Source organism: Amblyomma americanum, chromosome 1, assembly GCF_052857255.1.
Source record: "Amblyomma americanum isolate KBUSLIRL-KWMA chromosome 1, ASM5285725v1, whole genome shotgun sequence".
Classification (NCBI taxonomy): Eukaryota; Metazoa; Arthropoda; class Arachnida; order Ixodida; family Ixodidae; genus Amblyomma; species Amblyomma americanum.
Window position 1 is genome coordinate 513,402,304 of NC_135497.1, and position 71,860 is coordinate 513,474,163.

General features: G+C 48.0%; 1 protein-coding gene and 1 pseudogene across 1 annotated transcript; both read left to right on the plus strand.

Annotated features, from left to right (window-relative positions):
* Positions 1–309: 309 nt before the first annotated feature.
* Positions 310–25,787, plus strand: LOC144106905 (uncharacterized). The gene is made up of 11 exons (XM_077639867.1): positions 310–459; positions 543–615; positions 1,924–1,974; positions 5,803–5,913; positions 10,965–11,057; positions 11,423–11,455; positions 12,327–12,432; positions 18,514–18,573; positions 20,017–20,241; positions 21,381–21,505; positions 25,605–25,787. Exons 1-11 carry the CDS (start codon positions 406–408, stop codon positions 25,766–25,768), a joined length of 1,095 nt encoding a protein of 364 aa, XP_077495993.1. The 5' UTR covers positions 310–405; the 3' UTR covers positions 25,769–25,787.
* An 18,787-nt stretch (positions 25,788–44,574) lies between these two features.
* Positions 44,575–66,557, plus strand: LOC144128448 (cyclin-dependent kinase 9-like; annotated as a pseudogene).
* Positions 66,558–71,860: the final 5,303 nt, after the last annotated feature.

The following is a 71,860-nucleotide window of genomic DNA, read 5'->3' on the forward strand; positions in this document are numbered from 1 at the left end:
ACCCTAGGTCAAACATACTTGTCATCTTAACCGCAAGGCATTCCAATTCCTCAGGGAAGACTTATGCCCTGGGGTATAGGAAACTCTAGTTTATTTTCGTTTGTCTTGCTGCATGCGCACATAGGGGGATTAGCCAAGAATTGAGGGGCACGGAGTTTTTCAGATAACAGGCTATGACACTGTGTGCGCCGTCGCATATTTTAGTCTTCTTCATTTCTCGCGTTCTTCGGTGAGGAAACTGGTTTGAACGGACTTCTTCGTTGTCGCCAATCCGCCCTGTGAATGGACGTACGTTCGCCACGTCTCTGTCACCTCGAGGGCGCGCGATCCGCTGCCTCGCGCCCACGCGTTCGAGTTTCGATTCATGAGCCAGCACAACTCGTCCTCGTCCGGCTCGCAGCCCTAATGCCGCTCGAGAAATCCGGCGTGGAACGTGGGCCGGGGCCGTCGCGCACTGACGTAAGCCGCGATTTTTCTAGATTCGCCGCTAACCTTAACCGACCATGCTTGTTCTCCCCCCCTCCCCCTTTATTTTCCTGCAGTCCTGGCAGTGCATGGAGGACGAAGTTGAGCGCACTTCGGTCTCCCAGGCCAACGAGCAGGATTCGCCAGTCGGTGAGTGAAACTGAACGGCACGCTCAAGCCAACGCTGAGCGCGATAGCCGGGCTGATGTCGAGCTCAGTGAGCTGGTCGGACACTTGGACGCGACGTCGCAGCGTGGACTCGGTCGAAAGTGGACTCTCTGAAATCGGCTAGCTCGAACAGCCCGGACGACCGGCAACCGTACCGCAGGGGTTCCCTGCCAACAGGTCGCCTTCGCTGAATTTTTAGCCCTTTCTCAACGCCGCAGTCTCGACGAGGTGCATGCCTCCGTCGCGGTATTGGCGAACTAGAGGGCGGCAGCGCGCGTCGGCCCTACTTGGGGCGCGCTCTTGCCGGTTTGTTCCGCGCAGTGCAACGCTTTCTGTGCAACGGGGAAGGCTCGTCACCACTGAGGAGTGCCGATGAGAGAGGACGAGCAGTCGTTTGAAGGTGTTCTAGCAAGCCGAGGGCGCGCTTCCTTGGTTGTGGATCGGAGCGTATGGACATTGGCACGCGCGCCTTCTCGGCCACGACGCAGCTTCCCTTCCGGGAAAGGCGCGGCCTCACCGAAGGGCGCTCGATTTTCGTCACTCCAGCCGTGGGTGCCACAGTCATGAATGCTGGTGCGGTAAGCAACGCACATTCACGCTTGTGAAGCCATGGGTCAGGACAGTCGCGGCGTGTGTAGTGAAACCGACGCACCCGCTCTCCCCTACAGCTAATCCTGTCCACAGGCGTGAAATGTGATTACGTATAATTCGCGTAGGAGGCCTAACGAGTCGAGCCGCTCTGCTATCGGGCTAACTCGACTCCGCTACTTGACTCCCGCACATGACTCGACGGCGTTTACATGAACCCGGTAATTGGGTTCCTGCTCGGAAGACCGTAGTTACACTCGACGCTGTCGATTTCATGTAAACGCCACTAGCGGTCGGGGCATATGCGGCACATTTAGCGCGCGCATCGAGGCACGTGCCCTAGGCACATTTTCTGGTGCTACTACTGGAAGTTTGTTAAAAGCAACATTTATTGTCTTAGAGGCGTTCAGGCGAAGGTTTCAAGCACTCACCTGGTGATTGAGGGCTGGAACATTCATACGCAGATATATGTTCAACAATACGACGTCACAGGGAAACATGTCTTTAATAGCGATTCCCCCGACGATTTCCTTCTCTTGTCTGCTCCCTCTTTATAGATTGCGGTTAGCATGTTAGAATCTTCGGTACGGGCGCATCGTTCCACAGGCGTAGCCAAGCCTGGCTTGAAACTTCCCTCTGAGAATGTCGTTAGCTGTACGCGCAGGTTTTTGCGTAGCCCTAATCGCCTATATTTCTGTCCAGTCCTAGCCGACACCCCGATGAAGCGCCGCAAAGGAAGCGTCGTCACCATTGGTAAGTCAAGTCGTACTTTTTCATGAATTTCAAAAGGACTCTCAAATTTTTAAGAACAGCTAGCTGCGCCTTTGTTTCCGCTACTCACAGCCGCCTTATACGATCACACATGCTGTGCGCGGAACGTAGATTCGTTCGTGGCAACTCAGGAAAAGGGAGACGCACAAGCGTTGCTTCCAACCAAGTCGGGTTCGCAATAGCACCTCTTTGTCGTCTTAGTTTGGCTCGATGCCTGATGGGATTTAGCTTGCGTGAACTTCGGGAGTATATGCCCCCCCCCCCCCCCCCCCCAACTGTATTTCATTGCGCTCGTGTAGCGGATCTCTGAGGCCAGTGTAAACACTGCCGCCCGCTTTCAGATAGTCATCACGGAGTCCCTTTCGGTATCAATGTCGTGAGTTTTAATTGAGTGAACGACAAATACTGCTCCACTCTTTGATTCAATTTTCTCAGCAATTAACGCGTCTTTTGCTGCCGAATAAACATCGAGCGAAGGTCCACGAGCGAAGCGACTAGAGTCACTAAATGAAGTGACTTTTCACGCACTCGCTCTTGCTTCGTATCACAGTGGTACAAGCGCTGGGCTTCGGCGCAGCGCGAAGACTGCATGCGCTGCATATACCGGGTGGAACTTGAGCCAAGGGTTAAAACACAAATTAATAGACACAGGCGAATGAAACCAGCTACATATTGGTGGCAGCCATCCTGCGCACCACAGGCGCATTAAAGGGACTCTGAGGAGAGCTCTATCAATTTTTTTTGTTAGCAAAATCTGATAGTTCGGCATTTCATGGCTTCGTTGCCGCTTGTCCGGGCGCGAAAGATGCATTTATTTCAAAGAAATTTGGATTCGAAGTTGAAAAAGTTTACCCCGCCGCTCTGATTCAAACTCAGTGAGTGATTGAGTGAGTGAGTGAGTGAGTGAGTGAGTGAGTGAGTGAGTGAGTGAGTGAGTGAGTGAGTGAGTGAGTGAGTGAGTGAGTGAGTGAGTGAGTGAGTGAGAACTTTATTTTCCACCGATGTAGGAGACCCCCTACTCCCCATCCCCGGCACGCAGGCCTGGAGAACGGGGGCCGGGGTCTCCGCGACTAAAGACAGGCGAAGCGACAGTGTTTCTTCGCGGCTTTAGCCGCCAGGCGGATGGCTTGCTGCTGGTGGGCGAGGGACTCGCTTCGCAGCATCAGTTCCCAGGTTTCTCTACTTCTTATGTTCTCCTTGGCGCCCGGGGAACCAGGGCATTGCCAGATTATGTGGTCTAAAGTACCCCTCTCTCCACATGTCGCGCATTTATCGTCGGCTCTTTCCTCCACTTGCGTGTGGTAGAGCCAGACGGGGTTCGGGAAGTTCCCAGCTTGCAGGCGCCGCCGTGCGACTGCCTCCCTGTTTGTTAGCGCTCGGTCCGGTGGTGGCAGGGACCGTCTACCAAGTCTATAGTGCTCTATGATCTCTGTATGTCTGCAGCCTCTCGTCCATCCCTTCGCAACCAGGCGGCTCTGCGGCTGCCCGGAAGTAGAGTGCTCGGGCTAGCTCGTGCGCCGCCTCGTTGCCGGGGACGGATTCGTGCGCGGGGGTCCAAATTATTCGAACTCGTCTATCGAGTTTTCCCTTTTCCAAGATTTTGACTGCCTCCTTCGAGACCCTCCCTTTTCCAAAGTTCCAGACAGCTGTTTTGCTGTCGCTAATGATCGTACTGGCTTCCGTGCCAACGCAAGCGAGCGCTATTGCAACTTCTTCGGCCGTGTCCATGTTTCGACTTCTAACGGAAGCGGCGGCGACGGGTACGCCGCGGCCGTCAACGACCGCAGCCACCGCCACCCCCAACTTTCCGCTAGCCGCGTCCACGTAGGCGACTCGTTTCGGCCCTATTTTGTCCGCGTTTTTTGCGAGAGTCTCGGCCCTCTTCCGTCTCCTCTCCCCGTTGTATGTGGGGTGCATGTTTTTAGGTAGCGGGGGCACTGTTATGTGTTCGCGGCATCCTCGTGGAATGTCCGCGTGTTGGCATGTCCCCCTGTCTGACTGCAGCCCCACCCAGCCAAGGATGGTTCTGCCCGTGGTAGATTTGCTTAATCTTTCCAGTTGTTCCATGCGCACAGCCTCCGCTAGCTCCGTCCAATTATTGTGCACACCCATTTCGAGCAGGCGTTCAGTAGAGGTCGAGATGGGGAGTCCCAGAGCCCTCTTCACGCATCGTCTGATGAGTGCGTCTATTTTCTGCTTTTCGTCCGATCTGATGTTTAGGAATGGTGTGGCGTAGCATATGCGGCTAGTGATGTAAGCCTGCATTAGTTTCAGGAGGCTTCGTTCTTTAAGGCCTCGACCCTTGAGTGCGATTCTCCTGAACAGACCCATGACTTGCGTGGCGTACGCACTCAATTTCTTTATCGTTGTATCATTGTACCCGTCCGCTTGTAGAAATAGCCCCAGGATCCTAATCTGCTCGACTTTTGGCACTTGATTCAAACTCAGAGAGCTCTTATGACGCCACGGCAACTCTTATGACGTCTCAGAACGGAGTGACGTGCCACGTGACGTAAACGCAGACTCCGTGATTTCTGCCGGCTAGCGGTGCGGTGCGCAACCTTCCTTTGCCAGCCTCAGAGATTCGCGACATCCATGAAGTAAGGCAAATTCCTCCAAGGTGGCGCCTCTTGTCCTAGGAAGTCATCACGCTTGTACTTGCGGGATGGACCTGTGGCGGCGATACCTGTATTTTGGTTCTTGCTATTTTCTACATTACAAGAGCTTTTTTTTCAGTAAGAGTGGCGTTTTTGTGATCAGGAGCTGCTTTTCTATCGATACAAGCCAACTTCAATTTCTCCTCAGTGTCCCTTTAACGGCCCTGGTGCGAGGTGCTCGAGTCAATGCCACAGGTGATTTCGTTTGCTCAAACCACGCTTGAGAGCAGCACGATCGTGACGCTCGAATGCGTTAGTCACGTGCGTTTGCGTTTCGCGGGTTTTCTTGAGAGCTGGGAAAAAAAGACACGCGTGAGGGTTTCCTTATCTTAAATGACAGAATGAGTGGTTAGGGCGCTCGACTACTGATCCGGAGTTCCCGGGTTCGAACCCGACCGCGGCGGCTGCGTTTTTATGGAGGAAAAACGCTAAGGTGCCCGTGTGCTGTGCGATGTCAGTGCACGTTAAAGATCCCCAGGTGGTCGAAATTATTCCGGAGCCCTCCACTACGGCACCTATTCTTCCTTTCTTCTTTCACTCCCTCCCTTATCCCTTCCCTTACGGCGCGGTTCAGGTGTCCAACGATATATGAGACAGATACTGCGCCATTTCCTTTCCCCAAAAACCAATTATTAATATTATTATTATTTCTGAAGCCGCTCGACAACTTTTCAAATGCAATTTTTTCGCCTAAGTCAATATTTATTAATTTTGGGAATTAAACTTAAACTATTAATTGCTAAACGAAACATTGCCTGTGGTGCGCAAGACGGCTGCCCCCGACATGCGACTGGTATAGTGTACTAGAAACTGGTCTCATTCGCCTGTCGCTTATTATTTATTCTTTAACCCAAAGGCTCAACTTGGCTGGGAGTAGAGTCACTAAATAAAGTCTTTATTTAGTGGCTCTAGCCAGAAACGGCGGACGGGCGAGTTGCTCTTGTTCGTGTTTTCTTACGCTCGTAGCGCCACTTACGCAGAAACTCGAAGGCCGGAATTGAATTCCGCACGAAAATGCCACGCCCATAGCCCGCCGGTGTTTGTAAACGCGGGTCATGATCAGGTGGTCATGACTGTGGGGCTCGATGCCAGAAAAGAGCGAGCACCTCGCTGGCGGTATGTGTCCGTTGCGGCCTATCTTGTTCCCTCCCAGACGTGGCCTGTGGCGAGAGTGAGGAGGAGGGCGAGATCACGGACGACGACTACTTGGAGATCATCGACGTCGCCGACGACCTCAGCTCCGAGGAGGAGGGCAAAGCGAAGGGTGAGTGCAGCGGCGCAGGGTGTGCAAAAGTTGGGCGAACCGGACTGGTGGGGTGCACACAGCGCACGGACAGGCACGCAGCAAGGACGCGACAAACGCCAGCCCTGTGTCGTGCATAATTCCCTATAGGTCCAGCTGACCCCACCAGAGCCACGCTCCAGCGAGCTCGGACGCAGTTCCATTGCTTCCGAACCAATACTTTAGAGCCGCTTTCCAATGTTCTGATGAGGGGGGCATGTGCTGAACAAAAACAGCACCAGAAAGGACGCAGGTAGACGCCTTTGATTCGCAGCTGACTCTTTTATGTAACGTAATGTAACAGCGTGAGCACAGAAGCGGCCCATCGAGGTACTCACGCTGTTACATTACGTTACATAAAAGAGGTACTACCTCGATGGAAATAAACGCGAACAACGCGGCGCCAACACACCCCGCTTTTGGAATTCTGTCTGTGTGGTGCGAAAAAGACGTTATAGAGTCGTCCTGAAATGTATCATGGACGACTCCGGGGTCTTTTTCCTATTGCCGATGTAAAAGCACGGTTACAATAAATTGAAACAGCGGAGCGTGTTGGCGCCGCGTTGTTCGCGTTTATTTCCATCGAGGTAGTACGTAAAATGCGAAATGCGCCTGTTGTTAACTGTGCAGCAGAGTGGCTGCCGGTGCAGTGGCACGACGCATAACCCCCCAGTCCTAGTGTTCCTATATATGCTCCCGCAGGGAGTAGAGTTACGCGACTGTTTTCCCCGCGCCGCTCGTAACACTATTCGCGGAGAGGCGATCACATGATCATGCGGACGTATTTTGTTTCAAACTGTGTCTGCTCATGCCCAACACATGAGCGGGAGGGGGACAGCAGCCCCCATCCTGAGCACAGACTCCTTTGTTATCCGTCTGAGGGGGTATTGTGAAGCCCCACTGGGGGGAGAATGGGGCCGGAGGTTCCCCTCTTGAGCACAGTGTGCTTTGTTATCCGACTGAGGGGGTATCGTGAAACCCCACAGAGATGAGGAGTGGTGCTTCTAAACGGCCGCCTCGTGAGGCTCCTGCCACACGAGAAGCAGCTTTCCCGCAGAGCTTGGAACAAAATGGCGGACCTTCGCGCAATTCTGCTCCCTGCGGGAGCATATACAGGAACACTACCCAGTTCCTCTGATGCGCGACCTCCTCTGTCGTAATGGCGCATTCCTTCCCCCTTCCCTGCGCTACCCGCCGCGGTGGCTCAGTGGTTAGAGCGCTAGGCTACTGAGCCGGAGGACCCGGGTACGAATCCGGTTTCGAGGGAGGCGAAACGCCAAAGGCGCCCGTGTGCTGTGCGATGTCAGTGCACGTCAAAGATCACCAGGCGGTCGAAATTATTCCGAAACATACCCTCCACTACGGTACATATTTCTTCCTTTATTCTTTCAGTCCCAATTTCCTTCCCTCACTGAGCGGTTGAGGTGTCCATCAGGAAGTGAGACAGTTACTGCGTCATTTTCTTTACTCAAAAACAATTTTTCCCTGCGCTGCTCGTCCACCACTTCTGAGGGCTGCACCCAATACGAATCGCAACTCCCAGAGACGCCTGTGCGTTGCGATGCAAAGCATTGCGTTTTCCTCCCTCATCGATTCAAGCACTGGTAGAATGCAGTGAAATATGGCTGAGTAGTACCACTATTCATTATTAGTCATTGCGTCACACTCTTCCGGTGTCGTGCAGGCGGTGGCAAAAGGAGCGCGACACAAGGACGACCAGTACGGCCACTCACTGCAAACTCTATCTAGCGCAGCATTACACATGTGTCGCTAAAGCTCTGATTGCCCTTCCAATGTGATGCGCTTCTAAAAGCTCACGCGCAACAGTATTCTGGCTTCTTCCCAAAATCGTGTTGTCAAGTTTTGCCACGATATACACCTTGCCGCAGGTATACATCGAGTGTTTCACCGAAACCCGGTACTAATTTTCAAATATAGCCTTCTTCAGGTGTAAAGATGGCTTCTGCGGCAGCGATCTGTATTAATGATCGTTCACGTGAGCAGGATCAGGGGAAAAGCCTCTGCATACACTGTGTTTGCACATTTAATAATGTGGCCATGATTGCAAGGTGCCATTAGGATTTTAGGCCGAATCCAGAAAACTGTTGTGCGTGATTTCATAGAAGCGTATCATATTAGAAGCAAGGGCAGCCCTGTGGATCAGCAACACGTCTGTATTCCTGCGCGACAGAGAGTTGAAGTGAGCACCCACCCTGTTACGTTACTTATTCACCTCGCTGCTTTCTTGTGTCGCGCTCTTTTCTCGTAGTACTGAATAACTAGCCCGACGGTGTGCGTTGCCGGAGTATTGTTGTTTTTTTATCGTTGCCGCCGCGGTGGCTCAGTGGTTAGGGCCCTCGGCTGCTGATCCGACCGTGGCGGCCGCGTTTCGATGGAGGTGAAACGCCAAAGGCGCCCGTTTGCTGTGCGATGTAAGTGCACGCTAAAGATCCCCAGGTGTTCGGAACTATTCCGCAGCCCTCCACTACGACACCTCTTTCTTCCTTTCCTCTCTCACTCCCTCCTTTATCCCTTCCCTTACGGCGCGGTTCTGGTGTCCGCCGAGATATGTGAGACAGTTGCTGCCTCAAAAACGAATTTTCAAAAAAAACAATTTTCATTTTATCGCTCTTGGCCTCACAAGGTATTTTTTTCTCGCATTCCAAGTTTGTCTGCATTTTTCTTCTATGCTTATCACCTTTGGCGATCATTTCATCAGTCTGTGCAATTTTACTTGGATGAATTCAAGTGAGCATTTGACTACTGTCGCTCAATACTTCTAAACCAATATAGGTCAGAACTGTCACTGCGTTTTCTTTTCCCACGCCAACAGCTGATTTCCCAAGTAACGATTCTGTCCAACCTTAGCCTCCACTTGATGTCACGTAAGCGGGCTTTCTGCCACGGCGGCCATGGGTACGAACCACTCGGCTGCCGCTCTTTGCTTGTAAATGCCCCGCTCTTTCGAGTGCGCAGCCCTTTCATGGCAGCTGCGACTCGCAGCTGGTCGGATCAGCGCGTGTGTGGGGTGCGAGATAAAACAGGCGCGGCAGCTTTAGAACATCACCCCTTACGATAAACAGACGAAGAGCGCCGGACCGTTCCCATTCATGGCGCGATGACATTGTGGGCTATTCGGTGTTTTTTATCCATTTTGGGACCCTCGCATTGAAGCGTACAAATCGCTATAGTCGCAAATTTGCTTTCCCAGTGCGTGTGGGAAGCGCTTCAGAAAAGGCTAAGTGCTCCTGCTTGGATGAGGACAGCTTTTTTCAGCCTTAAGCTTTCTGAGCAGGTTGAATTTAGATCGAGGCGTTAATATAGCACTCATCACAGGTGTCTGTCGCATTTTAACTTTATGTATGCTATAGCACAGCGCATAGAAACGTTGATTTCTCCAGTCAGCTGCGGAGGCAGCGGGAAGATAAGCACAAGGCTGGGTCGCTACCCTCCCTGGGCCTCAGTAGCCCCCTTCTCGCACCGCCGATTGCCACTGTGCGCGGGTGACGTTAGTCATGCTTGGAACTATACCCAGGGGGAAGCTAAGGGGCCCAGGCGGGATTCATCTCCCCGATCTAGTTGGGTGGTGCCCATTTCAGCGCTCACAATCAGGTGGGGACTGGTTGGCTTTGTTGGTGAATCACTCTTTGAACACTCTATCGCAACAGAGGAAAACTGACACATCGGCAGAAACGAACAGCGCCAACTTCCAATAAGGTTTGCTCTCCAGAAGTATCATACAGGCGCGGGGAGGGTGCACCTTCACATGCGCGTCCTATAATCTGTGAATCTTAGAAGGGAATTATATTTTCCTTCATTTTCCCTTATATTTTCCCTCCCCTTCCTATTAAAGCACCCAGATTTAATTTATAATGACTGGCTTTCTACCAAAACCGCCCCTGTAAGCACTTACAATATAATTAGTTCCATAATTAAGTAGGTAGAAATTGAGCTACGCGTGTATTTTGCGTTCTGGCAGCCCAAAAACAACCCAAACAACCGCAGTAGTACACAGACAGAACCACTGCTTTAATCGTACGTCTTAAGCGGGGTTCGTAGCTTTTCTCTTTGGTTCTTTGATGCTTTCGGTCACATTTACTTCGTATCGTTTACCTCCATGGCTAGACAGGAGCGAAAAATGTAAAACAATTCGCTCAAAACCCGCCATATTCACTTTACATGGTCGGAGCAGCGCACGGGTTGTTGACACACGTGAGGTCATAGCAGTCCTTCCATTGGTTTTCTGCACTTATGTTGATTCGCACAGCCCTTCAACTTGGCTGTTTTTATTCGAAACGTCTTATTTCTAACGGCATGGTGTACCCTTATTGGCTGATGTTGGTCCGGCAGCGGAATTGGGCATTGACTCTCCGAAAAAAAAAAAAAAATCTCGCCGAGTTTAGGTTTCCGCAGTTGGCTAATTTTGAAAAAAAAATTTCATGCGCTCTCAGAGTTGCGCGGCTCGTGCGTGCACAAGAAAGGTAGCGTGGTATGGAATTTGTGTGCACTCTCCCACTTTCGTCGAATGTTTCGGTCCCCGAGTCATCTAGACTTCGCTCATTTGTGTTGGCACACATCGTCATGTGTAGAAGACGGCGCGGCCCATTGCGATCGCTTGTGCTATAATACATTCGCTTTCCGCGCAGTAAAACGCAGGTGTACCGCGCGATGTCAGTGCACGTTAAAGAACCGTAGGTGGCCGAAGGTAATCCAGAGCCCTTCACTACGGAGTCACTGACAGCCCGTGTTGAAGCTTTCGGACGTCAAACCCCGCGTACCACACACGTTGACGCGCGGGTGGTGCAGCAAAAGCCCGGTCAAGGGAAAGTCTTTTTGCCTGAAGCAAGTTTCGCCAGTGCCGTTCTCTGTTGCCTAGAACAAAGGCACCTTTTGGTATTTCGAACGCACGCATACTTTGTTGCATTGTAGCGTAGGCTAAACGCACCGCGTGGCCTGTGCTGTGATGGAATAGCGCCTCTCACTGAGCCGACGAACCCGTGTCACGCCTAACGAGTCAGTGTTTGGGTGTGCAGGCTGCGAGAAGACGACTGGCAAGAGAGCCGCCAAGAAGCATCGCGGTAAGCGCAGGGGCCGCGCCAGAAACTTCAACGAGCTGCGGCTGGAAGGTAAGCACGCGCACCGACATTTTTTTCGGTCTCGCGACACTGTTGCCGTGAGTGTTGGATATTGCGGCAGTGGAATTACTATGCTACATCATCGTCATCACCCTGTGTCCACTGCCCCCATGTCCCTTGTGCCAGCTGCGGCCACCTTCTGCCAGCAAGTTTCCTCTTATCATCTGCGCATCTTATTTTTCTGCTGCCCCCTGGTGCACTAGCCTTGAATCCAGTCTACCCTTAGCGACCATCAGTTACCTTGTCTCCGCATTACGTTCCCTGGCGATGCCCATTCGCCAAGGAATCGCACTGCAAACGCGGTTAGCGTTTTCTAATCTGTGTGTGTGTGTGTGTGTGTTTCTTTTTTTTTTCAGACTACGTGCCGGAATGCTCCATTGAAAGCCTGGGTTCGTGCCTTTCGCTTGCTTACCTCTCTTTCACCTCGAGAGATTTCTAGTCTCCTTTTTAATACACAGCGTATCAGGATTCCTTCCCATTTTACCTAGTGTAACACAAAGTTAAACGGCTTTGGCGCTGTTTGGCCTTAATCGTCTTGCGCCATTAAGCTTTTAACTAATTCCCAGGACGTTAACTTGCGGCGTGCAATTTGCACCTCTTTTTCCAGTCGATGTAACGGTGGAAAATCACGGCAGCCGTGTTCTGTGGGTGTCAGGTCAAGTGACACACAAGTGAACAAAAGGAGCGTGGCCGTAGCGCGACTAACTTTCATTCGACGGTGTACCCGTACAATGTCTCAGCAATACTTTGCTGCGTTCTTGCTTGGAATGTTGAGAGCCATGAGCAGCAATTAAATTTTGCTCCTCGTGCGCGTAGCATCAAGCGCGGCCCCTCCTCTTTCTTACGCCCCACTGCACTTCTTTTTGGTGGGCTATGGTTGACCGCGCTTCTGAGGTTTGGAATACTTTCAGAACAAAATGAACCTATATGTACACTTCTCGTGCGTCCTGTATATACGTTGATTTTGTGGTGAAATATTTGCGGCGACATAAAGTGCGAAGGTCCATTCCGCCCATCGTATGGCTTGGTGGGTTTTGATGCTCCAGTCGGCATCTCCTATTAATTGACGTGCCCGTTAAAATTCCAATTGCAGCAGTGCCCACGGTTTGGTGGGGCGGAGGCTAGAAACAAATCTTTGTGACGAAAAGTACAACGCTCAAAAGACGGAGGGAGGTGGAGGGCGAGTGGCAACGGGGAACTCTGTGATACACGAAACACCGCGTGCACGATTCTCTAAAGCTTTTTGTTTCTATTACGCAGAGAAGAGAGACAATTGCAGCCTGGCAATCACAATGAAGTACAACGCGCGCTCCGTTGACCTCACGGAGCTTTCAGGTGACATCGTCAAGCTGGTTTTCAGGGGAAGGTGAGTCGACTAGACTCCTTCGTATTTCAAGCAGTCGTTTGCAGGGTATGCAATAGTCCGCACGTTGCCCGCTGCACAGACGCGAAGGACTTTGCCGTGAATTCCAGAAGGAACTGGCCGCGTACGTCTAGTGGGGGCCGGCACCCGTTCTACTATTCGTTTCGTAGCCAGATTTTTTTTTATGGGCGTTTAACGTCCCAAAGCGACTCAGGCTATGAGGGACGCCGTAGTGAATGGCTCCGGATAATTTCGACCACCTGGGCTTCTTTAACGTGCACTGACATCGCACCGCACTCTAAAGTTTCGCCTCCATCAAAATTCGACCGCCGCGGCAGGGATCGAACCCGCGTCTTTCTGGTCAGTAACCGAGCGCCATGACCACTGAGCCACCGCGGCGGCACATAGCCAGATTGCGCTATACATTGCAGGTGCTTTGTGCTCAATGGTAAGGCATAAGATGCTTATTTCTTACGGTGTATACATCTAATGGTTCGTCCAGTGCTACCAGCAGGGAAGTTTACCGGCCACTCGGTGGTCGCCTAAGAAGAGTCTCTTCTTGAGTCCGCGAAAGCAGAGAAAAGAGAATCTTAGTTGGTCAAAAGTTTTCGGGACTCCCCCAAGGTGAAGTAGAATTGTAATAAGGGTGTAATTACTCATTGACATCCACCCGAGAGCAGCCATACGGCTACAGAAGAAAGCTATACAGCTTTCTCAGAAACTTCGCAGTTAATAAAAATTCGTCCTGGACCGGGGTTCGAACCCTGGACCACCGCTTCACCGGAGCAGTTGCTCTACCAACTGCGCTAAGCAGGACTAGAAGCTTATGGTAGGGCGAGAGCGAATTGATCGATAACTCGAAGTGGGAACAGTGTTAGTCACATGCTTAGTGGAATCCCCCAAGGTGGAGTAGATTTGTAATAAGGGAGTAATTACTCATTGACATCCAACAGAGAGCAGCCATCCGGCTACAAAAGAAAGCTATACAGCTCTCTCAGAAACTTCGCAGTTAATGAAAAATTCGTCCTGGTCCGGGGTTCGAACCCGGGACCACCGCTTCACCGGAGCCGTCGCTCTACCAACTGCGCTAAGCGGGACTGCAAGCTTATGGTAGGGCGAGAGTGAATTGATCGATAACTCGAAGTGGGAACAGTGTTAGTCACATGCTTAGTGGAATCCCTCAAGATGGCGTAGATTTGTAATAAGGGAGTAATTACTCATTGACATCCACCCGAGAGCAGCCATACGGCTACATAGGAAAGCTATATAGCTTTCTCAGAAACTTCGTCGTTAAAGAAAAATTCCTCCACCTTGGGGGATTCCCCTAAAAATTTCACCAACACAGTTCCCACTTCTAGTTATTGATTAATTCGTTCTCGTCCTACCATAAGCTTGCAGTCCCGGTTAGCTCAGCTGGTAGAGCGACTGCTCCGGTGAGGCGGTGGTCCTAGGTTCGAGCACCAAGACGAATTTTTCTCTTACTACGAAGTTTCTGAGAAAGCTGCATAGCTTTTCTTTGTAGCCGTATGGCTGCGCTCGGGTGGATGTCAGTGAGTAATTACTCTCTTATTAGAGAATCTGAGTGTACCTCGTACGGCACCCGCTGGGAAAAGTTAAGCGCACATTTCTAGCCTCCACCACAAGGTTGCAGTGCAGTTGCTCAGTGTAGTGGTAAAACTCAGCTTCAAGTGACCGGGATAATAACCTCGTTTCTGTTTCACCTCCACGAGCTAATATTGTTTTTGCGTTGGTATTTCAGTTCTCTTACTCGCGTTTCATTTATTGCTGCTACAGCGGAGCCGGATGTACCGAACTGGGATATTTAGAATTTTCGGCTAAATCGAATACGGAGATTATCCCCTTGAAAATCTCGGAAGACGCTTCAGCTTCGCCTTCAAGAAGTAGAACGCGACAGCGTTATCGGGCCGCCACCGCTTATCGGCAGCCACGCGCCGGTAGGGGATGATGATTACACGCGTTGACGCAGCAGCTGCGCAAGGCCTCCGCCGGTGGTGCTCCTGGGATTTTTCAGGCACGAACGACGCGACGGAGCCGCGGCAGCCTTGGACTGTGGCGACGTCGGCGATGACAATTTCGGCATCGCAAGCTGCACGACACTCTCGCGTTAAAACTCTGTGTAAATGTGTGGGAAAGTCGCGCAGTACGTCTAACTCCATTTTCGCCGGTCCTTTGGTATATCGAACTGCACGCTGTGCTCCTACAAGTGGCGCTCCTCCTAACTGCGCGCACTTCTCCTACGCGGAGATGGGTTGGCTGCGCGGCCTTGGTCACCTGCTGGCAACACTGGCGCTCTGAAGCATTGTTACGATGTGAACGTGGGGTGTGCTTGAGAGTGGTCCTCCTCGACTCATCTTCACCGCCACTATAGCTGTCATGCCGTAGGGAGGCTGCAGTGCTTCGCCGCTGGGGGCGTTGCGGAAACCAGCTGTACTCTTAATTATATGAGTGAGGGTTCTATTTGCAGTGTACTGGTAATGCGAAGCAAGTTGGGCAAAGATACGCCCAGCGACCGGTGCGCTGCCATCACGCAGGCGGGCGGCACTCCACTGCAAGAACCGTGTCACTAGCGTGGGCGTAATGTATTCTTGCTTCTGTAGGCTACAGATAAAGCTTACCTACTGCCATTTTTATACATCGAATTATCGGTATATTGAACTATTTCGATATCCCCTAAGAGTTTGATATATCCGGGTTTGACTGCACTCGGTATATATACTCGTAATGTTCGCACATGCCGCTGTTGCCCGAGCGTATGAACCCAGGAGTAACCCATTTTTTTTTCTGTGTGGTACGCGTGAGTAAATTTAAAACGCCCAAGTGTGCTCAGTAATGCTTTAAAGCGAGAGCTGTAAGCCTCCCGTTCAGCTGAAAATGGGGAGTACGAAGTTGTGGTGTGTGGAGCGCCGAAATTGAAAAGCGATTATAACATCACATAAATCGTCATTACAAGTTCGAAACATGACTCACACGTCATTATGCCATCTAAGTGTGTAAAGTTAATTGCGCAGAAAACAAAACTGGGGTAATTATAGTGGGGAATTGTACGCCTGACCCTTGGACTGTTAGTCAGACATGCTATCCCACGCAAGCAGCTTCTTAGGCTTGGTTGAAGCGGGCTTTTGTGCGTATGTTGTGTAGTCTTTCACATGCCGTGGTAGCTTACGGCTGTATGCTACTGAGCATGTTTGTGATTAGAGAGGCAGTAATTAAGGAAGTTGTGAGTGAGCGAGTAGCAAAGAGCACGTGGGTGAGGGGTGAGTGCACACGAATGGTTGTATGCTTATGTCAGGTGATCTGGTAAAATTAGTACAGCACATGATCAGCTAATATGTTAATGAGACAAGTGCAGCTGCTGACGGGACCCATTAACGCTATCTCGTCACACCCTTAAAGGCGAAGCTTATAGGTGCCCGAGAATTTTGTCCACACCTCTATATACATGCCCACTCTCTGCTGAAAAAGCTTAGCGTGCAGTTTTCAATCTGCTGGTGCCTCGCGAGTCTTCACAAGGCACAGTCTCATGAGCTTGCATGCGGTCGCACGGACTGACAGTAATTTTATAGCGGGAAATGGAGGCGCTCAAATTGCTCTGCGGCACTCGGACCGACAGGAAGAGAGCGGCGACTCTCGATTTTACGTGATGCGCTTTAGGCATCGAGGAATAGCGTCTCAGTGCGATTCTCTGTTTATACCGCAATGATAAGGACCGAGCCCAGTGCGCTTAGTTGCCAGTAATGTCACGGGGATTTTACATTTGCACAGTGCCGTCAAACCGCGAGCTGCGTCCTCAGACCACGGCAACAATAATCTGTACCAGAAGCATCGAGTGCTGTCTTTTTGAGTCCATTACAAAATATGTGCACTCGAATCTCGTTGTAACCATTCCCCTTGGAAGACCATGTATTCGACGTCTCATTTTTACAAAGTGAAATTTTCTTTCAACGGGAAAGAACGAACTTCCATGAACCCCACAATCCATTTAGCGCTGAGTATGTCAATTTGCAACGGCGCTCAACACATCCGTACCGATTCAGTGTAACAAATCGCAGTTCCTCCCCTGTGCACGGCCCATTCGTAGAGCGCTATAGTTTTGCATAACGGTATCGAGATCCCATCGCTTTCATAAGGCCGAGCAGCGTAAAACAACTTTCATTGGCCAGAAGGCGGCCATTATCAAAGCTTTCGGTCTGGCGGGTATGCATTTTCCACAGGATATCCCTGTCATGCGAAGCGGCGCTGGCGTGATCGTGAGCTATGCCGCGAAGCCAACCAAGACAGGCACTGCGCGCCCTCTTTCACAGCGGACCGTATCGGGTTCAGCACCAAGAACGCAGCTGAATATCCCAAATAGGTCTATATCTGTCCTCAAAGACCCAATTCCTAGGCTCTGAAGTGCATGCGGCCTGCGGAAGGCGCGAGCGCACGTTGGCAAGGCTGACTCATTCGGTTAATGTATGCACATTCATCCACGCGGTGGGCGCTCAGTGCGCGTGTTTAATGCGCACGCAACGCACATCGCAGGCACACTAAACGTCGCCTTAGTTGTCCTTGTTAGACATAGTGGTAGGTAAAGTGTGCTGGCATGCGACAGTTGCAAACAAGGTCGCGTTTGCTATGACGAAGCAATGGCTGTAACTAAGAGATCCCGGGGCTCCTTCTACTTCGTTATAGCGTGGTTGCACTTATATTGGTAAATAATGTCAATACCAGTACTTCTGTACCATTAAGGCTTTTTTTACTATGCTATGACGAGGCGTGCACAAAATGGCAATTTCAATCTGCCTGTTTGTTATAATGTATATGCGTGGAATGCTTTGCTCATTATTCCGGTGCAAACGTTTGGAATTGCATATTAACGTGAAACTTGCAGGTAACTTCAAGCTCAGCTGCAAGTTCTATATTAGCAGTCAGGAGGCGCCCTGAGCCCCCCCCCCCCCTTTTTTTAAGAGCGTTAGCTCTTACTCATCACGTTTCGAGATTTCGTAAGGTCTCCTACCACCCTGAGATCAAAGCGCCATCTGTGGCCGCAACTAGATAACAGCGCATCTCGCGTTGAGACTTGTAGCGCCATCTACAATAGCATTGTAGACTCAACCATCTGCCGCATGCCAATGATGTCGTCACGGGTTCAATATGGTGGATAGAGGTGGAATTATGTATGACGTCAAGGAACGAAATGGCGGCATAGTTTCGGTTTCTCGACACCAAGTTTGCGCCCATTAAAATTGCCTGTGCCCTTACATCCCTTTCCACTCCGCCCTAATAAAAAAAAAATCCTAAAACGGGTAGGAAAACTGTCCCGTTACGGGACCGCTATACATGTATACATTCGTTCCGCTATATATGATCCGACAACAACGGCCACCCATCTGGGGACAGTTGCATACCGAATTCGGTAGGCAAATAAAACTCTATAGGTTGTGGTATAGAAATGAAACCACAATGTACACATTCAATTATCAATTGAAGCGTTACCATATCGCACTGCAAGCCGAATTCTAGGCCCACCTTGACCCCCCAAACGATGCAAATTCCGCGAGTTCTTCTTCGCTTTCTTCATCTAGTAACCCAAACAGCTAACGCTCGTCACTTCAACTTCTTCCAGACGGTGGCGGCCATTTTTTTGGCGGTCGGTTTGTTTTTGTTCCTTGAACTTTTGATTCTGTACTTTTCCTTATCATTTTTTGTATTCTACGCTTTTTTGTTGCGAGTGCTTTGATTACTGGTTTGTGCTCATTACGGCTTTTTGATGAAATGCGTTTTGTAGTAGACAGTTTACTATCCACATGGCTATTGATGCAAGCATTTTGTATGAATGGCGTTGTACTTTCAAAATAAAGATGCTTTTGATAGCTTTTTATTACCATTTTTAGCGCTAAAAACAGTGAGTGCGAAAATCTGATACAGACCTTAGTTTGAGGCTAAGGTTTGTGACTGACGCTTAGCATCTTCACGAGTTGGCCAGTTTAAATCGTCTGAGTGCCGCCCCGAGAATGGTACTAAAGGGGACAACGATAGGAAGCACACCAGCGTGAGAGCGGTGTCTTGATGAATTCGTTGCAGGGCGGACGAAGGCAGCACCATGACCACTGGTCGACCGTCATACAGACATCACGGCACCACGTAAGGATTGCGAACGCCTGAGGCGATTTCACTGTGTCTATGTTCTCGGAAAGTGGCATTCTAGGTACAAGCTCTTCGAAGAGGTTGTCCCAAGAACCTCTTCGAAGCCCTCTTCGTTTAGGTGAACCCATTAGCAGCGGGTCGATTCAAGCATCGAGATGAGCAGTGTACCCCCCCCCCCCCCCCCCCCCAACTCGTCAACTAGGCGTCTACACGAACTCTATACCACTTGCGGCGCGCCCCCGGAGTAGCAAACGGGCTCCTGGTGCACTTTGCCCGGCAAGTAATCCTATTCCCAGGCGTGGAAGCGATTATGCGGGAAGGGCCTAGCGAGTCAGTCGTTAATGCCGGGCTGACTCTGGCCGACCCGAAATACCGACTGGACCCGATACTCTCGATTTCATGTAAACTCCTTGGTTGAATGAGGTTTGCACAGCCACACTAGAGTGCCATCTCCTGTCTTCAAATCTGCTTCGTTTCATGCTGATTGCGCACACTAAAAATATGCGCCGATTTGTGCAAGTTTATGAGAAGCTGTTGAGGTGAAAGTTTTATAGCGGCCATATTGCACAAATGAACGCTATGCATTTAGGGACAAGTTTGGCCTCTTTAGTTTGTTTTAATAGGCAGTAGCTATACCTCTTCTGGGAGGTTTCGTTTGGTTTATGGGGTTTAAAGCCGCAAAGCGGCTCAGGCTGTGAGAGACGCAGTAGTGGAGGACTCCGGATAATTTCTACCACCTGGGGCTCATTAACGCGCACTGAGATCGCACAGTACACGGGACCCCTAGCATTTCGCCTTCATTTAAATGCGACACGGGATCGAACCGGCGTCTTTCGGGTCAGCAGCCGAGAGCCGTAACCACTGAGCCACTGGGGCGGCTGCCATAAAAGGGATAGCAGATTAAAAGTTCCCTTTGTACATCTTTTTACTCGTGCGTAGAAAGCTCACGTGGGATTCAATCGCGTTAAGGGTAAAGTTTCTTTAGAAGGGTTCAATTGGGATAAATCGCTTGGAAGAAAATTTGAGAACTACGCGTAGCCTGGATCTTCAGTGCACTGATAGTGTACACACTAGTGACGCAATTGAACTGCCTCGAATGGCGACTGCCACTGTACCAGCGGAGAGAAAAAAAATCGGGCTAATAGAGCACTCCTTGCTTCAGCGCCCCTGCGCTTCGCGGGATAGAACGGCGGGCTACTCTATGGCAGTCAGTGGCTGGAATCGCAGAACGTGAGTGAGATTCGTGGTGTCTTGGGGCACCGTGGCATATCAGAGCTTTTGTGAAATTCCGCAAGCCGTACTACTGTAGCCAGCTTCGCCGTCGGAGCGCGCTGGAAAACCCGGAACGCGAGCCCGCGGCCTTACTCGCTGGGTCTGTACAGAGGTACTGCGGAGACACCGCGCTTTCGACAACGCCTCGTATTTGTTGGGCGCATGCAGGAAGGCCTTCGCCCGCTACCTGAGCCCGGCGATAGCCGCGGCCAACATGAAGCGCCTGCAAAAGCACATCGGCACCGGGAAGGTGCTGGGAGTGGAGAAATGCGTGACGCGTAAGACCACCACGGTGCGGAACATGCTGGACATCTTCCGGCTGCCGTGCGACTGCTCTGTGCGCCGCCTCAAGGAGCACTTTCCGAGGGCTCAGGTGCTCATCATCAAGAATGGGTGAGCATCTTGCGCGCATGACCGACCAACGGCCTCCGTTTTTAGGGTGCCAGCTTGGCACAGGGTGCATTGCTGCCTTATATAACCGTGGTGGAAAAACAACAGATCGCTGAGAAATTTATGTGGCGGTGATGGAAGGCGCATATGTGAGTAGCGTGGCCAATCGCACGCCCTGCGCAATCCGCCGATGAAGTTGAATTCGTGCCCAGAAGCATCCTATTCCACACGCTTCCTTGCTTGCCACTTGCGGAATTCAAATGCAGGCGCATATCTTAGCGCGCTGACGGTGATGTTTGCTGCAGGTGAGCGCTTCTTTGTCGGGGCTGTGCGCGCGTGCTGTACATTTCCGTGTCGTAGATTTCTCCGAGCAGCTCACCTCATGTTTTCATGCGTGAGATGCCAACAGGCGTCGAAGGCGTTCCTTATGAATACATGGCACGCTTGTCTGCACGCGCTCAGATCGCGGAGCGAACACGGTGTTATTAATGCGAAAACATTACTAGGCTATGTCGGCACCGGAAGTGTCCGCAAAATGTGTCGCCGGATGTGACGACGACAGTCATGATCAGAAGAATGGTGTGGGGAAGTGTATAAAGTCCGTGATTAAATTATATCGAGTCAGACTCATTAGTCATCGGTAATTAAATTTAGGCAACGATCAATTGCCCTAAATAATGAGTGCATTTAACGAGCCTAGTTAACGAGCCTACCAAATGACCCCAATTATCATAAGTAACACCACCAATTAGTGATTATATTTAACGTGGGTAATAATTTGTTTAATTATTGGGGCTAACTGGAGACCATGTGACGTCATAAGAGTGTGACGTCATCCACACGTCTGATGACATCACGCCTACAACCGAAAGGAGTACAGAAAGAAAAAAGTTCACATCGTCGAGTGGTAGCATCGGGGATCGAAGAGTGGCGATCTCATCGGAGTCGCTTAAGTATCGGTGTTGAAAGGCGTCGACTCAGAGCCACCAAGGTAGCGGCAAACTCTAATGCTTTCGCATTTCTCCAATGCTGTTTCTGCAGTGATCTCTTAGGTTTTGCCGGATAAGTTCCGGGCATTGTGCTCAAGATTACCGGCTAGCTAAATATGTCGTTGTGCAGCTCGGGTTGTTTGCTTCTTCTAGATTCGCTCGCCTGGAGTTTGACAGCGTGGAGGATGTCCGACGTGCTCTGAAAAGACCCGGGTGTACTTTCATTGATGGGCACCCTATACGCTTCAGTCTCGTGAAGGTGCTTCCGGGAGAAGACGGTAGGTCTCACTTTATGCGGATTTGCTCAGCGCTGTTTACCACTAACTTGAGGATACTGCGCCCAGCCGCAACGTTCGATTAATTTTGGTACATTTTAATGAAACAGCGCAGAAAACGAGGGACCGAACACGTAAATACACTGGATCAAGACTTAACATGATTCCCCTGTTTTCTGACATCTTCCAGCACTGGGGTTATGCCTCAAAAGCCGTATTGATGCCTCAGAAGGCCTATTTTTAACAATTATTGCGAGGTTCGCTGAAATAAAGCTAAGACGTGCGTGTGACTAGGTTAGTTGGAACTTCATTTATGCGAGAGATGCGCCGCTTGGATTTACACAGACACAGTTAATGACGGCAAACAGTAACGGCTACGCTCAACGCTTAAATATCAGGTATACCAGGTGTTTCAGGGAAGCTCGCCGCTAGAGTTAAAAATTTTCAGGCGAAAATGTGGCTTTTGCGACATGGTAACACCAGTGCAGGTTGAAATCAGAAAACAAGCAGTAGGTGTCAACTGGCAAGCTCGTGAGCTAAATTTTAATAATTAACCTTCCCCCTATTACAGATAGCCGCATGGTTGCCGTTAGAGATTTGTAGCTGGCCATTAGCAATAGCCTCATCGCGTTTGCTGAATAATGTTTTACTATTATCGCGAAATTCTAAAATCATCGCGTCACTACGTCGCGCACTCGAAAGTCCCGTGAAGGTCACGCAGCACGTGTGCCACGTAGTGAGATTTCATCAGCATCGCTAAGCCTGCGATTTTAGAATTTCCCGGGAAATAGGGAATTTCGTGAGCCACAGCGCCGAGGATAATCGAATTTTCGAAATCCCAAAAACGGATTTGTCTATTCCTAGCAGCCAGATAAAAACTGCCGTTAGGTGCATATCTGCGTAGTTTAAAATTTGAGTATTAAAATTTAGTTCACCAGCTTACTAGTTAATGATTCACCTCTTTTTCTTTTCTGGCGTTTGCCAACACTGCTATTACCGAGTCTCAGAAGCCATCATTATGTCATAAAAAGAGTAATAAAAAAGCAGGCGCGGGCTTCTCTGAAACACCTATATTAGCACAGAAGCGATGGAATATTCCTGAAGATTTCTTCTGAGGCTGCATTTGTTTCCGATTTGAGAGCTTTACCGGCGTCTAGCACTCCATTATCTCAAACATCGGGCTCCAAAAAACGGAGGTGGCCACTGACCGAGAGGTTTCTCTTAAAAGTGGTTTTGCGTTCCTAATTCTAACGCAGTCGTGTACTTCGTGTACCGGGATCAGGCACTCTGGACGTCTAGGCTTCCGTTACGGCGAAAAAAAAAACATGGGTCCTTAAAGATCAGTTCACTGTCGCTTTAATGTTTCATTATCCATTGTGATCATTTTCGGTCTATTTTTTTATTCATAGACCAGATTACAGTTTGCAATAGGAAGTGACGGACTTCTGACGGAGTGATACATGGTAGCGACGCTATACCTGTGTGCATTGATACGGGGGGAGGGGGGAATTTGGCACGCAGCTTCCTTAAATGTTGCCGAATTCCTGCGGCTCTTGTTCGTACACCTGCACACGGGTAGATGTTGGCCGTTATTAGTTCGCTTGAAGCAGCCCATAACCACCCGTGGCTGCTTCCTGAATGAGTGGACCTAGGTCGACGCGCTAGACGAATGACCATGGCTCGCCTTTCAAGGCGATAGCCTTTAATGGCTCATACTCGCGTCCGTCCGTTACATTTTAGGGCACGTGACTATAGCCCCACGTGACATCACAAGGTCACGTGATCTCTCTGCCACACTCGCGCTTGCTGCTCCTGTCCTCTGTCGTGAATGAATTCTAGCGCGGCAAATTCAAATCAGTGCAACGAGTCGCAAACGCCTTTCGCCTTCCCGAAGTTAAGAGATATCTAAGTACCTCCAACAAATTTTTTTTCTCTCTCTCTAGCGAACCCCCGAATCCCTCACGTTTTGAAGGTGTTCCTTTTCTGAGGTCTAATTGAGCTGTCCTCTCAAGAGCTTCATTGAAGCGCCGAGTGGCGCACTTGTAACCTGTGTACATAGTGCAACCTTGCGTGAGGTTTGAGATCCAATATGCGACCGCTGTCTTAAACGAATGGCTGCTCCTCTGAAAAAAAAATGAGCTTTCTTACAGGGACGCTGAGGACAGCCCCATCCAGTTTTATGTTCTCAGTAGACACTGATCTCAACTTGTGACATAAAGCAAAGGACTCCGTGATCGCAATTGTGAAGCGAATTGCGACGTAGCCTAGCCTCGTAGATCCGCGTAAATTAAAAGTCTAATGACGTCATAGCAGTTTGGTTACGGAGACAGTCGGCGATGGCGATGCCTGTAATTTTGTTTTTTATTGGTACGCGGTAATCTATCAGTGGCGCCCAAATTAATTAGTCCCCAGTGCACCTTCAAGCGATAGAAAGAGGAACGCCGACCTAAGGTGGTTGTTAAAAGGTTAAGTCGTTCCGGCTTCTTCATAGTGATTTTTTAACCATTAGAGATTTTTATTTTAACAACTGAGATATACCTTGGTACGGTCTGTTGACCTGGGTTACACAGCAAGTCAGACAATATGTACCTCATATAGATGAGTAATTAAACGATTAACTTACATTACATTAGAAACATTTAACTTGTTGATTTTGGGGGGCAAGGCTGTTCGCGAAATTGATGGCCGTCAATATTTAAGGTGAGCCGTTTTTAAATTTTCTTAATCGGCAGTGCGGTTCCAAATAGGAAAATAGGAATTTGAAAGCTTGTTGAGTTGCTTCCTCGCATTACCCATTTATAAAATGGCGTCGCTGCGTGTGCATCGTCGCCGAAATCGAGTTAACTTCTACATCATCAAATACACCAACTGCGTCTGTATTTGACGCGTAAGGAGCGCAAGACGGCATTTCATAAATGTGCGATGCGGGAAAGCCAACTCAACGAGCTCCCAAACGCGTAATTTGACAGCAAGACTTTCATTTGCGCTAGTTGGTTGCAGCTTGACATGGTTTACGCAAAAAGCGTAAAGGCGCTAAAAGACGAAGACAAGCACACTCAAGACCTCCTGTCCTGTCTTGAGTGTGCTTGTCTTTGTCTTTTAGCGCCTGTACGCTTTTTGCGTAAACCATGTCAAACGTAATTTGACGTGCGGTATTTCGAAGCACATTGCCGATTAAATAGTTTAAAAACACAGCTCACCTTCGGTGTTGGCGGCCATCAATTTCGCAATATAACATCGCTGCCATAAATCAAAAATAAAAATTTTGTTAGGTAAATTTTGTTAATCGAACTTTTAATTATTGATCCACGAGATACATAAAGTACACCTTGCTGTACAATCCAGCCCAACTTCCCGTATCGACGTATCTCTGTTTTTAAAACTAATAATCTGTAAAGGCTAAAAAAATCACCCTATATACGGAAGCTTGTTCACACTTGGGCGGTGAAATACTGGCGTACCACCGTCGTAGCTTGATGAAATCTAAGGTTTGACATCTCCTCTGCTCGGGTAGTAAATTCACGTCATAAAGGAAAACAAGGTGGTCGTTAAAAAGGTTAATGCGTCTCGGCTTCCATATGGCTTCGAGTGGAGTAGAAACGCCTCTCGGCGTAGGTGTCCGCAGGTGCAGTGCCGCGGACGTCTCGCAGCTGCGCGATGGGGCGTCGCCTTGCATGCCTGTGTGCACAGGGTCAAACCTAACCAAGAGTCTTCTTGCGTCCTTGACCTTGAGGGTGCAGAGAAATATTGCCGAGACTTGGTTTCCAACCCGCGGCGGCGTGAACAGATCAGCTTTGCTGGCCATTGCACGGGCACACTTTGCTATCGCCGCAGCCTATCGGGCCTCGTGTTAAACTGCAACGCACTCTCGCGCTATGCATTGCACATTGTCGTCTTCATCAGTTTCCATATGCGGCGCGAACAGATCAGGTCCGCTTAGCCTCGAGCAGAAATTAACCTGACCTTACTATCGTTTCCAGGCGTGCCGACAACCCGGTAAAGCGAAACCATGAGCCACCCAGGCTAAGCATGCATGCTTTCGCACGTCTACCCGGTTTGATTACGGTAAAACCCTGCCAGTTTAAAATTTTTCACGTCGCAGGTGCCGGCGTTCGTGACCAGTACCGCAGCGGTGGTGGTGACAGCGGTCCCTCCTCGTCTGGCCGCCGCGGATGGCACGGAAGCCGGGCCTCCTGGCACCAGGGCTGGCGTGGCGAAGACAGCCACGGCAGCCGCTACTTCTGGAACCGCTGCGGTGGCTACTGAGCGCAATAAAAGCGGTCTCTCCCCCTATCCTCTCTTCCTCACCTCTTTCATTTCATTTCTCCATTCTGCCTGCTGTCCTTCGTTTCAGCTGCCCCGGCTCAGGTGCATGGCCGATGCCGCACTGCAAGAAAAAATCCCGCATAAATACGTAGCATGTGGGCGCTAACCTTGTTGCCGCAAGGTGTGCTATACCACTCCGTTGTTCACGTGCCCTGTGGTAAAATGCTGCGGTGCATTCTGTGGCAACAAGGTTAGCACACACATGCTACGTACTCAGTTATGTCAAATGTTTTGTATACCACGGTGTATGTGCTGTGATTATGCTAAAATAACATCATCCATCATGACAATGTATAGCATATGTGCTGTAACCAAATTAACATGACATATGTGTTATATGACTACTTATATTCCATGTTCTGTTCTCATGCTGCACTGTACATTTGACAGCAAAGATGCTAACATACGCTTGATCCGTAGCATTTATGAGCAGCCCATGTTCAGCTTTAAAAGCTGACTGAACACATGCTGTTCAATTCTTGATGGCAAATGATACGCAAAATTAGTCGAGTCTTTTCTGATCGGGGCCTGCCCCACGTTCAGGTAGCATGCATGTCTGTAGCATGCATGCATATTTTTCTGCACACAGATTACATATCATAATGAACACACTTTGAAAGTAAATATCTTGCACATGTGTAGTAGTTTGCACCTCCTTCAAACGCAATCTAGGAAGTGATAAAATTGCATAGAAGTGAAATAGAAGTTTTAATTATGAACACAAAAGGTACAAAAATAGCTTGTTTTTACAAGATATACAAAAAATGATATAAACAATGCAATTGCCTGCAAAGTTTAGCATCGAATATCTAGTTTTTGATATCAGAGTTTGTAAACAACAAATCTGAGCTACACAATAAATCTAAAATCAAAGTTCAGTTCACAAACACACTAAATCCGAGCCATGCAATCTTGCCACTTTTTTTTTAATTTGTCAAGCTGCTGAAGGGCACTATGCACTTTTGGGTGGACTGAGGTGATCCTCCGGGACAACTGCCAGCTCCCTTCTTCTGGGTTCATGTCCACTAGTTGCCTGAAAAGAATAAGACATATTTAGAAGCTAGATCATCCCACTCAAGACGTGCAGAATTTTAGGGTAGTCTAAATGTAGAGCCGCCTTTGTTAGGACTGCTGTTAGGTTGAGTTAGATTCCCAGCAGTCCAATGCTCTTAGCGACACTTCTGTGGAAATAAGGGTTCAGATCAACATCATTTACATGGTTATACTAGATTTTCAAGAAAAACCAAGTATCCCAAAACACAGTAAGACACACTGTGATGCCAAGAAGGCAAAAGCCTCCAGCATTAGGCAGGCAACAGTAAAAGTAACACTGCAGTTACTACATTCTGATTTGGCATGCTTTACACAGCCAATTTCTGTTGCCTTGTGCGTAAGCCACAGTGCAGTCGCTGCTACATGCCTAAGCTTTCAATTTTGGCAAAAAGTTGTGATTTCTGTGAATCGCAAATGAAGAATGTAATATTCTGGAGGACGGCTCCACCACGTTAATATCCGCGGCCTTACAGCAATGGCTCGCATGCCATCGCTTCCTTTCTCACTGCTTCGTGGTCCATGCGGAACTGTTCTGTGCTCGTTCACCACTTTTTCCCTTCCCTACTACTTAAGGTTCTTTCAGTGCCTTCTATTCTTTCTCAGTAGTCTGCACGGTTTCCTTTCCACATACCTGGCCATCAAAAAGTTGGCTTACTCTCACAGCTCATGAGCCTGTCGGGTGCGCTCTTTATGAGTGTATCAAAGTGAGAAAAAAAATTGCGCTGCATTCATACCTTGGTTCCAATATAACGCGATGTGCTTTCTGAAGTATATGATTTTAAAAATAAAATCGTTCTACATGTGTGCATATATGGTAGTAGTGCTTTTGGTAGGTGCCCATGCTGTAATTCTTCTCATACAAGATTGTGAGAGCATTGCTGCCAGAGCCGCAGCACTTGTGCTAGTTTGCATGAGCAGAACGGCAGCAAACATAACAAGGCATCAGCTGAACTTTTTTCATTACCAGGTTGTACCCTTCATGATAAGTCACGTGACAAATAATTGCATTCCTATCGTTCCGTCATCGCACTGATTTCTACAGGCACAATATCATCCAATAAAGATAACGTGGCTGTTAGCACACTATTGCACAGAAGTGCAAAAATCAGCGGCCTTTTGTCAAAAACTAGAGATCTTACACGTGACTAGCCAATGCAGTTGAGCTCCGATTTTATTACTAAGCCAAATGATTAAAGTAGCTTAGGAAAGTTATTAACTGAGCCATAGTCACATAAACGCTAGCCTTCAAGATTTCTGCAAGGCCATGAAGAACTGCCGTAAAGGACGACACATAATAAGCAGACAGGTTGAGCGCAAGTGTGTGCATGTTGTCTTTTAGCAGAACTCTTGGTGGTTGTGGAGAATAGATAGAAACTAGCACCTTTCACAGTACCATGCAACTACAGCACATTAAATTACAACTCATCTCTGGAGGAGGGCTCAAGGATGTTAAGGATATGAAAATAAATATTCTTTCCTAGCTGCAGGCTTAATTTATTTATTTACTTATTTATGTACCCTAAGGGCCCGGCTGGGCATTAAATAGGGGGGCCAGCAAATAACAAAAATACTTGAGGGTTCACTTCACACAACTAAGAAATTAAGCCCTGCCCAAGTGTAGACACCAAAATATTGCTTGCATGTTTCTTCTTTTTTTTTGAAATCATGTATTAGGCATTAGTATATATGAATCACCTCGTAGTATTCCCCTGTTACAGTTAAATTATTTATAGCCGAATTTTTTCTTGTTGCTGTTTTTATTTCATGAACCGAACAATAGCCTTGACATGTGAGGAGTGAACTGCAGTATAATCACGGATTCCTAGTTATAAATCAGTGTGCATGCATTGCACCATCATAGCAGCTCTATGTTTGAGACCATAGGTACAGCGGAAACCTGAGCATTTTTTAAATCGTGTGTTGCCGCCTGCTCCGACCTGCACTGCAGGAGCTACGCCTTGGACTCCATCATGGCACCTGTGATGTCACATGCAACCTATATAAGCAGGGAAGCTGGTCTTAGAAAAAAATATTTCTAATATAGTCACAACTATGAAAATTCTATGGAACGTGTTTTTACGCAGTGGTTCCAAATATGCCAAGGGATTTTATGGAGATCTAGTGCTTGTGCCCTTATATGTAGTATGTAAAGTAAAATTTTGGAAAGAAACTAAGAAATTTTGCTGCAGGAAACTTGATGAAATGCATGCCATTCTTTTTGTCTCGACATCAAGGAAGGCTAAGATTATCATCCTGCCTATCATATTATATCAATTATAAGGTTCTTATGTTGCCATTTTAAAAACAAGAATATGTACATACTTGTCTTTCCTTTTCTGAAGTGGCAACTTTAAGCACCAACAACTCAATTTCTATGATTTTAGCCTTATTGCATTCTTCGACGTCACGACAAAAGAATGGCATGCCTTCTAAAAAGTTTCCTCCATGATAATTTCTTACAATTTCTCTCCAAAATCTTACATCTCATATTACATAAGTGTGCAAGCACTGTATCTACATGAAATTAAATGGAATATTGGGAATCAGCACACAAAAACATAGTGGACAGGGTTTTTACCTTTGGCTTTTTTTGCTTTTGGTATTTTTTTAGCTTTGGTATATTATTGGCCTTTGGTATTTTTTGTCAGTTTAATTATTGGATTAATCCTGTGATAGCTATGCTGGGGCACACATTCCCATACATTTACTTTCCCTTTTTTTGCCATGTTCCTTGAACGTGAGACACCAACATAAAGAAATGACAGATGTTCGATTGTTAGAGAGAAAAAATCATGACTGTGAAGCATTTCTTTTATGAGTCCTGTTATACTTGTTTCATAGAACAGAAAAGACAACATGAGGATGATCACAGACAGTTATGCATCCAGACTGAGAGAAAAATGTACCTCCAAACACTTGTGATCAGCTTAAAAGTCTAGCTAACGATGATGTTAATCATAATCAGCGTGTTCAAGGGGTTGTTTCCTTATTCTGTTTAGTTAATATAACTCTTCCAAGGAATGCAAGAGAAGAATTATAGTGTTTTAGTAACAAAGGCAAGGTATTTGATTCAGTGCTCATTACACCTTCCTCCTTACACTTGAGTTTGTTTTACCAGTCCATTGTGTTTATGCATTTCATTCTGAAAACGGTAGCATATCATGTAATGAGATGGCTAACCATACAGAGATGCATATTACCAATGTACTCACTTCGATATTATATTGAACATTTAGACATTGTTATGCCGCTTCAAGAGTTTGCTGTCCTGTAGCATTCACAACCGTAGAATATACATGTCTCAAGTAGATGACACAAACCTGAAATTTCATCTTAGACGTAGTACTGCGACTTATGTTATTAAAATGCAATATGGAACATTATTTCCAATGCACCACATTACTCTTTCAAAATAAATGGAAAGCAGCTGATGCTCAACATCAACAAACACTATTTGCTTCTTGAATTTTATCGTCACCTCAAGCACAGCAAATGAGAGCTTAAAAAATGCGAAATCAAAATCCTGCACACATTTTATTTGCAAAAAGTTGATGTAGGGCTACAGAAAAGATTCCGAATAATGCGCAGCCAACTTGACATTATTTTGTAATTAAACCACATTGCCTGGCAGGTTGTCTTAACAGAACAGTGAAACCATGCAACGGCATGCCAACAAAGCAAAGAAAGGGCTTAACACTTCTGTACTGCATTAGTGCATCAGTGCGTTACGTCCAATGGTCTCCACTAAGGGGATGAATGATGCAAAAGACGACTGAGCATGAAGTCACTGTAAGTGAATGGTGTGACGTTCCTTGTGTGTGCTACGAGGGTCCGCGTTCGACAGCGCGGCGTAGACGGAGCCCCCAGTGGCGGCGAAAGCACTCAAGGGAAAACAATTCAGCTGGAAGAGGGGAGATCGGCGACAGCCGGTCTCGTTTTGGAAGCAGCCAGTACACATGTTTCTACTATATATGGCTGCAAGCAACTTGAGTGGGATTGCTTTCGGGCCTGGCCCCGTGGCAAGACGGCGGGCATCATCAATCAACCCTCCCGAGCACATCCCAGGACAAGGGACCACTTTCCCGGCCTATTAGTGACCTCGCGTTCTGGCCTTGAGGGGCGAGTGTCATTTGATGGAGAACGGAGGTCGGTGACCCACGGGAACCGTCAGCGGGCCATAGACCGTCTACCACAGCCGACGCTACCTCGAAGACAACCTTCTTTCCCTCGGACTCAACACGTGAGGGGGGCGAGACCATAAGTGCGGTGGTGTGTTTGTGCGCCCAAGTGAAAGCCCTAGGCCCCCCCCTCCGGCGTGGGCGTCCTCACCCTAGGGAGTGTGGGGATAAGAGGATATAAAAATCGACAAGGAGTACCGAAGAGGGACGCTCAGGACGACATCGTTCGCCAAGGGGGCCTTCAGCGCCGAAGCCCGACGGCGTGCAGCTTCTGCCAGCAACCGTTCGAGATCAACTCCGGAGCCCCTCCATCGTCCCCATGAAGTCGTCGGCACGTAAGCTCGGACGCCCCAGCCTCTGATGTATAATCTTAATCATGTGTAATTATTGAATATATCTGTTTGTTTAAACTGAGCCATACGGTGTCTCTTTGCCTCTCCGTCCCGTGTGGACCTGCGCATTATGGGGGGTCATCACACTGGTGTCAGAAGTGGGGTCTCAAAAGCAAATGTCCTCTGAATGCTGCGACATTCATGACTTCAAAATTGTAATCAAAAGGGAATCACGGGACTGATTGTGGGACTTTTACCCCCATTTGAGAGGCTTGAGGCACCGGAGGGCTTGAGTGAAAAAAAAAATATGTCTATATCTGAGGGAGCTCCCACTCCACAGCCGTCGCTCGGAGCAAGCATGCTGGCATTAGGAAGCGTCATTCCGACGTTTACAGGAGATAAGACAGGGGTTCCAATCTGCGATTTCTTTTCCATGCTAGAAGAGATTGGGAAAATGGGGGGATGGTCCGATGGTCATGATTTTGCATGGCGAGACGAAAAAGTAAAATCCACAAAATCATTTGCGGAACTTAAGAAGCTCGCGTTTGAGCATTTCGACACTGAACCACGTCACGTGCGGGTACAGAGGTTCCGTGACGCCGGACAGATGGTAGGGGAGGACGTGCGAACGTTTGCGTCGCGGCTTCAGCGCCTAGCACGCGATACGTTAAGCAGGGAGGAGGAAGGGGACCAGCTAAGGAAGAAATACGCGGAGGATCTACTTAAAGAGGAAATGACCGCTTTGTTCGTGGCTGGTCTGCAAGACCCCGGGCGCCGGTTCGTGCTCTCGCGCAAGCCGAGCAATTTCGACCAAGCCGTGGCGGCCGCATTGGATGAGGAACGAAATGAGGCGTTAACGACAGCCGCAGCGAGAGTACGCGTCATAGAGAGAGCGGTGCTCAACCCTGAGGTTGCTCTCTTGACAGAGCGGTTAGATCGCTTAGAACAGCTGCTATCTCAGCAGGTGGAACGCCAGGTTGAAGCGCGCGCTCAATAGCGCCCATTCGCGGGAAACCGGAGACCGCCACAAAGCTACAGGCGCGGTATGCGAGATTTTGAAGAAATCGTATGCTTAGCTTGCCAGGGTCGCGGACACATCGCCAGGTTCTGCCAAAACGTGCGCCGTGGGGAGCCACAAAGAGAAGCAGGCGAGACACGCCCTAAGCAAGCCTACAGCGGGGCTCCAGATACCGAGACCAAAAACTAGATAGTCCTCCCCAGCCTGAGGAGCGTGGGGAGAGAGCAGTGGATGATGAGGTGGTGGTAGTTTGTGTGGCCGACGAGGCATGCCCTGTTGTGCGTTGCAAGTTAAATGGTTGTTGCATGGAATTGTTGATAGATACGGGGTCAAAGGTGACATTGCTTAAGGAGAGCAGTTTTAACACGCTTCGAAGGAAGGGGGACCGCGAGCTGTTGGAAGCGTCTGGTGGTATGGCAACCAAATTTGTAGGCATAACGGGGGATCCTCTTGGCATAAGTGGACTCTACCGGTTACACTTCTCTCTCGGCGGAATTGCATTGGAGCACCCCTGCTACGTATGCCCGGACACGGTGTCTCTGCCAAACGGAGTGTCAGGTATATTAGGGCAGGATTTTTTGAGAAAAGGGAAGGTAGTAGTCTCATTCTCTGAGGAAGAGGTTAATGCGGGCGGCTCAAAAGTTCCGTTTTTGAACAGGAGAGGGGCTGAGATTCGCATTACCGATATTGACACCCGTCAAACAGTGGGATCATTGGAGAAGGTATATTCGCGGGTTGCCGTCAGGCTGGTCGATGAGGCGGTCGTCCTTCCTTGGTCGGAGCACATTTTGTACGCGTTTGTGCCATCAGATGTAGAGAGTGGCGCCGTGGGAGTGCTTGAGCCGGTCGACTCTCTCAGCAATGGCCTGAAGGCAGCCGCGTGCCTCGTGACAGTTAATGACGCCCACAGAGTGCCCCTACGGGTGGTTAACTGTAGCCAGCAGCCACTGAGCCTTCCCAAGAACAAAACATTGGCTTTCTTCACCTCTGCGATAGAGAAGCGTGAGCCCACCGATGCGGTACTCGCAACTGTAGAGCATGCTAGTCCTTCGGCTGCTCCAAAGGTGTCGTTCGATCTTTCTCACGTAAAATCCAGGGAGAGGGAGGCTCTGGCTGGTTTGCTGAACGACTACTCGGAGGTATTCGCCGCGTCCAACCTGGATTTGGGCTGCTGTGGCGTTATAAAGCACAGGATAGAAACCGGCACTTCATCGCCCGTTTACCAGCGTGCGTACAGTATTCCTTACTCTCAACGTGAGGAGATGGAGCGGCAGGTGCAGGACCTGATTGATCGCGGCATTGTCGAACACTCAAAGTCACCCTGGGGAGCACCAGCACTATTGGTGGAAAAGCCAGATGGCTCGTATCGATTGGTAGTGGACTACCGCAAACTAAATGCCGTAACTCGCATCGATCCATACCCCATCCCCAATATACAGGAGACGCTTTCTCAGCTGGGCTCTGCCAGGTACTTCACGGTAGTGGACATGGCGGCGGGATTCTGGCACATAGCAATGGATCCGGCAGATGCCGAGAAAACGGCATTCAACACGCCCTCAGGGCACTATGAATGGAAAAGAATGCCGATGGGTCTGGCCAACAGCCCTGCTGTCTGGCAGAGAACCGCTGATGTTATCCTGGCAGGTCTTCTGGGGAGGCTGTGCTTCGTGTATATGGATGACATAATCATATACAGTGACAGTTTTGAGAACCATTTGCGCGATATTGAGCAGGTTTTGGTGCGACTAAGAGGAGCGGGTCTCAAGCTGAAGCCCTCTAAGTGCCAATTCCTCAAAAACGAGGTGAAATACCTCGGGCACGTTGTTTCAGCTGACGGCGTGCGACCGGACCCTGAGAAACTAAGGTGTGTCTCGGATTTTCCATCCCCGACTAGCGTCCGCCAGGTCCGGCAGTTTCTCGGCCTGATCGGTTACTACCGAAGGCACATAGAGGAGTTCGCCAAGCTCGCTAAGCCGCTCACCGCCTTAACAGCCAAAAATGTCGCCTTTCGCTGGGACGAAAACGCGGAGGATGCTTTTGGGGGCCTGAAAAGGAAGCTAATGAGTGCACCACTGTTGCGCCACCCGGATTTTTATTTGCCCTTCGTTATGGCCACAGATGCGTCAAAGTTCGCAGTTGGTGCCGTGCTATCTCAGGTTATCGAGGGCAAAGAACATCCCGTTGCTTTTGCTAGCCGACAGCTGAGCCCCACAGAGCAAAAGTACGGAGCTACGGAAAGGGAGTGCCTCGCCGTTGTCTGGGCAGTAAAGCACTTCAGATGCTACCTTTACGGCCGCAAATTCAAGCTAGTCACAGACTGCCATCCTCTGAAATGGGTGATGAGTGTCAGGGACCCTAGCTCGCGACTCGCTAGATGGAATCTACACCTGCAGGAATACTGCTTTGAAGTTGAGCACAAGTCAGGAAAGACACATCTGAATGCTGATGCACTCAGCCGCACAGCTGCCGTGGCAGCTATAGATGAGTTTGTCCCCGTAGTCGACCCCCCCCCCCGAATTACGCACAGAGCAGTGCAAAGATCCTGACCTGAAGCGAATAATCGAAAGCTTAGAGGGCGCACCGTCTCACCCCGAACAGCTAGGTTATTTCATTGGCAAAGACGGCACCCTGTGTCGGCGCACGAGGCCAACCAGGAAAGGGAGACCAGAGAAAACCGCGTGGGAGAGAGTCGTCATACCTCGGTCGTGGACAGAAAGGGTTCTTCGCGCGTTTCACGATGCGCCATGCGCCGGTCATTTTGGCGTAGCGAAGACACGCAGGCGTGTGGAGCGTTTGTACTTTTGGAGTGGCATGCGACAGGATGTTAGAGACTACTGTGCGAAGTGTCATTCCTGTCTCGAAAGAAAAACACCCAAGGGACGAAGACCAGCTCCAATTCAGCCGTTCCCTGAGGTTTCGGCTCCCTTCGAGCGGACAGGTATGGACATAATGGGCCCATTGCCCACGACCACTTCCGGAAACAAGAACATTTTAGTATTTGTCGATCACCTTTCAAAATTCGCGGAAGCGGTAGCACTCCCAGATCAGAAGGCAGACACGGTTGCAAGAGCATTTGTCGAACAGATCGTGCTCCGACATGGACCCCCGAGGCAACTCTTGACAGATCGGGGAACGAACTTCGTGTCGCAGCTAATGAGGAGAGTTTGCGAGCTGCTTAAGATCGCTAAGAAGCAGACAACACCGTACCATCCGGCTTGCAACGGCGCGGTGGAGCGACTGAACCAAACCGTGGCCGGGTTCCTGTCGCATTTTGTTTCGCGCGACCAGCGGGACTGGGACTTGTGGCTCCCGTATGCAATGTTTGCCTACAATTCCGCAGCACACGAGACCACGGGCGAATCGCCATTCTTTCTTCTCTACGGCCGAGACCCGGACCAGCCTAGTGAAGGGCCAGAGGGCCCCCGTCGTGTCCCATACGCTTCACTGGACGACTATAAGGTTGAGCTAGAATCGCGCTTGCAAGTGGCGAGGGACATCGCAAAGGAGGCCTTAAAGAAAGCGGCGAAGCGCAGGAAGGAGGTGCACGATCGCAGTGCTAGAGACGCGCCGTTTGATGTGGGGGACAGCGTGTACATTGAAAACTGCCAAAGGCAGATTGGGCTAGCTCGTAAGTTCCAGACGAAGTGGAGAGGACCGTGCGAGGTTGTCGAGAAGCTTTCTCCGGTAAACTTCAGAGTCCGAGACGTGAACCGGCGCTTGATAAGGATACACGCAAATCGCCTCAAGTCGGCACCGGTTTAGTATTCAAGAAATGAGGAAAGGGAAAGCGCGGATTTTGATGGGGACAGAAGTGAAGCGGAGCGCGCAGATAGTTCGCAAGAAACGCCCTCTCCTGCATTTGTTCGGCAGGCGCCAGAGGTGACGGCCGGAATGCCACCGGATTTACTTCATGCATTGCTAGAAGAAGAAGCGCGCGAGGTTGCCGCGCAGATAACGCCAGGAGAGGCTCCTGCCACGAGCCCTCGCGAGTCCCAAAGCAGACAAAGGGGCACAGACTTACTTAGTATGACTCATGAAGGCCGATATCCGCTGCGAAATCGGAAAGCTAAGTCGGACTAATGGCGTAAACAGAGCGGAGTTGTGAACTGGTTAGAATTGTGTAATGCCGCAGCTCATAACATTGCTATGTGCTTATGTGTTAAGTTATCGGAGTTGGTAGTTAAACCTTTCTGTCATTAAGTAACACCTTCACAGGAGAGCATGCGGAGCGCATGCAGAACCTGCCCTACTTCCTTTCGTTATCTATATTTTTGTCTGTGCCGTGATCGTGCTAGAAGTGGGAGCTCCTTTGTAACTGTGGTAAATTTATTTCGTCCAGTTTGGACTAGAAAGGAGAGGCTTGGGTGCTGAGTTTCATGTTTATCTGTAAAAGAAGATCAGTGCTGCCCCTGGAGACGCCAGTTATGACAGCGGAGGCATATGGTGTTGTGCAGTTGGGTTGAGTGCAGCGAAAAGTGTTTTGTCGGACGCACTGTGCGAGGCGATTCAGAAAAACAAGGGGAGCTGCATGGACTCAAATGTTCGGAGAACATTCTTCTGGAGGGTGAGCGAGTGTGACGTTCCTTGTGTGTGCTACGAGGGTCCCCGTTCGACGGCGCGGCGTAGACGGAGCCCCCAGTGGCGGCGAAAGCACAACCGGACCCCCTTTCATGTTTCTACTGTATATGGCTGCAAGCAACTTGAGTGAGATTGCTTTTGGGCCTGCCGCCGTGGACCGCACGGAGACGACCCAGATGACAGCGGCATCATCAATTACCGAGCCATACTCGTTGAGAGTGACGACCAGAACGAAGGGGTTTAAGCCCAACCGGACCCCCTTTCCATAGTGTCGGCACGAGTCGAACGCCGCCGCCGCCGCCGCGGGGAGACGGGCGTTATCCTCCCCAGTTGGCGTGGCCGTTCCAGGGGGCCTCGTTTCGGCGGGCCTGGCCCCGTGGCAAGACGGTGGGCATCATCAATCAACCCTCCCGAGCACATCCCAGGACAAGGGACCACTTTCCCGGCCTTTTAGTGACCTCGCGTTCCGGCCTTGAGGGGCGAGTGTCATTTGATGGAGAACGGAGGCCGGTGACCCGCGAGAACCGACAGCGGGCCAGAGCGCGCCTTACCACAGCCGACGCTATGCGCTACCTCGAAGACAACCTTCTTTCCCTCGGACTCAACACGTGAGGGGGGCGAGACCATAAGTGCTGTAGTGTGTTTGTGCGCCCAAGTGAAAGCCCTAGCCCCCCCCCCCTCCGGCGTGGGCGTCCTCACCCTAGGGAGTGTGGGGATAAGAGGATATAAAAATCGACAAGGAGTTCCGAAGAGGGACGCTCAGGACGACATCGTTCGCCAAGGGGGCCTTCAGCGCCGAAGCCCGACTGCGTGCAGCTTCTGCCAGCAACCGTTCGAGATCAACTCCGGATCCCCTCCATCGTCCCCATGAAGTCGTCGGCACGTAAGCTCGGACGCCCCAGCCTCTGATGTATAATCTTAATCATGTGTAATTATTGAATATATCTGTTTGTTTAAACTGAGCCATACGGTGTCTCTTTGCCTCTCCGTCCCGTGTGGACCTGCGCATTATGGGGGGTCATCACAGTAGAACAAGAAAAGCAAACCAAATCTAGCATGCACTTTAAAGAGCATGCTTGTTTGTGTTCTCTTTTTATTTTCTAATATAAACTGTTACGTATGGTGCCGCTGAAATAGAACTGGTTACCCTGTGCTGTGTGTCATATTTTATTCTTTTTTGTGTGTGCCTTGGATCGCGCTGTGTATTTCATGCTACTTCTGAACCAACTATCCCACCTTAATGCAGTGTAAAGTACTGCCTTTAAATTTAGGCTTCCTGAAAAGTTTTAGTACCTGGCTACTCTTGAAGCTTTCCATGTCCAGCTTGCTGGCACGAGGCTTATATTTAAATGGCCCTCTGCAACACTTTGTATTTGAGAGCATCATGATTTTTGAGTGGACAGCTGTGAAATGTGCTCATGAGGTTGTAAAAAAAATCTTTCTTTGCTAGAATCAATTTAGAGCTTCATGCCTGAGATCCCTGAGCAAGGTTTTTGATGTCGGGTTGTTTGCATGCTGTGCTCGCATAAAAGTGGTCCACATACTGGCCACACTTAAGTCACACTCCCGGGTGGATAGCACCACCCTCTCAGTGTTATGCTGAATGAGCGTGCACGTGCCTGCTTTTGGCTAAGTCGTGAAAAATGCTGCCATGCATGGTCACACCCGAGCTTAGTGTTCAACCTACCTTTTAATGCTGCTCAAGATGCTGAATATTGCGATCTCAATATTGCATCGCATATGTTTGGTCAACATCGCCTTCTGCTGCAGAGTGAGGACAAAAAAAATCCTGCAGTATTTTGTTTTTGGTCTTGAATACTGTGTTTATCTTCATAACAAGTTTTCGCGTGCATGGCCTTGCCAGGAATGCTTTCTCATACAGCAGTGAGGATGGGCAAATATACTAAGTCTGAGTTGTTGACCCTGAATGCAAAACTTAGTATGATAACAAGTTCATAATGATGACCGTGCCAACAATGACTTTTGATTCACAACTTCAAGAGCCACTCATAGAGATGACAGAAGTGGAAAGGGCCAACAGTGCCTATAGTAGCACGGCAGCGGAGTATCTATGGGGGGGGGGGATGTCACCCCCTCCCAAAGCCTGAAATTTTACATAGGAAAACCATGCAGAAACCCTATTTCCCAACGAAAAAGTCCAAGAAATACAGGTTTCAAATGAGACTGCTCTCTTTAAGAGTGATCCATAAATACATCCTTGTAGGACTGCAACGGGCCATGTTTTACATTCACAGATCTAGTTTAGTGCATAATAATTAATATACATGACCGTAGCTTTTCAGAGTGCTTCTAGAAGTTTAGGAGTACCCATAGGTTTCACTGTGTTGTGCATTATTTCAACGCTGTATTTCATGTTTAACGTGCAGAGCTGCAGCTGTACTCAAAAATTGTGTCACTGCATAGTAGCACACTTTACAGTGATACACAATGCACACAATAGAAGTTGATGTAATGAACATATCAAATAATGTTTCTTCAACATAACTGCAGACATCATTGAAATTGAATGCACCTGTGAATTCTCATTTCATTGAGTACTTTTTCCCAGAAGTGACATTATCACAGGACATGGGCACAATAAACACATGTGAGAAAAAGCCTCCAAATTCAGTTAGAGCTTCATTACACTGTGAAAGCTCAGAGCAATAACGTTCATACAACACACGAAGGGTGGCAAACGAAACCCGGAAACCATATGTACAGTTGAAACATTTTCGCTGTCACAAGGTGCGAAAATGCTTCGCTTTTTTTGCACTTCGTGGCCATGACCTCAGCAAGAAACGCAACTGCTCAACCTGCTACAGGAAACGGATCAAAAAATAGCGCCCGACTAAAAATACAGACTTGGTCTCGATATTAGCGAATACATATGAGCCCGGCATGTCCCAAAGGCAAATAGCTCACTCGAAACTTCAAACGGGCATGCAACAAAGTTTCTATATGCTAAGAACAAAGCGCTCGCGAGCGCAACTGCTTCCTTTACAATGTTGCTCTCCGCCCATGTCGCGACCCCCGCCACTTGCACAAGCGCAATCGCCTGCTGCAATCGCTGGAGCATTGCAAGAACATGCATAAGTAGCAACGAGGTTTCACTGCTGATTGAAACGGGAGCGCGAATGACACACGCACAATGCGTCGACGAACACTGTGTAGTGCACACCGTATTGAACCAATGGTGAACAAACAGCGCAAATGCCCCTCAGTGAACAGCGACGGTCTCCCAAGGGCTCTGAGCAACGTTGCAGTAGACGAAAAGCCCGTGCTATCATTGTCGCCGAGCGTGTTCAAATTCGGGCACGCAACAAGAATTTCGCACTGAATTCCATCTTGAGATATGAGCGAACTTAGTCAATGTCAGCCATGTGAGCACGACCAAAAACAAACTTGAGCAGAACTATGCCGCGCTCCGCTGCTGCCACCCAGTTTTTAAACAGCAACTACGACACCGTTGCTAAGCTGCCTGCACAACATGTCCTCCCGATAGAAAAAAACCACGTGACTTCCTCCACACTTTTTTCCCATGTTGTCGTATGGGAAGGGCCTCTTCTGTGTTTTCCTTCCTCCGTGCTCACCAGAGAAGGCAGTGGGCGTTGATACCAGAGCCCTTGTGAACCAAGGGGCCAGGTACCATCACGCTGTGTGCGAGCTGAAACATGGTGGCAGGGGAAGCAAGTAGGCAGGATGACAATTTGGGGAGGCGGGGGATCTTGGAGGACACATGGAGGACGTTTCCACGCTGTTGTTGTGCACGCCAGTCAGTCTTTCTGCAGTGGGCACATGTGCAGCTGTAAAGTAGACAGCTGGTGGCAATGCCTAATGCTATAGTGCTTGATTAGTAAATTGTTTTCAGTTCATGTCCAAAGAAGAGACTTGCTTGGTTTTAAGGACTAACTATTTTTTTTTCGTGGTTCCCTCACGGCCATGAAGCTGTTAAAGAGAGGAGTGAGCAATTAAAAATATTAGACCAGAGCACGTAAGCAAGTTATTCATAATCTCTAAAATAATGCAGATGCATAAATGTTCCACAGATTTATTACATAGGATTACAGTCCGAATGAATTACTGACTGTACAGTACTGTTAGAGCACACATGGTAGGAAACATTACAGGGTAAAAAAATGTACATGGGGGGGGGGTTGCCCCCCCCCTCGCCTCCAACCGTTTCCGCTCAGATCAAATTTCTGACAAATGCTTTGGCATTATTGTAAAGCTAGTTGGCTTCATATAGCCAGTCTTAAAGGTTTTATTTTAAGTAGCCTAAACAAATAATGCCCCAATAGAAGTCACTGATTGGCTGCTGCCTGTTCATAAATACGATTAACAGAATTGAAACAGGCTGCACGCATACAGTCAATCACTTCTTGCGTATACATGTTTACAAAGCTGCCTATCTCAGTATAAGTTTTATCTGCATTAAACAAATACACCTTTTAACAGTACAGATAGGAGAAATATAAAAAATTATGAATATTTAAACATAACATCGAATAAATAGAAAAACTCCTCCCACTCAAAAAAAAGTTCCGGCGTCCCTCCTGCCAGGCTTGCCCAGATTGTATGTGCGTGTGAGATGCAGTCAAATGCATTGAACAGGGCTTTTTTTCAGACTTTTGTTCAAACAGTAAATTTTGAAGGAAATGCTGAGTTGTGACATCTTCATCTGCATCTCAAGGAGTGGTAAGGATAACGAGTATGCTTAGGGTCCTTTGATTTTCAGTTTTATATTGTGCAGAATGGGGGGGGGGGTCAAAATTGGGCACTATTTTTAGTTTAAAACGGTAAAATACCAGCTTAAATTAAAAAAAATTGTTCCATAACTCAGGTTTTCCTTTTTTTCTTTTTGCAGTGAAATGTAATCGCTTTGCTGCACGTCATGATATACTTTTTTTTCTCTTTGCTATTTTCAGATGTAAACTTGCACCAAGAATGTGTTAAACAAATCAAGTATTTTTTTTCCCCATTGGTCACTACAATTATTTTATCGCAGACGTTACCATCCGCATGTGGAGGGAGCATTTGCACGTCTGTACCGGACCTTCCTGCCCTTGCACGTGCATTGTTTTGTCAAAAACACCGCAGGGACTGCTGCAAGGCCGCACGCACTATGGAGCTCTTTAGAATCTTACTCCAGTGGAGGGATGAGGAGAACTAATTTCACCCTGCAGAAAGGTTGAGCACTGCTGACAAAAAACATGCTGAACAGAGCAGAACCAAGTTTTGTGGCCTGTATAGATAGTTTGCATGTGACATCATGGAGCCATCTCTGGGTACAAAACTTAGCTTCCACAGTGTACACCAGAGCCGGTGGCGATAAGCAGATTATAAAAATTTGCAGGCTTTTGCTGCGCTTTTGGTCCTGCAGATGGCAGCCACTCTCAAATCTGTGCAAACTTTAAATTCTGTGGCTGTGATGTTGAAACATCACAAAAGCTAGTATTTTAAATGCACGGCAGTGCTCAATACAGTGGTGCCCAGCTTGTTAAAAGGGTGTGATTAGAACGCAGTACCCAGTCGGCACAAGCCAACTTCTATTTGCCTTTAGAGTCCCTTTAAAAGAAAGATTTAAATCATCAGAAACTGGAGGAGTGCTGTAGTATAGGTTTAAGAGATTTGTTACTTTCCATACAGTATGTCCAGGTTTTACATTAGCAGTCTACATTTTCTCAAATGTGCCTTTTCAGATGGAAGTAAGGTTTAGCCCAGTTTGCATGAAATCTGAATGTGTAATTGATAAATTAAGAATGTCCCTGAGTATGTCTCATGAGTGTTATGCCTGCTGATCACCGTCAGAAAATATAACGAGCTGCGTAGTTCTATACTGCTTCAGTTATGGTTATTATTGATTTAGCATGGGGGTTCTGTATTCATGAGGCATATTCTTACTTTGTGCAATAATATGAAAAATTAGTTTATAATGAAGCCACAGACAAATCTGTTTCTAAGTATTCCAGCATGCAATTAGTATTGGCAATGATGTGGCCAGCATGATTATCCCAAGTGAGGGACACAGTTAGAGAGACACAAAGATATTTGTAATGTAACTTGCATTGTAGATGTGCTCTGAAAGGAATAATTTCAGGTGCTAGTGGTGTCGTGGCATGAGACGTGCGTTTTACTTAGCATTTAATCATATTAGCGGTGTTTTGCACCAGATGGACATTATGTTGAGGTCAGTCTGTAGTGGCGCAAAATTGTTAGTATTCTTAATTTCACAATGAAATGCCCAATCAGCAGCAAAAAGTGTGATCAAGGATTAGAGGCCTGGAGGTGAATCTCAAATGCAAATGAGAAAAGGTGAGGAACTGAGAACCGATCCTTCATGGCACATCAGATGTTAAAAGGCATTGAAGACAAGCTGTGGCCATTGGTATACATGAATATAGAATGGCTTGTTAAGAACTCTACCCATGACAGTATGTCGGTGCACAGCCTTGTCTATTTTTTCCTGTGCCTGCTCAAACGCTGCTGAAGTGCCATCGTACTCTCCGTGGCATATAATTTTATGTAATGGTCTCCTGATGCACCCATGTCACTAACATATCATCTGCAAGCAGGTCTCTTGGATTCATAAAACGCCATGCAGCACATGATATTACTCACATATAAATTTTTTATTGGGTCAAAGCTCAAATGAGCATCTTGCATCTGGATGCCCCACACTACTTCTCACTTATGCTCTTAAACCACTATGAAATTGGGCGCTAGGTTTGTGCATTCTATTTACTCATTCAATACCTTTGCTGTAGCTTCAAAACATTTTAAACCTTTATATTCATTGCCAGTCTTTGTGTGTTTCATGAGGTATTTCACAGTTCACTCAATCATTCCATGTACGTGCTGTACCGTCATGCATAATCCACTGCATTATCTGTACTGGTAATTTTCCCCCAGACAGGTAGGCAGGTGGTGACAGCATCGTGACGTTGCTGCCATCACCTGCCTATCGACAGGGCTCGTATTCAAGACTTGTGGTCATTTGTTGCCCCACCTAGTCAGTTGTATGCCCAAGATTGGTCTTTACTATACCCGTCATTCACAGTGTCTCCGTATGTGCACATAATGTTTTTGGTGTCAGGTTCCGTTTCTGTTGGCATGTAATGTGCCACATTTGTCCGGAGATTATATTTGGGACCCTTTGCAACAAGCCGCATAGCACCACCTCAAGCTAGGCATGTGAAATGAGCACAGAAAGTCATTTTGAAGATGGATGCCTCCACTTTTTATTGTAGCTCTGGTATGGCTTTGGTGAATGTGTATCATCACTTGCTTGCTTTGCTAGCATGAATGAGTGCTTTAGAAGCTTTAGAAGACCTAGAATGTGCTCATTTGTTTATGTAAGGACATCTTATGGCAAGAATGAGTCAAAATAAGTTTAATTGAGACTCTTAATGGTGTGTCGAGTCATGGTGTGGAAATATGAAGTCACAGCAAAACTGAATATTGATTTGTGACTAGGGAGGGGGGCTACAAGAAGGGAAACAAGCAAGACATGAAACTCTGGGCTTGGTGAAACAGTGGAGCATCTGGCAGTCTTGGCACTGCGTTGCATTTGAATGCTGGGTGTTGATGCAGCTGGTTGAACTTGTGGGAGGTGCGTCTGTAGGCACAGTGGTCTGCAGAGAAGGTGCCTGTGTCTGGTATCAACATCCCCTTACTAAGGTTGCGTGTCATCCAGAGTGTAGCTGGCCGTAGTCATCAATCAGTGTTCTATATTTTGTTCATCCTTGCTCTTTGCACTGCGTAGCCATGTTGTCCTCTTTTTCAGAAACCTTTGCCTTGCCATATTCAAACTCCCCTTTCTTGGCCACTTATGTTGTGCGACCTTTGTTTTTGTGCAGCAACACCTTTCAACCGATGCAAGGCAACCTTTTACCTTGTTTTTGACTTTTGTGAGCACGACTTGGCGGGCCTGCTGAGCAACATCGTCAAGTTTTCGCTCGGCGAGATCAAGAAAGTCATGCAGCAGCTACTCAATGGCCTCTACTTCATTCACAGCAACAAGGTGGGTGCAGTGCTTTTACAGGTTGGCATATCTGGGACTCCTCAAGTTCGGGTTAGAGCAACAGTGTTGGTCCTGTCAACCTTGGTGCATTTTATGGCTGGTGCACATCGAAGCATGTAATGTGTGGTTTGTGTGATGAAGTTTTTATTGCCAATGATGACATTTGCTATGCTTTTAATACCGCATCTCTATTTACATGTCTACCTGCTTCATGTTAGCAAGGCACTGTTTGCTCCTTTGTAGTGCCTGGAACTTGTGTGGTGAAATAGCACGGCCCATGGAAAACTTAGCTTTAAATGGTCCCTGACAAAAAAGCTAGCGCAACCAACGACGAGACACGAGTGGCTTTTAAGCATGCACTATTGGAGACCCATACACAACTGAAATACTGTCCAATGCTTACCTATGCGTAGGGTTTATAAATATAGTCACTTGTTTGTTTTTTCATGCTTTCATATTGTTTATTCGTGCCCAAAGCCACAGACATGCTGTTCAAACATGAGTGAACAATACAAAAATTAAGCTTCGTGGCAATATGTGCAACCTTGGTGAAACTTTTCCATGCCACATGGCTTGCTTTTCTGCTGTGTAGTGCAGCACCCCTAGAGCTCTAAACCCGTGTAGGGTGAGGAGAGGCCTTGTCTTCACCTTTCAAGGCAGCTTAGCCTTTAGGGGCACCTTGAGTTCTGCACTGTATACGTTTAGCTCAAAGGGTACACCATGTGGCCTGGAGACCTTTGACCAAGGGTGTACAGTTGGGGACAAAAGTCTGTGGACCATGTGTTCCACGTGGTCACCTAGCAGTGAGAATACGTTGCACTCATGCTAGTGACGCCCTTCTTCCATCGACGTGCCGCTCGTCGGCGTGCTGCTCGCAAGATGTTGCTAACCTGCTTCACATCGAAGGAGCAGCAGCAGCCGGTGCATTGGAACTAGCCACTGCCTATCATAAGGTGTCTAATCCTGTTACCAGTGGACTATAAATAGAATAATTGTTTATTAACATTACAGTATATGCAGATGGTTTCCGCTACTCTTCGGCACGGTGTCTAATCCTATTACCAGTGGACTGTAAATAGAATAATAGTTTATTAACATTACCGTATATGCAGATGGTTTTCGCTACTCTTCGGCATCAAAGCTCGCGAAACAAGCCAGGCCAGGGTAGCCACTAGACTTTAGTAGTTAGGTTGGCTTCACAGCATGACGGCGATGTGGCACGTAAAATGAGTACACGATCAGAGGCCACCCTCAAGCACACCACACGTTCACCCTGTCAAGTGGTTTTGCAGCGGTATAGCGCTGCTGTAGTTGGACACAAATCAAGAAAAAAGCGGCTTTTCGCCGTCCCACGATTCCCTTGCACTGTGGTGCTCCAGCTGCGCCATTCTTATACATTTAGATTTTGCTGCGCCAGTCTGCTCCAAAAGCGGAAAATTGATCAGTACTGCGCCATAGCTGCGCCAAAAAGAAGACGCTGTCACGGGAAAACAACTATTTTTGGAACCATTCAGGCTTTCAGTTGGCAACCTACTAAAATGTTTCCACAGTTGGCAACCCAGGGCGCTGATGGACTGGCTCATAGTAGAATTTAGCAGCCAGTTTATTCGCGCACATGGAGGAAGGAAAAAAATCAAGGGAGGCGGTTATGTCATTTTTTGAAGCTGGCACCTCCCTGCTGCCTTCCTACTTGGCCGCCGTATCAGCGCACTTGCACATGCGCAGCAGGCATTGCAGCAGACGACGACGCTGTGCCTAGCGTTAAAATTGGCAGGGCCGTCAGCCAGACTCCCAGTAGTGCTTGCAAAAGTTGCAAAAAAAGGCCGTGACTTCCGGCACACTTTGACGTGCAGCTCGGATAGCAAGGGCCTCTCCAGAGTTTTCCTTCCTCCATGTTCACGCATCATGTCAGTTGCCAAAATATTGCTTCATCTCGGTTAAGGGCTGAAGAAGTATCTTCTAGGTTGAAGAACAAAAGTTTGGAGCAGGTCCAACGAGGTCAAGCTTTGTTGGAACAAGGAATTCCGGCCTTGCTGATTCACTTTGCGAGCTTGATGAATTCGTAAAAAAAATTCCAAGAATTGTTGAGATACAATTAAGCCTGGGTGTAAAGGACCTCCATATAGCAAATACCTCGATATACAATGTTTCTGAATTTCCTTGTGCTGCCTTCATTGAAGTGCATGTGTTTCAGATCTCTATGCAACGAGGGTGTTGCGGCGGTTGTTCTTGATGGTACGAAATGGCTACGCCATCTCTCTGTTAGCTAGTGCTGAGCCACTCAGAATTTGGCAGAACTACGTGAAAGTTTCGTGATGAGAAAGCATGAACTAACACGGGAGGAGTGCCGACCGCAGCGAGCGGCTGCAGCTGACGCAACGCGCCGTGCTCCAGCGTCGAAGGCGCATCTCCGGCGCTATCTCTTTTTGAACGTCACACCACGTGTCATTACAACAGTTCATGCTCAAAAGGAGTGAAAAAATAATAGGGCATAGCAAAAAAACAAAGACGAGCAGTGTGCGGCCATCGCTGCCGCTCAGTTGCTCTCGTGATTCGGCGCCGATAGCTCTTGTGCGCGACGGGAGCGGGTATGGCGGAGAGCGCCGGCGACGAAAGGTGAGGGGTCTGTTCCCAGGGGCAACAGCGAGGCGATGACCGAGAGAGGGAACATGCAGGATGAAGCATGCGCCTCCGCGGCTCGGCCGCGGTGCCACCGCCTGCCCCTCCCTCCTCACCCCACCCGTAGTGGCGTTGTGGCTGCTGCCGCGCAATCACGAAACGTTTCTCCGCGTTTCTGACTTCGAGTTACAGCGTTTTATGTGAACAGTTTCAAGGTGATGTAGCCTACATTTATTTCTTGTTTTGGTTTCCGTAAAACAGTGTCCTTTCAGCTCTTCTCGCGAAAACTGAATGTAACGAAAAATCTCGGACTTTTTTTAATATCGTTATAACGAGGTTTAATTTAGAGCCAACATGAAAAAAGAATGATCCTAGTGAACATGTCCTTCGGACTTTTAGCAAAGCATGCTTGGCTGAACTTGCGTGCAAGACACTGTCAGCATTAATACATTTTTTCTGTTTTTTTTTCTTCCTAGCCAAACATGGCTGAACTTATCTCGTTAGGAACATTCTTTTGGGTGGCTCCTTTATTCTGTTTTGCTGTTGCCGGATTGCTCCAGGATTACCGTTCTGATACAAAGCTGCTCCAAAATGTATATTTTTCTGCTCCAAAAATTGCTCCAGAACTTGAAATGGCTGGACCACCACTGCTTTCAGCGAATGACGTCGGCTGATTCTCATAAACCTGCAAGCATGACAATGCAGGGAGTGGCAGATGAAAAGGAACAGTCCCCTCCCTGCATTGTCACTCCGCTCTCTGCATTGATGTGCTACTCATGCTACAGTGAACTCTCACTTGAGTGAACTTCAAGGGACCGAAGGAAATAGTTCACTTAACTGAAAGCTCATTAAACTGAATATTTACTAGACCAACATAAGACAATGCATACAGTCAAAAGTTTGAAGTGCAATTCATGGAGCATAAGACGTGGCATCCATAGTGCTAAATATGTGTGAAATGGAATTTATACATACCAACAAGTACAAGGTGCAATACAGTTGTAATGCTGCCTTTCTCACTTTGAAAATAAAAATCTGTAATCTTCTTCTGCACTTGTTCTTTTAAAGCACAGGAAGTAACAAAACTGTCCAAAGAGTCAATGTTTTTGTACACTTCTTCTGGCACAGCTTGCTGTTGAGACACAGTCTCTCAACTTTCTAATGTACCCTACAAACTCGGCAACAGTTATAGGGTTTGAAACTGGCTCTGCAGTTGCCTCTTCTTCATTGCACTCTTCTTCTTCAGGACGAACACTGGAAACAATCTCCAGATCCGTCGGTCCAGCACAGGTAATCAGTGCACTGTCACACAGTGCATAGTCTTCAAATGAAGTACTATTGCTATCCAGCAGTTTCTAATGGTAGCTGGAGTTACTGACCACCAGGAGCCTGTCACCATCTCGGCCGCCTGCTTGACGTTGATGGGGGCTTTGCTGGCAACCCTCAGATTGATCAAAATCCACTGACCCAGCCGCCATCGGTACTCCACCTTCAAGTTTTGAATGATGCCCAGGCCGAGCGGTTGAAGCACAGCCGTGCAGTTAGGCGGAAGGTATTCGACACGCACATTGCTGAAATGGACATCAACAAAGTGGGCTGAGTAATTGTCCACTATCAGAAGAATGTTTCTCTTTGCCTTTCTGATTTCTTCGTTCAGGGTTAGGAGCCATTCACTGAATATATTCCTGGTCATCCATGCCTTCTTGTTGCTTTTATAGGTACATGGTAGTGAAGGGAGACCTTTAAAACATCATGGTTTCGTGTATTTCCCTATCACTAGCGGCTTGAGCTTGTGGGTGCCACTGGCGTTGCAGCACAAGAGCATAGTAACTCTAACCTTTGACTGCTTCCCGCCTTTGCAACTGTCGTCCTTGAAAGCCATTGTCTTGTTTGGAAGAGTCTGATAAAACATACCAGTCTCATCCGCGTTGTAAACGTCGTCAGGTGAATATCCGATAATGACATCGCGAAGTTTTTCATGGCTCCAGGTTCTCGCTGCCTCTTGATCGGCATCCTTGCTTTCGCCGCAAATCGTTTTCCACGTGATCCTATGCCTATCCCGAAATCGTGTAAGCCATCCACTGCTTGCTTCGAAGCCGCAAACGTCCAGAAGAAGAGCAAATTCCTTCGCTTTGCCCTGTATCATCGGGCCGGACATTGGAATGTTTTGGGATCTTAGGTCGCGAAGCCATACCGCAATGGCATCATCCACTTCTTTGAAGTACCCCGTGCAGTGTCGTTTCCTGGCGGGATTCATCGAAGTTTCTCCTTCAAGCTTCTATTTTTGTTTCACAATCGTTGACAACGTCGATGGTGCAATTCCATAGTCCTTTGCAACGTCCACTTGCCTTTGACTGTTGTCCAGGCACTGAAGCATTTCCAGCTTGCCCGAGAGAGACAACCGCTTCCGTTTTGTCGCACTCATCTCGAAAGTGGCCACGCGAATTGCCGTTGTTACTTAAAACTGGAAGGCTGAACGGAGCCGATGAGAAACGCACCACGTGGGTTGTTTGTGTGCACACGCGGAACCGACGAGACTGGAAAGAGACGACGACCGTGCCAGGACTAGCTGGTCGGAAAAAAAAGCACACACATCACGTGGTTTGTGGTGTGGCAGATTGCTGCTTTGCTCTGGCGGCGCTGTAAGTGCCAGCGATGTTACTTTGTTCATGGCCTTTGAGGTCACACGCACGCTCGTTTCGCGCGGGTGATCTCGGAGGCCATGCCTCATTGCCGTTCGTCTTCTGCACCACCGCTTTGCCCCAGGGGCGCTGTAGCACCAGCGACGTTACGCTGTCACTGGAGCGGCGGTTTGAGCAGGCATTGGTTGCGCCTGCAGTGCAGGGCGCAAAACTTCGTTGAACTGATCGGAAAAATAATCCTGGGTCCTCTGAGCGAGTTCGTTAAACTGAAATATTGACTGTTCCGAAATTCGTTTAAGTGAAACCTTTTTGCATAGAATCTTTAAGAAAACTGCCGGGGATTTTTAAAAACTTCGTTATTCTGAAATATTCGGCAAACCGACGTTCGTACAACTGAGAGTTTACTGTAGCAGGTTCATCAGGATCGCCCAACGGTATTGTCTGCAAGGGGGCCCTTAGACGGGGTGAAGCCGATGCGTCTCCGCGTGCGAAAAGTGACCGAAGAGTGCCGTTATGATTTGCATATGCAGGGGAGTGGTGCGCAGCTCGATATATCGAGCGACCAGTGAAATTGCAGTTAGATATACTCCGCTACTTTCCTGTACTTTTACACAGGATTTTGAAGAGAATAATCTGTGTGTTGTAATCTACGTGTTGGAGATATCCAATTATTCGGAATATCTGGGTTGAACTGTATTAAAAAAATGGACAACCTTTTTAACGCTGTTAAACAGACTATGACATGTGAAAGCACTTAGTTTTGAATTAGTTTGACTATTAACTAAACATTTCCTGAACTTGTCCTTCGAATTCAGTTGACTCTTGCCTGGACATTGCCTTACGTTGCCTCCAAGACAATTTCTTTATAAATTTTGTACCATGTGACCTTCCCCTAGCCACATAGTATCTAGGTCATTTCATGTCAAGGGTCAAAGGTCGAGGCTTCAGAGACCCATCGGCTTTTTTGGGATTGTTAGCAAAGTAGTGCTTTTGCACTAAAAGAGAATTCATGCATCAGCAGCAATTTCTTGGGCACGCCAATAAGGAGCCCCAATTTCTGCGCAAAATTGTCAGTGGCTCTTGTCATGTAATCTTGCTTAGCATTCTTCGTCTTGTCTGCCCTGTACTTGTGCGTATGCATATGGTTGTGTGTTTTCTACTGTATGTGTGTGCCCCGATTCAATAGAGTTGATGTCTAGTGCTTGGCCAATTTCTGTGTGTTCACTGCTGTTTTATATTTACTGTAAATGTGGGAGACAACCATTGCGATGTGTATGAATAGTAGCAAAGTCGCACAGCCATGTGTGAAGACTCAGGCACGTCCATTTGTGAGCCAAAGCTAAGTAGTTGATGTGCATATAGGGCCTACTTCATATTAAAGTTTGGTATTTATTGCTGCTAAAATGCACAAAGCATTAGTGACACACAGCAGTGGCACAAGCATACAATGAGCATGTGCACCTCATCTGGTCGAACTAATTCATTCTGCGTCACTTCTAGTGACCGGTAACAGCTGCTGGTTCTTCAGTTTGAGAATAAAAGTTATCAGTATTCTGGAGCCATTTATCATGTGCTTGCTTTTATTTTGAGTGGGATTCACTAAGCATTTTCAGTAGCTCTACAAGCTTCGGGTAGTCTATGCATTGCACAGAAGCCTTAAAGCCACCATCAAAAAAACTTTTGTACTTTAGTACGGCAGGACAGAAAAATAATAATGTGTTGATACCATATGGAACCAGTTGGGGCACTTCTACTGTTCAGTCCTTTTTGTTAGTGCCACTACAGTATCAGCTTACAGATGTCGTGTGCCTAGACCTCATGTAGAGTCTTGTTTCTTTAATGTACAGTCAATAAAAAAGTAGATTCCTTTAGTATAGGTTGGAAGAAAAGAAGCAAGTACTCTTGCTGCTACCAATGTCAAACTATGCTTATGGCCCTTAACTTTCTGCGGCGGGCAATTTTAAATTCCTCAAATTGAGAACAAAGAATTTGCTATGTTCCTCAGTAGACGTCAAATAATGCTTCAGAATGCACCTTGCATTATATTCAGAACAAGGGTATGAATAGAGTGAGTGTGTTTTTTTTTTTGCATTAGCAGTAGTAGTGTCATTTCACTAAAACCTGGCGTCGGCAGTGCACAAAGCCTCGGAGAGAGAGGGGACCGAAAAAAACTTGTCTCTAATTATATGGCCCGAACAGGATTCGAACCCCCAGCGGCACGATAAGGTCAGCTTCGCTTGCTGCTCCTTCAGAGCACTTGGCCACTGCCGCAGACTATCACTCCTCGTGTTAAACTGGCATCCTTTTTTGCCATGCTTTGGATGACGTCATCTTCATAAACATTCATCTGTGCATATTTCATTTTGCAAAAAGCGGTGGTGTATGTTTGAAGTCGAGGCTTGAGCCACCGTAGGGCCCCTAGGAAAGCGGAGAGGTGCAACAAGAAATTTAAACAGTAAAAAATGAAATAAATAAATAAAAAAGCATTGAAAAAACAAATGCAAAAAAGGCACCCCTGACAAACAAGCCAAGCATCTCCCAAATACATGACAGATATTCTAAACACTAAGGCACTAGGCCACCACTTCAGTGCCATATTATAGCATCCACTCTGTCTCATTGTGATCTCGCGTCAACTAACAGAGGGTCATTTGAGTTAGAAACTCCTAACTTAAAAACGAGAATAATAAAACAATTTGCAAACCCAAACTTTAATTGTGATTGACGTGGTTGCAAACCTAAGGATGGAAGAGGGTTCATTAATAAAAAGCTGTCACACAAAAGTAACCTCAATGCTAGCACAGACTCCGTCACATCAGTCAGAATGATCCCCTATAATTTTTATTTTTCCCCCGGGCTTTTCAAGGTAGCTGAAGCAACCTTCGTCAGTAGGTTTCAGAGTAGGTAAGAGATGCCAGCCTTTTATTGGCCTTGGGGCAAAAGTGCACTGCATGCAAATGCAAAGGAGGAGATGGCTATGGATGTGGGAAGAAGGCATTGCGGGTCGTTCAGAAAGAGGAGGCACTCAAAGAGTTGGAGTAGGGAAGCCGAAGAAAGGACAGAGGTGCATGACTAAGCAGTTTGAAACACCGAGTGGCAGCAGCTGCTGCTGCGTGGGAGGTTGTGTGTATTAAAGAATTGGAGGATTGGCTTCACTCGATTGTGAAGCGTGCATCTGAATCGTTGCCTCATAACTGATGGTAACATATCCACTGCTTCTATATTTTAGCATGCCATCGGGATTTTTTTTTTGGGGGGGGGGCCTTGCTAATGATTGGTCTGAACAGTTCGAGATTGCATTATGACTAATACTTTTTTTTTAAATTCTCTTGGGCTGTCAGGCTACCCCCCTGATGTTATATTCATGAAAATAAATTAGTCATTTTCCCATCATACTGTTTCTCTTAGTGATATCCATAAAAACAAGAGCATCAAAAAATAGTATGTGGCTGCTAACGCAATTCCACGAAAAATGCTTATGCAATTTTTCATGGAACTGCATGAAACTGGGGGCCTTATTTGTGCTCATGTGGGCGCTGGCATGGCGCATTCCTGCGGTGCCTTGTAAAGTGTGCCAGGTGTGAGCTGAACATCTGTCAGTGAAGAAATTGTGGAAGTAGCCTTTTTCACCTGTTTGTGGGTTTCGTGTTGCACGCTCAGATCCTCCACCGTGACATGAAGGCGGCCAACATTCTCATCACCAAGGCAGGCGTGCTCAAGCTAGCCGACTTTGGCCTGGCGCGGGCCTTTTCTCTCAGCAAAACGGGGCAGCCCAACCGGTACACCAACCGTGTGGTCACCCTCTGGTACCGGCCACCTGAACTCTTGCTGGGCGAGCGCAACTATGGACCCCCAGTGGATATGTGGGGTGCCGGCTGCATCTGGCTGAGATGTGGACCCGCTCACCAATCATGCAGGGCAACACCGAGCAACACCAAATAAGCCTCATCAGCCAGCTGTGTGGCTCACTCACGGCCGAGGTGTGGCCTGGGGTGGAGAAACTCGAGCTGTACGCCAAGCTCAACCTGCCCAAGGGCCAGAAGCGCAAGGTCAAGGAGCGGCTCAAGGCAAGCATACTCTCTCCGGGGCTACCTGGGGTGCCTGACTTTTCTGGGTCGCAGTTTGCTCTTTAGTACGGCAGCCAGCTTTTAATGAATGCCTTCTTCAGAGGTTCAGCGACCAGCACAAACTTGATAGTGATTGTTTGCTGGGTGCCCCTGTGTATGTTTACCGAGGCTTAGCTTACAACTTGCAAGTTATACCTATGCTATCAGACATGTGAGTCTGCCACAGTGCACAGCCAAGCATGCATCCATGCAGGTTAAGGGGAGATGCTCCTCGAAGACGCTTTTTAAATATTGGTTTGGTTTATGGGGGTTTAACGTCCCAAAGCGACTCAGGCTATGAGAGACGCCGTAGTGAAGGGCTCCAGAAATTTCGACCACCTGGGGTTCTTTAACGTGCACTGAGATCGCACAGTACACGGGCCTCTAGAATTTCGCCTCCATCGAAATTCGACCGCCGCGGCCGGGATCGAACCCGCGTCTTTCGGGCCGGCAGCCGAGCGCCGTAACCACTCAGCCACCGCGGCGGCTACTTTTTAAGTATTGAACCTATGATTATGAAACTTGGATCACTGATAAGGTTTTTAGTGCAGATTCCAAATATGGTCTTAGTTTTTTTATGTAGCTTGTATAGTTCTTGTGTGAAAGGGCCCACAAAAGCACAATACACGGCCTTTTGTGCACACATTTTTATAATGAAATGCATGTTTAAAGCAGCTTGCAATAGCTCATTGTGTTGCTTTGGTAATGTAGTATGTTGAAATCTACTTCAAATTTATTCATTTTATCTCATAATTGTAAAAACATCCATGAACACCAAAGTGTATATTTCAGGCACCATGTGTCAACATCCTGAATTTTTTTCAAAAAATGTTGAAGCAATGTTTTATATAACCAGACATAACATTTTACACACTTTGAAGAGGCTGTGTGCAAAATTTCATCCATATCTAACTACTGCAAGCACTTGAAATTTGTTGCACAAAATGTAAAAAAATGCTGAAAACTCCAATTGGTGAAAAACGCATTTGAAAGTTTCAGACATCTGTATTACTGAAAAACATGACGCAAGCACATGAAATTTCTTGACAAAATACAAAAATGGCGCCGCCGCGGTGGCTGAGTGGTTATGGCGCTCGACTGCTGGCATGAAAGACGCGGGTTCGATCCCGGCTGTGGCGGTTGAATTTCGATGGAGGCGAAATTCTAGAGGCCCGTGTTCTGTGCGATGTCAGTGCACATTAAAGAACCCCAGGTGGTCGAAATTTCCGGAGTCCTTCCCTACGGAGTCCCTCATAGCCTGAGTCGCTTTGGGACGTTGAACCAACATAAACCAAACCACAAAAATGAGTCTCGAACACAGCCATGTTTATTAGAATTCTCCTGCCCCATACATTGGGCCCGCACGATCATCGCGAATGGAGTCTGTCAGATGAGCTCTCTGTGCCAGGCTACAGCGATGTGCTCGGGCTTCGGCTGTTTGGCGGACCAACATCATCTTCGTTCTTCTCTGGTCACGGGACGTTTCCCAGCACAAGCTCTTCCGGTGTCAGCACACAAAACTCCTCGAGAACTTGTTGAAAGTTACTGCCCCATATTATACCATCGCACGCGCAGCCACGGCCACCCTGACGTTCACGGCTAAGTTGTCACGGGAGCTCCCGCTCTCAAAGCTCCGGCTTCCGCTGGCACCATCCACGAGTTCACCAGGCACAGCAGGGCTCGAGGCGTATGTAGAAGAAAGTAGCGATGCAGGGCACTCGCTGTTTCTGCAGTGGAGTTCAAGAAACGTCGAAAGGCCCTTACGTTTTTCGGCCGGTTCGCGTACCGCAAGGTTACAAGTATGGCACAGCACGTTGGGCAAGCAGCTCCGTTTACCAGTAAAGTAAGCACGCTGATTTCGCGTATCGCAGCACTTGTGGAATGACGACTGCTCACAGCTGTGTCACTCTTAAACAGCCCAATCTTCACCTCCGAGGCACTCACGAAGTTCATCATGGCGTCAATTTCTCCCAAGTGGCCGTTGCCCTCGTTAGGGCTAGCTGGCGTCCGACAGCTGCCTTCCACTGTCGTTTTCTGTCGAGGCTTGCGACGGCGTCCTCGGTACGCTTTCTTCGTGTGATATTTTCGAGCTCGGAAATCATGCTTCTTCGTGTCGTTCATTTCGAACTGATTCAAAAAATAAACGCCGCAGAGATCGACGTAGACGCCGCACAATGCGAAAGCAGGTGGTAGCAAAAGGTGGGCTTCACCACAGTTGCGCATCGGTCTCGTCCAATGGCAGCTACGCTAAAGCACCACGTGATTTAAAGGTCCAGTAGAAACACTCAAAATAGGCGCCGAAAACGTGTTTTTTTTATTATTTAAAGCCAAAATACGAAGCGGCAGGAGGTGCTGTCTGCGAGAAGGTGGCTTACTCTACCTCTCCAAGCAAGCGGCAATGGTGGGTGGTGCCGCGTTCTCGAGTAGCAGACGCAGACGCTCGAAAGCTGACGATGTGCGCGGAAAGTAGCAGTTTCTCGAGCCACCGTGGCTCAATAAAATGGATCTTTTACTAACTTTGCGTTCGAATTTCGCCTTGATTTTTTGGGGATTGTATTTGAATGCCCAAAGGTAATTTTAGTCAAAAACCCAAATCTGAAAAATTTCGCGAAAGACTCGCTTTTTCGACGCACATCTCCCCTTATAAATGCTAACTCACCCGTATGATCAATGCTCGCCTTTCATTAGCATGCATGCATATGTTGTGCACCTTTTTGTGAAATTTTTCACCTTGGGGAATGAACTAATGAACAAGCAATTCCTAGAAGCAAGTAGTGCACCCCCATTTGAAAATTACGGTAGGTACAAGTAATAGCAACTAGCACTTTGAGCTTTGTCAATAAGTTGACTCCCGTCTCAGGTGGGCCCAGCTGGGCTAGCAAGGCATACCTAATGAATGGTACTTTAACTTCTGAAATTGCTGCCATTGGTTGAGCAGCAGCCATGTGCAGCAGTTTCGCTTCCAACACTGTTCCTCTCTTGGGCCGCCATGCTTGTACTTTCAATTTAGTAACTTTGCCCAGTCGACACACGTGTGCACTGATTTACCTTGTAGTCTTTCGATGCATGCTTGGCCAGTGGTTAATTGCAGTGTCACTGACACATTTTGTAGTGCTTTTTTGGGATGGCCACATTCTTCTGGAACGAAGGGGGGTCACAGGGGGCTAGGAGACGGTTTTTGGCGTTCACGCTGGCGGGAAATGCCAATTTATAAGTTTTTTTACTCTTGGGGCGAGTTTAAGGCACCTCCTCGTTTGCTCTGACCGAGTCGTGCAGCTGCAGTCATTTGTTTTATCTGAGACGCAGTGCCCTTGCTGTAATACAAATTTTGATGGCAGCACCACTCTTGTTCGTAATATGCGAGCATTCATTGCATCTGCATTAAAAGTGGGCTCAACTGTATATCCCTTTAAGCATTGTTAAGTGTATTAGCTTGAACTTGACTACAGCAATAGTAGGTCTGCATGGCAGCACCGAAAAAAACAGCAAGTAAACAAGCAAAGAAAAAACACTGAAAACACTCGTATGGCGCTCATTAATGAAGCAAAAGAAAGCTGTCTTTGGCAAGAGAAGTAAGTAGGCTGGAATGCCGACTTTGCATGAATGATTAGTGCGTGATGAAACATAGATTAGTGGAATCAGTAAAACATTTTTTTAAACACAGGCCTTAAACAGACCTTAAAGGCCTTTTAAACAGACCTTAAAGGAAAGACAGAGGTACAATGTTTTTCTGTGAATTGACAGTGACTGCGTTTTTCATGAATTTGACTCTTCATGTGCAGTCATAGTTGTGAAGAATAAAATAGACTGCTCTGATTTGATCGGCTTCTAAAGTAGATAATACAGTCGAGCCCACTTATAACGAACTTGACGATCGCACAGATTGTGTTCGTTGTATCTGATGTTCGTAGTAAGTAGACTTCTCATTTTAAAGCCAGAAACTCGAAGTTCATCAAAAATGACGTCTATTTCTTGCAAAAGTATGCTATGCCCATCGCCTTCTTCAAAGGAAACCATATCACGGCACTTTCCAACCCTTCAACATTGTTCATACCTTGTGTTCCTCGCCGAAGACCAAAGTGCCAGCAGTTAAGCTGCTTTAAGAACACGATATCACTTATCGTGGTTAAAACGTTCACGGCGACTAGTGGCAGGTTGGCCGCCTCCTCATCGGCATCAGATTCTCAGCAGTCTGGCATCACTCGTACTTCGCGTACAGGGTACAGGGGCTTCTTCAGTGTATGACTTCGCAATGCCCGCATCATAATCCGCGCCGACGAAGTCATCTCAGGTGAAATCATATCCGGGCATCTGTGCATCAACAACGCGTTGCCACAAATCCACATGTGTCTAATACGCGGTTCAGCAGTCTTCTCGGGGTTTCCTTGGCCGATAAAGCATGCTTAATTACAGAACCAATTCCTTATGCACTCCACAGTCAGTCCTATCTACATGGCCTTAATTATTTTCACAGCAGTGAACAATGATAGCCAAACCGGAACATCGTCATCAGGTGGTGAACTGCTATCAGCATGAAATGGATAATTCACAAATGAGAGTATATCCTGAGTGCATGAATGAGGCCCATTTTTGGTGGCTGGACCTTGCACTTGTCGTTTGGTGGCGTAAAGAACGGTTTCACCACAGCCGCAGAAGGCAACACATGCTGCGTACGCACAGTTATCAATCCCGAGTTGGAGCTCGCATTTTCTTCTCTATGCCATGGTCGAACTGAACAAGGTACTCGGCAAGCAACTCGTGCGCAGTACCCATTGCACCTTTGTAACGGATGTCTGGTTGCACGCTCGTCGATTGAAAACAAAAAAGTCATGCTTATCCAGGCTTTTGCATTCGGCCTGTAGTATACGAGAGCACAGCTCTCGATCCATAGCGGCGCTCAAAACTTCCAGATCACAAAAAAACGCTCTTGGTCGCTGCCGTTCCTCCTCATGCTCGGTAGAATGTTAACACAAATGCTTGCCCTTTCTTTCACCAGTATAGGTGTTGCCTTTCAGGGCATGCGTTTTCAACGACAGCATTTCATAAAGCTGTGCCATTTTATTGCATATTTGGGTCCTCACGTTCCTTTGGGGGGGGGGGGGGCGGTGTCGCGAACACGCGGAGGCCTGAAGACGTTTTTCCATCTCCGTGATTCTTTACGCCTCTTTGTTCGTTCTGACTGAGTTGCACCGCCACCATTGTTTGTTGTATCTGACATGCAGTCCCATTGCTCTAATGCATGTTTTGACTGTAGCACCGTCCTCGTTCATAATAAGCGAGCGTCCATTATAAGTTGGCTCGACTGTAGGAGCTGTTTAGCTTGAGCTTGGCATACAGTAGACTCGCGATAAATCAGCCTTTGATAATCCGTACTTTCGGTTAATTCAAACAAATTTCAAAATTTTGTTTGCCTGGCTATATTTTCAATGGAATTTAAGCCCGCTTTATAAATATCGCAACTCCAAAGCTCCCAGTGACACGTGAGTTGAAAATGTGGTGCCTCCAACCAATTAACTCAGACACGGTGCGAAGGGGAGCTGTATCGTTCGGAGTTGCTCCCCCTGCTATAACATGCTGTGCTGGTGGTGAGACTGCATGACGTGAAAAGCACGTCGATTTGCATTTGGATGTGCTTAGGACCATTTTACGCTTGGCAAATAGTGAGCAGTTTGGTAGTGTTTCTAATATCAGAGTACTTTATGTAGTGGTCTGGAAAACGTTCAAGGATTTTTTGTTATAAGGAAACAAGAATAACTGGCACAGGCATTGGGCCCTGTAGTACTCCACATGCCACTGGCATTTAGAAAGAGCCAAGGTTGTTAGCATAGTACATGAACTGAAGGCAATTAAGGAACTAAGCAGTCAGTCCAAATTAGAAGATCAGGGTTGATATCAAGATGAGTTAGGTTATGCAACAGTACACTGTAACACATTGTTAAAGGAAGCGCTTTGCGGAACAACCGCAGTAGCTCAGTGGCTTTTGTGTTCAGCTGCTGGTCCGGAGGTCACAGGTTGATATCTCAGTGGAGGTTAAATACAAAAATGCGCATGTGCTGCGCTATGTCAGCGCACATTGTAGACTCCCACCAGGTGTTGTAAATTATTCTGAAGCTCTCCACTACAGCATCCCTCATAGCCCATGTGTCACCTAGGGGTGTGAAGCTTCACAATTTTTACATTAAAAAAGGCTGTGCAGAAGCCTAAGTAAATAATGTCAACCTCAAAACCTTGGTCAAAAGTGGAATTTTTTTTAGCAAACAATGTGTCATAGAAAAACAGCTTCTTGAAGTCCAGAAGAATCGACTGCTGGGCGAATTGTTGCATGACTCGAAGATACAAGGCAAAGGAGTAGACAAGTTCCTTCTTTGTTCGTCCTGTCTACTCCTGCGCCTTGTATCTTCGAGCTTCTTGAAACCATGTTATGTGTGAAAAGCAAGACTGGTTCAAGAAGCTTGCTAGTTGAGAAAAAATGGTATGCTGCATGATTTTCAGCGAAATATTAGTTGGTGGCATGGGACGGTAATGAAAGAATGAGTACCTGTTGCCAGATTTATGGAGCGGAATCAATACTGCCAGTTTTCATTCATGAGGCGTATCTTCGGTTTCCATTGTTTGTTCAAATAACGAACATTGCAGAGGATACTTCAGTGTTCTTCAAGTCTCTTGTTGACTTTGTCTCGGCCAAAAGAGGAGGACAGTTTCAGATTTCCAGTGATAATGTTGCTGTTGCTTGCTGTGACTAAGTCTGACAGGATCCATAGGAACGTTCAAGGGGGACAAAGGTCTCCAGGAGGTGTACAGTTGCCATTTGTGTTAACGAACACCTTATTTCACTCCCCCATATAGCCTTCGAGCTCAAGTTCCGCCTCAACTAGTGCAGCCTTGAGCCACCATGCAATAACACAGCTATGTGCTTCAGTTTTCTATCAAATGTCCTGAGGACCTCTGTAAAAAAAATAGAAATTGGTTTTGAGGCAATGAAATAGCGCAGCAACTGTCTCGCGTATCTCGGCAGACACCCCAACCACACTATAAGGGAAGGGATAAAGGAGGGAGTGAAAAAAAAAGAAAGAGGTGCCATAGTGGAGGGCTCCTGTATGGCACAGCACATGGGTGCCTTTTTGCGTTTCGCCTCCATCACAATGTGGTCGCTGCGGTTGAGTTTGAACCCGGGAACTCTGGATCAGTAGCCGAGCGCTCTAACCACTGAGCCACCGCGGCGAGTAGGGATCTTTGTCCCCAATAGCACATCCGTAGTCAGTAATGTTGGTAATATTGGAACTTTAGTGTTTCTTAAGCCTTGTTCCTAGTGGTGGGTGCTAGGAACAAGGTCTAACTGATAGTCAGAAAGATATTAATGACTGTTCTTGCTTGTTAACACTGGTCCAAAATATTCGGGGAAAACTTGCCATAAGCATTGCCAGTATTGCAGTTAAGTAGTGATGCTTAAATTGTTTCAGGCATTTTTTTCAGGTAAAAAATGCCTGAGAAAAGATTTTTTTGTTTGCATGACATTTTAAGCAATGGTTGTACTGTGGAAAGTGGCGATTAGTTAAGATTATTCATTGAGAAACACACGGGTTTACCATCTCACAAAGCTCATCTCTGAACAGGTGCCTATCAGTGTCCCTGTGTCTTTCATCAGTTTGCCAGGAACTCATCGAAGAGGTGTTAAGTGCATTGTTGATCATATACAATAATTGCCTCCGTCATGTTTATACTTTATTACTTTTGGGTTGTTAGCTGATGTTTGGGCAGGTAAGTGCGGTAGCACGTGTATAGAGAATGATCACTTATTCCCGATATGTAAGTATTCTTTGAAGTGATATCAGCTGCAGTAGTTATTAATAAGCCTAATGTATTGTGACCTTGAGCATGTGACCCTTGTGGACTGAGCACCTGGGTTAAGAGTCAAGACAAAGCTTTGAGACATAACATTGTTCAGAATTGCCATTCACTGTGGTTCTCAAAACGTGACCAGATGATACTTGAAAATTCAAAATCGCCAAATGGGTAAACATGAAGATGTAGTAAATCTTTTAGATCTTGTTAAATTTCGTACAAAGAGCATGTGAGGTTTCATGCAGTTGTTGCTGAAGTGAACTGTAGTAGAGGGTGAATGATAGCATGTTCAAAAAATAAACACTTGGACACTTGAAATGCAAATGTATAGGCTATTGAGATGGTTCAAGACAGCATCACCACTCACCTGAGTGTGGTGATATATAGGTTCAGAGTGAGGTGTTTTTGTGCAACAAAAAGTTTACGTGTTCCTGCATATCATTCAGACAGGTTTTCGTGATTTTGATAATAGCACTGCAGTTTATGCACTGAATGTGCTGGTGAAATGGAGTTTTGATGTAGATGCATAGTGCATGCATACTTTTACCTTGGCTCTTCCAGGGGGCGTTCTAGCTGCTTGGTGCCAGCACTAATTCAGAATGTGCTGACTTCACATGAACTTTAAGCTTTTCAAAGAAAGGATGTGTTGTGCTTACACCACCAGTACTATTGCCAGGCATATATCCCTGGCTTGCTTAATACGCAGCTTTTTATGGAATGTTGGCACCACTCATCTGTAGGCTGTAATTTTTCTTTTTGAATTCCTAATGCAAAAGTTGGTCTGGGAACAGCAGCCCTTAATTTTTTTGGAGGATGCATGCGTTGCTATTGGAAGGAAATCTGATAAGCTAGTGCGAGGCAGGCCATTGTGCAAATGCTGTTGCTGTGTCAAAATGGCATAGCATGTACCACTGAAACCAAGCCTTTCATAGTGCAACATGCATTTTGTCACCAAACCTGAAGCACGTGCATTTTGCCAAAGTACTGTATTTTTCAGACATTACATGTTCAGAAGCTGATATTTCACATGGTGCGGACTATCTATGGGTGCGGACTGCGTATGATTTTGTTTTTAGGATTGTTTGTCATATCCGAAGAAGGTTGGTGTGGCTGTTGAAATAAAAAAAACGGGACCTGACTGCAGCTGCGACATTTTGCTGTGCTAAATCACATTGCAAAATCAGCACTGATATGCAATCAGGTTCAGTATACAAGCAAATGCTACTAGAGGTGCTTAAAATGGCTGCTTTTCAGTACAGTTGAATCCTGCTACAACGAAATCGACGGGACGCGCGAGAAATTTCGCTGTCGAGAAATTAACCAAAATTGCAATGCAATAACTCCAGCAAAACAGTTTTATTGCCAGAAAACTCTGAGCTTAGCCTGCTTACATTTCAGTGCCAGCAGCGGCGTCACGCAACTCTCGCACTCTGTTAACAGCGACATCACAACGTCGTCATCGTGTGTGCCACGGAATTTTCTAATAACGTCGAAGGCATCCAGTACCTGCGATGAGGCTGCCGGGGCAGGTAAATCTTGAACGGAGTCGTCTTCATGATCGGATGGCCCTTCCGGCTCGCGAACACTTTTGATGATGTCTTCATCGCTTCGTTCCTCGTGGACAATCACGTCCATGTCAGCATCGAGGAAATCGTCCAGCGCTATGTCAGCTGGGACATTTCCAGCTTCCTGGAGCGATTTCCAAGTAATGCCAATCCCCGGAGTCGATGACGATGGTACACTTTCCGCGGCTGCAGTCGTGCTGGTCGCCTTGCTGTCGACAAACCCGGCGTGCTTGAAGGAGTTGCGGATTGCGCTGCACCGTGTTGCTCTCCATGCCGCAGCCATCATTTCTAAAGCCATGAAAAGATCGACTTTCGTCTCCGTACCAGTGTTGGTGTTCAGGAGAAGCTGCTGGATCAACCTCTCCCGGTAGGAAGACTTCATGCTCCGGATGATGCCTTGGTCTAGGGGTTGAATGACTGAGGTACAGTTCGGCGGGAATAACTTCAGGTCCACACTTGGCAGCTTGACGTCGTCAATGCGGTGTGCTGAACAATTGTCCAAGAGCAAACAAACCTTTCAATTTTGTCTGCTCATGTCGCGGTCAAGTGCCACCACCCAGTCAGCAAAAATGGCACGGGTCATCCACGAACGGCTGTTTGCCACGTACTTGACAGGTAGGCTCCTGTTCCCCTTGAAGCACCGCGGTTTTGCACTTTTGCCAATAACTGACGGGGGGCATTTGTCAGACCCATCCACATTTGTGCACAGCAGCACAGTCACTCGTTTCTTGCTATGTTTGCCTCCGTGGCAACGCTGCCTTTTAAATTCGAGCGTCTTCGCTGGCAGCATCTCATAGAAGAGGCCCGTCTCCTCTGCATTATAAATATCAGACGGAGCGTAACTGCTCATTATGTCAGTCATGTTGTCCGCCGCCCATGCTGATGCGCCGTCAACTTCCGCAGATGCAGATTCACCGCACAAAACCTTGCCGACGATGTTATGCCTTTCTTTAAAGCGATTGAGCCATCCTATGCTTGCCTTAAAGTCGTTCAGCCGTAGCAAACAAGCATAATTTAGGGCCTTCTGGTGTACAATTTTACTGCTCAGGGGCATGTTTGTTGCTCGCGTATCGACAAACCAAGCATAGACAGCCTTGTCGAGCTCTTCATACTTTGGCTGCGTCACTTTCTTGTGCTGCGCTGAAGTGCCCGATGATAGTGCCTTCCTAATGCTGTCCTTATTCTTCAAAATCGTCGATAGCGAACTCAGCGCGATGCCAAAATCTGCGGCAATATTTGCCTTCTTCATGTGTTCCGCTTTGGTGAAAATTCTATCATTTTCTTCTAGCAAAATAAACTTTTGCTTCTTCGTTGGCGGCGACATGGCAGAGGCGATTGACGAGATCAGACTGCAGCGAGAGATCGACGATCAACACAGACCGACACACAAGAAAATGGTGGCAAGGGCTGCGGAGAAGGCGGGGAGGGGAGGCTGGCGACTGGATTTGGATTCGTCTTTGGCCCTCGTAGGGCCGGCGGCCTTCGAACGGCGCCAACAAGTCCCCTCGCTGCTTCCCTATGACGAATAAACGACTCCCAACCAAATTTTTTAATAAAGAATACATGAAAATGTAATAAACATACATTCCTTGCATTATTTAGCTGCTCCAAGCCACTGCTTTAGCAGGGAATAATCTCGTACAGCACCCAACTTTTGAAGAAAGGCGGGCCACTGACCGGTGAAGGCTTGCGAAAAATTTGTAGAAGTGAATGCGTGCTCACAAAGTAATTCGTTTTCGAGGGAATTTTAATACATTAACTCCTATGGGGATTTCGTGGGGAGTGAAAAATACTTCGTTGTGGCGAAAATTTCGTTGAAGCGGCATTCGTTGTGCCTGGATTCAACTGGGATGAATAAAACCGATGATTAACACCAAAGGCATTGTATTCTCTCTTGAAGAATGGTTGCAATGACTATGAAAAGATGAACAGCCTTCCCTACAGCATTTGTGCAGTGGAGTGCAGCGTGCACAAGCAGTACAGGCGAACCAAGCAGAAAGAATGAATTTGGTGGCGATAAAAAAAAGTGCACACATGTGGGGTGCTTCTCTGACACTTCAATGGACAATCTAAAAAAACTTATTTTCAGATGAAATTCGTCCCTGCAGACTATCTAAGCAGAAACTTTTTATATTTGGCCAAAATTTGCCCCTGCTAACTGTAGTCTGGAAAATACCGTACTTGCATGGTTAGGTGTACAGTTTACCTTAGAGATAGTATGCTATGCATGCTGTCCACAAAGGGTCACAAATTACATTGCACAAAACAGCAAAATGTGCCGGTTATCGTGGGTCAATTTGGTCACTGAGCAGGTTTTATGCAGGCGTATGTGAAGGATCCATATGCACTGGACCTGCTGGACAAGCTGCTGCACCTGGATCCAAATAAGCGGTTTGACAGTGACAGTGCGCTGAACCATGACTTCTTCTGGATGGACCCCATGCCGTGTGACCTGGCCAAAATGCTGTCACAGCACACGCAGTCCATGTTTGAGTACCTGGCACCCCCAAGACGCCGAGTGATGCAGCAGCAGCCACCGCAGGGGCCCCACCACCCGCCCAAGGCCGCCCCCTCTGATGGGCAGTACCACGACCGTGTCTTCTGACCCGAGCCCAGCTGCTGTGCGTAGTGTCATCAATTGCAGTGACTTGCTACAGCTCCAGTGCTGCTGGTGTACTCACAGTGTGCACATACTCGTGCTGACTGTCATATTTGAAACATGCAAACAGCCACCATCATCATCAGCAGCTCCTCAGCCTGGAGTATGACTCTGACTGTGGAGAGCATTCATTAGGGAAGTGGCACACAGCCACTTGTGCAGTCGCGATTCTTTCTGGACAAGGTGCTACAGTGTTAAGTTTGAAACCACTCTGAGTGAATCTGTCTGCGCTAATGGACGCAAGTGTATGGTGTGGTAGGCTTTGATAAATTATGTTCTATAGCTCCTTTTAGTCACGCAGGGCCAAGAATGCATTTCTGTTCTTGTAAGTCTTGCGTGGAGAGAGATGTCTTTCTTTTTTCTCATGCTAGAAACCTGCACAGTTTACAGTTTATGCATTTTTGTGAGCATGCATGTAAAAGGCCATCATTAAAACACTCATTACATTTGCCGTCAGGTGCCATGTCCGTAGAGATGATTTGCAACAGAGTTCCGCTTTACATTGGTGGGCTTCCTGACAGCTGTGCATAGTCGCCAGCATGACATGTCATCTGCTGCAGCTTGCACCGCACAGCTTCACACGAGTAGAAGGGAACATGGCTGGCCCGTGTGGAGTCTCCACCACACTGCATTTGCTCAACTTGCGCGTCACCGGAAACCGCAGCTCCATTTCTGTGGTGGTCGTCTGCCGCAAAGATATTCCAAGCTGCGCATTCCTCTGCTCACTGGTCTGAATGCTGCATAGAGGTTGAAAGTGTTCTGCCAACGCTGGAAACGACACAGTCGCGTCAGCGTTCGCCCATTTGAACTTGAGTGGTTATCAACGTGCGGGTTGCAGAACGCTGAAAGCCGCACATTCGAATATATGAAGTAGACCCCGACATCGCGGTCGACGCGGTAATCGCACAGATAAACACGAAGAACCCTGGTCTCAACTTAGATCCGTGCAGAATAATGCGAAAATGCACGTTCAGGCAGCTCAACGTCGCAAAGACGCGTATCCTATCACTCGCGCCCGGCGCCTTCGGGCGTATGTCTTCGTAGGGGAGGGCGATGATCGGCTGGTCCTCAGCTTCTGTCGCCGAGGACATTCACGTCTGCACCTTTTGCGCGACTTACGGGCACGTCCCGCAGGGGGTGTCGTCAGGCCACGGACCCCGATCGCGCTGTGTGTACAAGTTGCTTGCAGGACCACGCCGCGGAAACGTGCGTGATGCATGGATGGATGGATAAGGTTGAACCCTTTAAATCGGGCGGTGGTTCAAGCCATCTAGCCATGACTTGTGAAATTTTACTGCTCTTGATTTCAGCTACCAATCAGATAACTTTCGCTTGGTTACTTCTACGCGCTTAAAATCTACTTTTCCTTCAGTGTCCTTAAACTCCAATACTTTGAATAATACCCCTGCCACACGGCAAATGTAATGTCATTCGATGCATCGAATGTAATTCGGTCTCCTTCGGTGCTACACGGTAAAAAAAATGTCATTCGAAAATGATGGCAGTGACGATCAGTGAAAAATAATTCTACAATTGAAAGACATCAGCCCGCATAAAAGATGTTTAAAATTATGTCGTATTTCAAAAGCGGGTGAGAACATTTCTGTACAATAATATAAGCTTAAAATATTTCCGGCAATTCTACAGCACTTCAGCCATAAAAAGCCAAGCCAAGTACAAAGTCAACCACAAATGTGATAAACGTAAACAAACAAAATGGCTGACGCGGCGGCGCGCGGAGCGTGGAGATGACTTCCAAAAGGTGGTACTTGCGAGCTAAACGAACATGAAACGCCAACGAACAGAAAACGCAACCCAAAATGATCGGCGGTCGCGGGAAAGGCCCTGCTTCACGGTCGGCCGCTGCCATTGGCTGCTGCTGGGACCGAGAGTAACAACTATCCACGACAGCTTCTAGTGTCAAGAGGTTCGCACCAAAATGAATATTTCTTTCGCAGCACTAAATAAATACATTTTCTAACTTTGGCAGTGCGCATGCTATTTTTTGTGTCGCTTGTTTCTGCTGCGTATCTGGTATCCAGAGTACACATTCGGTTCGAGATCGAATGCGAATGAGTTCCCCAAACTCATTCGATGGGGAATGTCATTCCAACCTAATGATATTAAATATTCCCGTGTGCCGCCGCGGTGGCTGAGTGGTTATGGCGCTCGGCTGCTGGCCCGAAAGACGCGGGTTCGAGGCCGGCCGCGGTTTCGAATTTCGATGGAGGCGAAATTCTAGAGGCCCGTGTGCTGTGCGATGTCAGTGCACGTTAAAGAACCCCAGGTGGTCGAAATTCCCGGGGCCCTTCACTACGGCGTCTCTCATAGCCTGAGTCGCTTTGGGACATTAAACCCCCATAAACCATAAATATTCCCGTGTAGCAGCCGATTAACGACATTAGGTGCTAATGTCATTCGATTGGAATGACATTAAATTTGCCGTGTGGCAGGGGTATTAATCAGCCTCGCTGCTTTCCACTGAAGGGTGAAGCCCTTTACAGAAAAGAATCAAGTGTTCTGCCGTTTCCTCCTCCGCACGCAACGCACAATGTGTCTGTCTCGTGGTAGCTGACTATATGTCTTAGTCCGCAAAACTCCCGTCCTGGCCTCAAACAACAGAGCTTCTCCTACAATTATAGATATTTTCTTTGGCAATTTCCTGCTTAAAGATCCTGTATGTTCCCAGTGCCGATTTCGTCAGCATCCGTTTTCCAGTGAGCTCTCTCTCGGTTTCTTTACCTTTTTCCTAACCAATAAATGCTGATTTATCCCCTACTGCTGTCCAAATATTTGCTTGTCAATTTTCTAGTTCCCTTTCTCCATTTCGTGTCAACATTCCTTATGTACAGGTATCTGAAAACTTTCCTAGCCCACTGCTTTTCCCTCATTTTTCTCAATCGCTCCTCAAATGCTATCTTACTGCTAGCCTCTCTGCTCTCGAACGACGCCCATCCCATACCACCGTGTGCCCCCTGATTTGGTGTATTGCCATGTGTTCCCAAAGCTAGCCTCCCTACGCCGCGTTGTTGGACTTCTAACCTTGCTTGAACATCTGGTCTCATGCACAGGACCGCATTGGCGAAAGTCAGGCCAGGAACTATCGCCCCTTTCCAGATCCCTCTTGCCACTTCATACCTATTGCAATTCCACAGTGCCCTATTTTTCATGACAGCTGCATTCCTACTAGCTTTATTCATTACATATTTTTCATGCCCTACTACCTATTCGCGCTGCGCTGAGTGCCGCAGGGCCGGTCGCGAGGGTCATCCGCATCCTGCAGGAGAAAGTCGCGAGGCTGCTCGTCAGGACCGATTGTGGCCCGACTTAAACCTCCAGCATTGGCGCCTGGTAGGCGGCGAGCCGCGCATCTTTCTTTTCGTGTTGCGGCAGCTTCGCCCCGACGCGATCGTTCTTCGATTCGCCTATTTTAAAGTGCAAGCTTCACTGGGCTATGTTGCCAAGGTCCTGTCCGCAGGAGTTGTGGGGAACTAGGAAGAGGTAGCGTCAAACGAGTGGTGTAATCGTTAGAGGAGGATGCGAGGATGCTGCGCAAATTTTCGAAATCCGATAGTTAGAGCCAAAAATGTCCAAAAAGTGGGCGGGGCCAGAGCAAAAGTGGTGCCAAATTTGGACACCCGAAATGAATACTGTGATGAAACGAGGGAAAATGCGCAGTTAGTCGAAATCCAATCAATTAGCGATTGATGAAAACTGTTAAGCGTGAATTAAGGTGAACTAAGGGTGTTGTTGGTGAATGGAAGAGAGGTGACTAGTGCCGAGGAGGTGTCATTTTTTTCGCATTACTCTGAAGAACGGGCTCCATGTGCGCGAAAGAGCGAGCGACGCGATGAGGCGGCACGGCGACGGTCGCTGCGTCGCTTAGTGTGCAACCTCCATGCAAGCGAAGGCGGCAGGCGACGCGCACCCGCGACGTGCACAGCGGACTCCAGCTTAGGGTTCTCTCTCTTAAAATTTTGTGGGTGTGCCTCATAGTCGGGACGAATGAAATATTTCCTCTACGGCAGAGGTTTAGTGGCACCGGAGATAACCAAGCCGGCGTGCTTACGGTTTCACGGGGGAGATGTGCTTTCATTCGGTGACTCTGCTCTCCGGCTTAGTAAAAACACTTCCCAAAACCGGCACCGCATTCTGCTTCTAAGTGAGCAAACTACGGTATGCAAGTGAGAATACGCGCCGCGCGTGTTTCTGCATGTATATACAGTTGGAGCACGGTGGATCGAGCCCCGGTACCCGCGGCTCGACACGCATCTCTCCCTGCAGTGCGCCCGCTCGTATAGCCCACTCCAAATGTTGTTAGCCCTCCGTAACAGACAATCGGATTGTTCTCATTATTTAAATGATACGGATGTGCCTCAGAGCCACAGCAAAGCAAATATTTTCTCGACGGCGTAGGTGACCAAGCGACGCGCTCGATAGACCATGGTGGTTGGAGCGATATCGAATCTCGGAGGAGAAGCTCTGACAAACCATGGACAAACCGGAAACGGCTGTGTGGGGCTCTGATTGGCTAATCGCGAGGGGAACTTCCGGGCGACGAGCGAAATTTTCTCTGGGGGCAGATCGGAGCGACGAGACAAGCGACACGGCAAAAATGCTTCACGCGACGGCGTAGTTCGTCGCTTGCCGCCTTCGCGTTCACGCGAGTCTTTGCGCACATGCAGTTCAGCCTTAAAGTGGACTACATGTGCGCGAAAGGGCGAGCGACGTTCGCTCCGTCGCTTAGTGTGCAACCTCCATGCAAGTGAAGGCGGCAGGCGACGTTCACAGGGACTCCAGCCTAGTAAACGCCCGTAACCTGCTCTCCCTTAAAATTTTGGGAGTGGGCCTCAGAGTCAGGGCAAAAGAAGTATTTCCTCTACGGCAGTGGTGATAACCAAGCCGGCGTGGTTGCGGACACGAAGTCGCATCACAAATTCACGGGGGAGTTGTGCTTTCGTTCGGTGCCTGTGCACTCTGGCTCAGTAAAAACACTCCCGTAAATTGTCACCGCAATCTGCTTGTAGATGAGCAAACTATAATTTACCCGTGAGAATGCGCGCCGCGAGTGTTTCTGCACGTATATACAGTTGGAGCGCAGCGGCACGGTGGATGGAGTGCCGGTACCCGCGGCTCGACACGCATCTCTCTGTCACAAGATTCGGCGCATATTCGAAAAAAAACGGGGCGATGCGCGTAAGCAATCGCGCCCGCGCGCGGTAGAATAAAACAAAAAACAGCGGGGAAGCACCGCTGGGGAGCGCGTAAACCTTGCGTGGGCTTTCCGCTCGGCTCGCCGGCGCGGCGCCGGGGTGGGCGTGGCGTCGATTTCGCTAGAATGTCGGAGAAGTTTCTGCTCGTTGTCGACGAAAAGGGGGTAACCTTGTCCTCGCTAAAGTGATACCCTCTCCCCTTCG

Coding starts and splice junctions, on each gene's coding strand:
- LOC144106905 (XM_077639867.1), top strand. CDS start 406: ATGCCGCTCGAGAAATCCGGCGTGGAACGTGGGCCGGGGCCGTCGCGC. Junction 1,975..5,802: donor AGGAAGCGTCGTCACCATTG/GTAAGTCAAGTC, acceptor GTTCCCTCCCAG/ACGTGGCCTGTGGCGAGAGT. Junction 20,242..21,380: donor GTGCTCATCATCAAGAATGG/GTGAGCATCTTG, acceptor TGCTTCTTCTAG/ATTCGCTCGCCTGGAGTTTG.